Source organism: Heloderma suspectum, chromosome 1, assembly GCF_057233095.1.
Source record: "Heloderma suspectum isolate Gila_16-S chromosome 1, 16-S_ref, whole genome shotgun sequence".
In the NCBI taxonomy this organism is placed as follows: Eukaryota; Metazoa; Chordata; class Lepidosauria; order Squamata; family Helodermatidae; genus Heloderma; species Heloderma suspectum.
The window spans coordinates 5,900,485-5,968,885 of record NC_139458.1 but is presented as its reverse complement, the minus strand read 5'-3'; the positions used below and the strand labels follow the sequence as shown (position 1 = coordinate 5,968,885).

The following is a 68,401-nucleotide window of genomic DNA, read 5'->3' as shown; positions in this document are numbered from 1 at the left end:
CCAGGGAGACCAGAGCCCTGGCGGCGCGTCCCGGGCCGCGCAGCCCGGCTGAGGGCAGCAGGCGGCTCGCCACCGACACCTCGCACGGCAGCCGCATCCCGGGGGCCCGCCGGCCCCCGCAGGCGGGCGCCGCTCCCGCCTCCTGCGCGCGCACCGGCGAGGGCGGGCCGCCCGCTGCCGCGCATGTGCGAGGCCTGGCGGGCTGCCTCGCGCTGCCGGCGCCGCTCCTCCTCCGCGGCGCCGCGCGTGAGCGTGGGGTGGGCCCGGCCCGGCCCGGCCCTCCGCCCCCAGCGCCGCGCGGGCCCCAGCCCCTCCCCCAGGAGCAGGGAAAGGGCGGCGCTGGCTTCGCGGAGAGAGGAGCGGGGGGGGCAGCCCGCACGAGCTGGCGCGGCGCCGCTCCGGAGCGCCTACATTTCGTCACGGGAGTTAGGGCGCAACCCAGTTCTGTCTTGGCCCGGAAGCGCAAATGAGGATCGCGGGCTCCTCTCTGCTTGTGCGTTCCTGTCTCGGTGCTTAAATCCATTGAGGTGAGCAGCCGCAGGCCTTTCGGGCCGCCTGTAAGCTTCGCCTACCGCCCCCTGCCCGGGGAGGACAGTACAGCGCCTCCTCCGCTCATCCTCGGTTCTCTTGCAAACCTCCACTAACCCTGCAAGGCGTCTATGCGTTGTATTTCTCCGTAGTACTACATGTAAGAAGCTTAATTAATTAATTAATTCGTGCAGGGTTTTCTGCATCTCGGATATGATAGGTTGCTCTCATCTGCTCATCTCGGGCGTCAGGGAGACCGCGCCTCATGGTCTCAACCCAAAAGCTACTGGAACAAATTGTATGAGACCCTGGGAGAGAAAAGATGCCGGCGCAGGCAACGCTTTAGTCACGTGTCATCAGACGCAGCCTGTAGCTTCAGGTGTTGGACTACAACCACCAGAATCCCCCAGCCCACACATCTGGAGAGCACCAGAGTGGGGAAAGCTAGTGTCTACTCCCATGCTGTTCACTGTGATTGGCGATGGTTAGAACAGGGGTAGGCAACCCTTTGGGGTCTGTGGGCACATGTGGCAACCTGAGAAACTGTTGTCAGCACCACCACAAAATAGCTGCTGTGGGAGATGTGGATAATCACAAAGGACATGTAACCTGCCCAGGTGACTGTGTACAAGGCAGAGGCTGGGCCTCAGCAGAGCATACTAAACAACCCTTTTGAACCCACCATTTCCAGTGGCTTTTTCTCCCCCACCCCTTTCTTTTTCTTGGTGGATGGGCATGCCACAGACGGAAGTGTTGGTCTGCAGCCATCTGTAGCCTTCATTTGCTGGGAATGCCTCTGAGCCCGTGTGGCCCAGAGGCATTCATGGGAAATGATCACCGCAGCGGCTGGAGGCCCTCGCTTTGCCTAGGAGAGTTCCCAGCTGCCATTAAGGGAATCTGTTAATAAAACAATGGTGGGGCACCAAGAAAAGTAACCGGGGCACATTGGTGCCCATGGGCTCTGCACTGCCTACCTCTGGTAAAGTGGATTTGCATGCTGCCTACAATCTTTCAACAAGATGTAGAATCATAGAATAGTGGGGCTGGAAGGGGCCCACAAGGTCATCGAGTCCAACCCCCTGCTCAGTGCAGGAATCCAAGTCAGAGCATCCCTGACACAGTTGTCCAGCCTCATCTTGAATGCCTCCAGCGTGGGAGAGCCCACCACCTCCTTGGGTCATTGGTTCCATTGTCGTATTGCTCTAACAGGCAGGAAGTTTCTCCTGATGTTCAGCTGGAATCTGGCTTCCTGTAACTTGAGAGACAAGAAGGCCTTCTTAAATGAACAATGCAAAGAAATCGAGGAAAACAACAGAATGGGAAAAACTAGAGATTAAGAAGAGGTGGCAAGAATACACAGAAGAACTATACAGGAAAGATCTGAATGTCCCTGATAGCCATGATAGTGCGGTCACTGAACTTGAGCCGGACATCCTCGAGAGTGAAGTCAAGTGGGCCTTAGGAAGCATTACTAACAACAAAGCTAGCAGAGATGACAGTATTCCAGCTGAGCTATTTAAAATCCTAAAAGATGATGCTGTTAAAGTGCTGCATTCAATATGCCAACAAATTTGGAACACTCAACAATGGCCGCAAGACTGGAAAAGGTCAGTTTACATTCCAATTCCAAAGAAGGGCAACGCCAAAGAGTGTTCAAACTACCGCACAATTGCGCTCATTTCACATGCCAGCAAGGTGATGCTCAAAATCCTACAAGCTAGGCTTCAGTAGTATGCGAACCGAGAACTACCGGAAGTACAAGCTGGGTTTCAAAGAGGCGGAGGAACTAGAGATCAAATCGCCAACGTTCGCTGGATCATGGAGAAAGCAAGAGAATTCCAGAAAAACGTCTATTTCTGCTTCATTGACTATGCTAAAGCCTTTGATTGTGTGGATCACAACAAACTGTGGCAAATTCTTAAAGTGATGGGAGTATCAGACCACCTTACCTGTCTCCTGAGAAACCTGTATGAGGGTCAAGAAGCAACAGTAAGAACCAGACATGGAACAACCGAGTGGTTCAAAATTGGGAAAGGAGTACGACAAGGCTGCATATTGTCACCCTGCTTATTTAACTTATATGCAGAGTACATCATGAGAAACGCCGGGTTGGATGAATCACAGGTCGGAATTAAGATTGCCAGGAGAATTATCAACAACCTCCGATATGCAGACGATACCACCCTAATGGCAGAAAGCGAAGAGGATCTCAAGAGCCTCTTGTTGAGGGTGAAAGAGGAGAGTGCAAAAGCTGGTTTGAAACTCAACATTAAAAAAACGAAGATCATGGCATCTGGCCCCATCACTTCCTGGCATATAGAAGGGGAAGAAATGGAAGCAGTGACACATTTTACTTTCTTGGGCTCCAAGATCACTGCAGACGGTGACTGTAGCCATGAAATTAAAAGACGCTTGCTCCTTGGGAGGAAAGCTATGGCAAACCTAGACAGCATAGTAAGAAGCAGAGACATCACCTTGCCGACAAAGGTCCGTCTAATCAAAGCTATGGTTTTCCCAGTAGTAATGTATGGCTGTGAGAGCTGGACTATAAGGAAGGCTGAGCGCCGAAGAATCGATGCTTTCGAACTGTGGTGCTGGAGAAGACTCTTACGAGTCCCCTGGACTGCAAGGAGGTCAAATCAGTCCATCCTAAAGGAAATCAACCCTGAGTGCTCATTGGAAGGACAGATACTGAAGCTGAAGCTCCAATATTTTGGCCACCTAATGCGAAGAGAAAACTCTCTGGAAAAGACCCTGATGCTGGGAAAGACTGAAGGCAAAAGGACAAGGGGACGACAGAGGATGAGATGGCTAGATAGCATCACCGATGCAACGAATATGAACTTGAGCACACTCCGGGAGAAAGCGCAGGACAGGAAGGCCTGGCGTGCTATGGTCCATGGGGTCACGAAGAGTCAGACACGACTGAACAACAACAACAACTTGAGCCCATTCTTCTGTGTCCTGCACTCTGGGATGATCGAGAAGAGATCCTGGCCTTCTTCTCTGTGACCACCTTTCAAATAGGTTGAAAGGAAAGAGTACAGGAAGGTAGCACAGAATTGCAGAGATGGCGTCAGGAAGGCTAAAGCTGAGAACAAGCTGAGGTTAGCGAGGAATGCTAAAAACAACAAAAAGGCTTTCTTCAGCTACGTGCGTAGTAAAAGGCAGAGGAAAGAAATGGTGGTTCAGCTATTAAATCAGGATGGCAAAACGATAACAGACGACAAAGAAAAGGCAGAGGTGCTCAATTCCTACTTTGGCTCAGTCTTCTCCCAAAAGAGGGTCTATGACCCCACCTGGCAAAGGCGAAGTACAGGCTGAAGGAGCAGAATTCCAGCTTGAGATCGATGGGCATGAGGTCAGGGAACACCTAATTACTTTGAATGAGTTCAAATCTCCAGGGCCAGATGAACAGCATCCTAGAGTAATAAAGGAACTGGCAGAAGAACTCTCAGAGCCACTGTCTATTATCTTTGAGAAATCATGGAGGGTGGGTGAAGTGCCAGATGACTGGAGGAGGGCTAATGTTGTCCCTATCTTCAAAAAGGGTAAAGAGGAACCTGGGAACTACAGACCAGTCAGTCTGACATCAATCCCTGGGGAAATTCTGGAGCAGATGATAAAGCAATCCATCTGTAAGCACCTTGAAAACAATGCAGTGATTACTCGAAGCCAACATGGATTTGTCAAGATCAAATCCTGCCAGACAAATCTGATCTCATTTTTTGATCAGGTAACCTCCCTTGTGGACTATGGGAATGCTGTGGACATAATATACAGTCAGGGCCAGAAATACTGGAACAAGGATAACTGTTTTGGCAGTTGACCTCTGTACACCACCACATTGAAGCTGAAAGGAAACACCCAGATGGGAGCGAAGTCAGGACTTTCAGCTGTAATTCAAGAGGTTGGACAAAAGTGGGGCACTAACCATTCAGGAAGTACAACCAGTGGCACACACACACACACACACACATCGTTGGTGGCTCATAAGTAATGGAACAAACCAACATCATTTCAGACTTAAGGATCGCCTTTAATACCTGGATGAAAATCCTTTGCAGTCAATGACTGCCTGAAGTCTGGAACCCATGGGCATGACCAAATGCTGAGTTCATAGAATCATAGAATAGTAGGGTTGGAAGGGGCCTACAAGGCCATCGAGTCCAACCCCCTGCTCAATGGAGGAATCCAAGTCAGAGCATCCCTGACAAATGGCTGTCCAGCCTCGTCTTGAAGGCCTCCAGTGTGGGAGAGCCCACCACCTCCCTAGGTGGTTCCATTGTGGATAGGATTAGGGCAATTGGGCTCTAGCTTTGGGAGTGGTTAAATTCCCCTGGGTGGTGGAGGGAGATATATTTTTTAAGATTAAAGTATTAATGTGAGGAGGGATTGCGTAGATAAGGAAATAATACACACTTGAAACCTTAATGTAACATTCAGGAGCTCGAGCGGTATTCAAACCTCACAAACCTTGTAAATAAAGTCTTATTTTGTTTGGTTCTTTCAAACCACACCTTTCTCGTCTTCATTCTTTACCAGCAAAGGTTTAAATGAAATTACAGAAGAAATGAGCCTAACAGTATAAATGAACACATTTAAAGGAAGGGGCTTACAAGGCCATCGAGTCCAACCCCCTGCTCAATGCAGGAATCCAAGTCAGAGCATCCCTGACAGATGGCTGTCCAGCCTCGTCTTGAACACCTCCAGTGTGGGAGAGCCCACCACCTCCCTAGGGAATTGGGTCCATTGTCGTATTGCTCTAACAGTCAGGAAGTTTCTCCTGATGTTCAGCCGGAATCTGACTTCTTGCCACTTGAGCCCATGATTCCGTGTCCTGCACTCTGGGATGATCAAGAAGAGATCCTGGCCTTCTTCTCTGTGACAACCTTTCAAGGACTTAAAGAGCGCTATCCTATCTCCCGTCAGTCTTCTCTTCTCAAGGCTAAACATGCCCAGTTCTTGCAGTCTCTCTTCATAGGGCTTTGTTTCCAGTCCCCTGATCATCTTTGTTGCCCTCCTCTGAACCCTCTCCAGTTTGTCTGCATCCTTCTTAAAGTGTGGTGCCCAGAACTGAACACGGTACTCCAGATGAGGCCTAACCAGTGCTGAGTAGAGAGGAACTAGCACTTCCCGGGATTTGGAAGCGATGCTTCTATGAATGCAGCCCAAAAGAGCATTTGCCTTTTTTGCAGCCACATCACATTGTTGGCTCATCTTCAGCTTGTGATCGACAACAATTCCAAGATCTTTCTTGCTTGTCATGTGGTTGAGCCACGTATCCCCCATCTTGTAACTGTGCATTTGGTTTCTTTTTCCTAGGTGCAGATCTTGGCATTTATCCCTATTAAATGTCATTCTATTGTTTTCTGCCCAGCACTCCAGTCTATCCAGATCACCTTGAATTTTGTTTCTGTCTTCCAAAGTATTAGCTATCCCGCCCAATTTTGTGTCACCTGCAAATTTGATCAGCATTCCCTGCACCTCCTCCTCCAAGTCATTCATACAAATGTTGAAGAGCACTGGGCCCAGGACTGAGCCCTGCGGTACCCCACTCGGTACCTCTCCCCAGTTTGAGAAGGTCCCATGGATAAGCACTATGATGTAAGGGGTGGGGAGAAGGTGGATCCTGGTCCCCTAGTGGAGCTCTGGCCAATTTCTGGTCAACCACCAACAGCAGATGGTTATTTGGATTCTTGAAAACGATGTAGAATTTGGTGGACCTTGGTCTGATCCTACACGTCTTCATACCAGTTGCTGGGGGACATGGGCGGGAGGGTGCTGTTGCATTTGTGTCCTGCTTGTGGTTCCCTGGTCAACAGCTGGTTGGCCACTGTGTGAACAGAATGCTGGACAAGATGGACCCTTGGTTTGATCCGGCAGGGCTCTTCTTAAGTTCTTAAGCAAGAACACAGACTCAGGATCACTTAATACAATTATTCATGCTCTAAAAGAGAAGACCATCTGAGCGTACACTCTTCCTTTGTCAATTTAAAACATGTCGGTGCACCACAAAATAAGAATCTGATGCGCAAGACCGAAGTCAGGCCACCGCTGCTGTAAAGCACTCTCTCTGCAGAACAGCACTACAGAACGAAGGAGAGACTTATGTGTACCACAGATGTTACACAAATACCTTACACAGAAAGTCCATTGCGCTGCATGGACACACGAAGGTGGCCCTACCACAATGCACAGTGACACAGTAGATTTTCAGTGGCATTTGTTAGCACATGGGGAGACGGACAACTGGAACACACTGAAGCACATACCCTGGGGACATTCTCCAGTGCAAGTCTTGCTGAAACGACCAGGAGCTCTCAAGAAGTGGCCACTGTGTGAGATGACAGCGCTCTTCAAGTACTTGAAAGGTTGCCAGGATCGGTTCTCGATCATCCTAGAGTGCACGACACGGAATCATGGGCTCAAGTTCCAGGAAGCCAGATTCCGGCTGAACATCAGGAGAAGCTTCCTGACTGTTAGAGCAATACGACAACGGAACCCATTCCCTGGGGAGGCGGTGGGCTCTCCCACGCTGGAGGCCTCCAAGACGAGGCTGGACAGCCATCTGTCAGCGATGCTCCGACTTGGATTCCTGCACTGAGCAGGGGGTTGGGCTCAATTGTCTGGTAGGCCCCTTCCAACCCCACTATTCTAGGATTCTGAGTACTTGAAGAGCGCTGTCCTATCTCCCCTCAGTCTTCTCTTCTCAAGGCTAACCATGCCAGGATCTTTCAGTCTCTCCTCATCGGGCTTTGTTTCCAGTCCCCTGACCATCTTGGTTGCCCTCCTCCGAACCCTCTCCAGCTTGTCTGCATCCCTCTTAAAGTGCGGTGCCCAGAACTGGACACAGTAGTCCAGATGAGGCCTAACCAGCGCCGAGTAGAGGGGAACGAGCACTTCCCGGGATTTGACGGTGATGCTTCTATTAGTGCCGCCCAAAAGAGCATTTGCCTTTTTTGCAGCGGCATCACATTGTGGCTCATATTCAGCTTTGTGATCCACAACAATTCCAACATGACTTGGGGCCTTCTATGTGAAAGGCACAAAACTGCCCTACTGAGTTGATTTGACAAAGGCATTCTGCACACGCCCAGAGCCCTCCGCACGCGGCGGGAAGCTTGCAACAGCGGCAAGACACGGCGTCGATGCCCCAGCCATGATGTGCCAGTCACTGCTCGCAGCAAGAGTAAAACCCCACATTAAGGGACGCTGACACGAGCGCAGAAGAGCCCTGCTGGATCATGCCGAGGGCCCATCGCGCCCAGCCTCTGCTCCCACGGGGCCAACTGGGCGCCGCGGGAAGCCCCGCGGGGCCGGGTTCTGCCCGCCGCCTCCTCCCCGGGGCCCTCCGCAGCCCTTCCGCGGAGCCCGGCCCCGCGGGGACTCGGGCCGGGCAGGGCCGGGCCGGGCGCGCCGCGCTCCCGGCTCACACGCCAGGGCCCCGCCGCCGAGCCTGCCCCCGCGCCGCTCACGCCCTCGCCGCAGCGCGCGGCCCCGGAGCGCCGCCCGGCAGCCGAGCGTGGCCCGCGCTCCTTCCGCCCCGCCCGGCCCGGCCGAGCGCGCGGCCGGCGCGCGACTTCGCTCCCTCTCCGCCCCGCGGCGGGGCGCCCGGCTCGGCTCGGCTCGGCCCGGCCCGGCCCGGCCCGGGCCCCGCCTGCCCGCCCTTCCGAGCGCCCTGCGCGCGCCCGCCAGGGGACCCGCGGCGCTCCCTCCCCCCGCGCGCCGGCGCCGCACTGACCCCTGCTGGCGGCGGCGGGGAAATCCGCGTGGCCGGGCGGCACTCCCCGCGCCGGCCGGGAGGAGGCGCTGCGCCGCGGCGCGGCAGAAGCCCGCGGGGGCCCCGGCCGCCGGCCCGCGCGCGGGGCGCCGGCAGGCTCGGCGGCGCCGGCGGGAGGCGCCCCCGTCCCGCAGCGGCGGCCCCCGGGCGGGGCGGGGCGGGGCGGGGCGGCAGCCGCGGGGCGCGGGCGCAAAAGGAGAGCGCGGGTCTCGCCGTCTTGCTCGGGCGACGCTGCAGCGGCTCTTCACAGGCGCGGGCGCAAAAGGAGAGCCCGGGTCTCGCTGTCTTGCTCAGGCTACGCTGCAGCGGCTATTCACAGGCGCTGTCCCACTACTGATCGGCACGGGAGTTTTGACCTGCTCCGTCGCCGACCTGGGCCGGTTCACCCCTCCTTAGGCAACCTGGTGGCCCCCGGCTCCCCGGGGACCGCCATATTGACGCCGAACTTAGTGCGGACACCCGATCGGCATAGCCCACTGCAGCCCAGAACTCCTGAGCTCACGCGATCCGCCGGCCTCAGCCTCCCGAGTAGCTGGATTACAGGCTCGCGCCACCGCGCCCGGCTGCCAGACGCGGCGCCGCAGACCTACTCGAGGCGGGCGCCGCCGACGTCACCGCGGAGGGCCGGGCGGCGGCAGGCCGGGCGGCGGCCTCCCGCGCCGGACGGCGCCTGCGCGCCGCGCTCGGCATGCCGGGAGCAGCGCCCCGCCCGCCCGCGGCCCTCTTGTGCGCTGGCGCGGCGCGGCGCGGCCTTTTCCTCTCCCTTCCTGCGGCGCGCGGCTGAGGCGGCGGGCGAGCGACAGGCAGCATGGGCCACCAGCAGCTCTACTGGAGCCACCCCAGGAAGTTCGGGCAGGGCTCGCGGTCCTGGTGGGTGTCCCGGCGGGGGTGGGGGCGCCTGAGGGGCTGGCTGGGGCGGCGGGAGGCGAGGTGAGGTGAGGTGCGGGGGCTGCCGGGCGGGGGCGGGGGCGGGGGCGGGGGCGGGGGAGACGGGGCGGGCTGGGGCGGGGAGGTGAGGGGGCTGGCTGAGGCGGGGGGTCGGCGGGGCTGCCTGGCTGAGGCGGGCTGGGGCGGGGGGGGGGCTGCCTGGCGGGGGCGGGGGCTGCCGGGCGCGGGCTGGGGCGGGGAGGTGAGGGGGCTGGCTGAGGCGGGGGGGTCGGCGGGGCTGCCTGGCTGAGGCGGGCTGAGGCGGGGGGGGGAGGGGAGGGGAGGGGGCGGGCTGAGGCGGGGGCGGGGGAGACGGGGCTGGCTGAGGCGGGGGGTCGGCGGGGCTGCCTGGCTGAGGCGGGCTGGGGCGGGGGGGGGGCTGCCTGGCGGGGGCGGGGGCTGCCGGGCGCGGGCTGGGGCGGGGAGGTGAGGGGGCTGGCTGAGGCGGGGGGGTCGGCGGGGCTGCCTGGCTGAGGCGGGCTGAGGCGGGGGGGGGAGGGGAGGGGAGGGGAGGGGAGGGGGCGGGCTGAGGCGGGGGCGGGGGAGACGGGGCTGGCTGAGGCGGGGGGTCGGCGGGGCTGCCTGGCTGAGGCGGGCTGGGGCGGGGGGGGGCTGCCTGGCTGAGGCGGGGGGCTGGGGGCCGCCGCCGGGCGGGCGCGGCCGCGCTGCTCACGCGGCGCTCGCTCGCGCGCGGCGCCCTTCCGTCTCCCCGCAGCCGCGTGTGCTCGAACCGCCACGGCCTGATCCGCAAGTACGGGCTCAACATGTGCCGGCAGTGCTTCCGCCAGTACGCCAAGGACATCGGCTTCGTCAAGGTGAGCGGGCGCGGCTGCGGGCCGTGCGCGCCGGCCTCCTGCCGCTCCGCGGGGCCTGCTCTGGGCGGGCCCGGCGTGGCGAGCGCCCGCGGGGAGCGCCCGGCCCAGCTGCGAGGGACGGGCGCGACGGGCCGGCTCGGCAGCGCCCGCTCGCGGGCTCGTGGCCGGGGCGCCGCCGGCTGAGGCCCCCTGCTTGGAACGGCCGTCTCGAGGGCGGGGCGGCCCAGCGTCGCCTCAGCTGTGCGGGCTCGCGGGGAGCCCCGTGGCCGGCAGCAGGGGCGGGACGCTGGGAACGCACGCCTGGGGGCGGCCGCCGCCATCGCGCCAGGTTTGCAAGGCCCGAAGCCGGGGTGCCTGGCCCTCGGTGGCCCCCGCGACGGCGAGGGCTTGGGAAGGAGTCGCTTTGGCCTGACAGCCGGCGGTGCCCGCCGGAACACAGCCGCCCGCTCTCGTCGAGCCAGCACAGGCAGCAGCGAGGGGCGACGAGGCTTGCAGCTCAATAGTTCCTGCGCTTTGCCCGAAGAGCTCCGGCTGTTGGGCCGTACAGAGACGGAATGAGTAGATGCATAACCTGGGGGGCTGCAAGTGGCCCATCCCGTCTCCGTCGGCTTCCCCCCGGCCCTGAAGACCCAGCCCAGAGAGAAGGGCTCTAAAAGCGTTTACGAAATATTTTTGTGCTCTGAGACGTTGTTGTTGCATATCTTCGTGAAAGACTGCGTAGCGACTGGCTTTTGCGAGGGCAAGTGAGAGTGCAGTGGCAGCCATCCGAGCTAAAGCGGAGGATTGGGCTGTTAGGTTCTTGTGCTCACGTTACCCGAATGAACTCTGAAAAGCCCTGTTTGTGATGGATGGGGCGTAGGATTATTCCGGTTCCCAGCATGGAGGTTGTAGACATTGCCACATTGGAGCTGCCCGCCCCCTCCCCGCCAGTGCAGAGAGAACCACACTGGCTGCCTCTACCAGCTTGCCAACTCGTAGAGTTCAAAATCACATTTGAGCTCAAAGAGGAGGGAAAGGGTGCCTTCCTGTGGCGGCTGGCATTCAAAGAATCCCTGGCCGCCCCAGCCTCCTTCCCTCTCCCTCCGCACAGCCCCGGCTAGATGGGCAAAAACGCCTGGCTAGCTAAAATACAGAGCGGTAGGGGTGTGGAGGTGAAGATTGCCTCCTCACTCCTCCTGCTCTGCATAGGATTCCCGTCAGCCTCTGAGTTTGGAGGCTGCCTGGAATCAGGATAGGATTGCGCCCTAAATGGAGGATTGCATTGCGACTGGCTTGTGCAAGTGAGTGTGTAGTGGTAGCCATCCTAGCTAAAGCGGAGGATTGGGCTGTTAGGTTCTTGAGCTCACATTACCTGAATGAACTCTGAAAATCCCTGTTTATGATGCCACTTCCGGTGATCACATAGCAGGTTATGGCGGGAAAAGATGTAGGCTCTCAAGAAAAGCTTGTTAGATGTATGCTCACTGTCTTTTTCTTCTCTCCTTTCAGTTGGATTAAACATCAGTCCACAGAGATAGCTTGAAGAGGTGTGTGAAGAGACTGAAGAATGCTGGAGAATTTACCTGAACGAGCGACTCTTGCCATACGTGGTGTACATAAAAATAAAGAGGGCTTTGTTCACCCTGTTTTCTAACTGCAGTCAGTTCTACCTGTTGATATTTATATGATAAATTGTTGTATTTCTAATGACTGACCACAGGAGTCAGTTCACGTTCCTGTGGTCCTTAAGTAAAAAGGCAGTTGTGCTCAAATGTGATTGATAAAGGATGTGGATTCCATTTAACAGAGCAGTAGTAGTCTCTGACATGATATTACATTGTGATTTCATTTCTAGGAAAGCTTTTTAAAGGCTGTCAGTGCAGATACCATTGGTATAGCTGTGGGGTTAGGACTTCCTCCTTGATATGCAAGAGTTTACACTTACTTTGAACCTTATTTGCCATTTAGCTGCTGCAAAATGTTCCAGTGCTCATCAGGCTGACAGTTCAGGGAGGTTGTTCAGTTATGTCTTCACTTACACCCATCAGGCATCCACTGCGTATCCATAACTTGTTAGGCAAGCCTATGATTTATGTCATAGACAGTGGTGTCTCTGATGTGATGGTGTTGTGAATTCATGTAAAAGAAGGCCTCAATGGCTGTTAATGCAGACATCATCAGTATATCTGTGAGGTTAGTATTTTTTACTTGATAGGGATCACTTTACACTTCCCTTGAGCCTCATTTGGCATTTAGCTACTGCAGAATGTTCCAGTGCTCATCAAATGAGCCATTGGGAGAGGCTGTGTTCTTACAAACTTGAGGCATTCACTGCATCCCTATATTTTATTAAGTGAAGCCTGCCACCTATAAGGAGGAGGACGTATGTGTGTTCCAGAGGCTATGCTTGCAGTCTTATGTGTGCTTGTTTGGCAGCAGGCAAATTGGAAGCATGAGGTTACATTTCCTTGTTTTTCTGCAGTTGCATTGCATAAATGCAGTTTCACTGAGTAGTCCCCATATATTTGCCAGTTCCTGGTAAATCTTTCCTGTCACTTAAAAGAGTGCATACTATGCTCCCAAGGAGAGTTTACCGTCTCATTTTTTTAAAGAGTAGATTTTATTTCACATGAGGATTTTGTCATCCTTCCCTTGAGAGAAAACTTTTGTCTTCAGATTTTTTGTTTAGTTCTTAGGAAATTTAATGCAAAATAGGTTTGAGGGATATTTATCCTTGGAAGGGAGAGGAGGAGACTTTTGGGGTTATGCTGTGAATTTATCCATATTTTATTCAATTCACCCAAGGTTAAAGTCACCCAATCTCTCCCTCCCCCCTTTCTATGCTCTCTAATAAAGTTAGGATCTGGAGGTTGGAAATGTCCGTGGGTAAGAATTGGCCACCCAAGGAGGAGGAAGTCTGTTGAGATGCAATTTAGTAACATCACCCAGGCAGTCTGTAGCACCATGGCAATCCGATTGGTTCTGCAAAACGTTCAGGCCTCAACCTCACTTCCGTGCTTAATCTTCAAAGTTCATATGGTTTCAAAACTGGACAGTTTTATCTTGTGTTTCACCTTGAGGTTAAGTTTTGAGAGTCTCTTGGTGCTTGTTAGTTTATATATAAAATAGAGTTGCAAAGACTTGGCTTGCCTGGAAACCCAGCTGCCTAAATCGTGGGGTGGGCGATAGTTTCTTCATGGTGAGGGTAACCGAAGAGGTATCCATGCAACCTGTTTAACAAAAACAAAAGTCCTGTGACACCCTTAAGACTAACAGATTAATTGTGGCATCAGCTTGTCATAATCAGTTGGATAGTTTTCAAGTTTTACCTCCCTTGTCATCCACTTCTGGGTGTGACCGACAGTCTGGCTTCCCTGCAGGGGAGGAGCAGGTGGGTGGGTGTCTTTTATCAAAGACTTCTATGTTGCTTCTGTGTGTAATGATCCTTCTATTTGGAGCAAGAGCTCTTCATAGGTTTGCAATCCTTGTGGCAATTTCTAACCACTGCAACCAATAGACTCTTGTGTATTCATTCCGTAAATGTGGGTCTTACTAAGCAACTTGGGTACTTCTCGGCTACTGGGCATGTACAGACAAACACAACATCTGACAGTATTTTCAATGGGTAGCGTCCAAACTGCGAGAAGTAATCATACCACTCTGTTCTGCTTTGGGCAGACCTCACCTGGAGTATTGCATCCAGTTCTGGGTGCTGCAGTTTTAAGGATATTGAGAAATTGGAATTTGTCCAGCAGAGAGTGACACCTGGAGACCAAATCCTATGGGGAAAGATTGAAGGAGTTGGGTAGGTTTGGACTGTAAAAGACAATGAAGAGATGATACGAGAGCCATCTTCAAATATTTGAAGGGCTGTCACAAAGGTGATGGAGCAAACGTGTTCTCTTTTTGCTCCAGAGGGCAGGACCGGAACTAAAAGGCTTTCGACTGAACATTAGGAAAAACTTCCTGATGGTATGAGTTGTTCAAGAGTGGAACAGTCTGCCTTGGAAGGTGGTGAACGATTGTTTTTAGAGGGGTTTAAGCAGAGGCCAGATGGACACCTACCAGAGATGCTGTGGCAGCAGTTCTCCTGCATTAGTTGGGGCTTGGACTAGGTGAACTTTGAATTAACTTCCAATTCTATGTTCTGAACACTAGCTATTAGGGAAAGAGTGGTTTTAATGAGCAGGGTAAACTGTCTTCATGTGAACATATCTGGTCTCCTGTTTGAGAACATTTCCATGCATAATTGCTTTAACCCCGTAAATTGTCACCTCTCTCCGATTACCAAAGGGGGATGATAGACCCCAAAAGCAGAGCACATTCTCTACATGCAGACAGTTCCTGGGTCAATCCATAGAATCTCATGTTCATAAACGAATCTCAGGTAGGCGGGCTGAGAAAAGCTTCTTGGGGAGCCCCTGCAAGCTGGAATGGCCCAGTACCAAGCCAGATGGTCTGAGCATGCGGCAGTTTAGTATGCTCATATAGGTTCAAAAATTATAGATGTGCTGTAATTAGATACTGATGTAGTAGGTCCTACTTTTAAAAATTGTTCTGTTGCTTTGTCTTTGAGTACTGTTGTGATTTGATTCATTAGCTGTATCTATCCTTTATAGCTGAAAGTACAATGAACTATAAGAGGAAAAACATACACCACTTTCTCACTAAGCGAACAAATACAGTGTGCTAATTACATCATTATATGTGCACTTTACTTGGTAATAGATTGTTTACCTGAGAAGCAGCACTAACAACGCTGCTGGTCTACAAGTCAAAAAATGAGTAAAGTTGACAACCCTGACTACTGATGGTCAAAATGTTCCACCCCCAAATGCATCAAACATGAACCAATGAAACATGAAGCATGAAATTTCACACAATATAAAATGTTTGTATTTAAGACAACTTATTGCAGTGATACAAAATGCATGAACAAATGCAACACTCATACCTAATATTCCATATGGTGCTAATGAGATCCTACAAAGATTAAAATTCTTGCTGATGGGTGAAATACAGACTCCGCATCCACTACGCTGGACCAGACCTGGATCAAAGGCTATACCGCTGAAGCTACCACAATGAGCTCCACATTTCGTATAAATTCTTCATGGCTGGTAGAGTGTGACCAGCAATGGTGCCTTTGATCCAGCCGTGGTACAGTGGAGTCAATCTGCAGTCTGCGTTTCACCCAACAGCAGGAATTTACAGAGCAATCCTAGACTCACATGACACCTGGGATGGGGGTGCACTGCTGTATCCCCAGTCCCATGCATGCTCAGCCCAGGAGGAGAGGGGAAAACATACATGTAGAAAATACAAAAAGGTGGAACAACAGACGTGGCCACAACAGGCCTGGAAACACCGACATGGGCCACCGCTGGTGCCTCCCACACACCACACAGACATGGAGGACGTCAACCCAAGGGCACGTACACCACGACCCAGCACGCAAGGAACACAGGGAACTTGGCAGGGGCCATGAGCACGGTCCCAGGAGCCCTGCGGTCAGTGCTGGTTCCAGGTTTGGAGGGCCCTTGAGTAAGATACCATCGGCGAGCTCTCCCTCGGCGAGCCTCCCATCTCATTGCCATGGTCACCAGCTGCTCTTGCTCCTCCTCTCCCACATCATTGCTACCACTTGCTTGGCTGGCAGGCAGGCTGGCAGCAAATAGGCCGCAGCATCTCCTGCTCCTCCTCACCACAACTGTCTGGAACACAGCAAGAGGCAGGGGAACAAGCAGGTGAGGAAGAGAGGAGCAACTCCAGGGGGATCGTTTTAGTGGGCCCCTGCCAAGGTGTGGGCCCTTGGCAGGTGCCCAACCATGCCTACCCTTGATGCCGGCCCTGCCTGTGGCACTGTGCGTTAAAGAGCCATAAGCACAAACTGGAGGTTGCTGGTTTGAATTCCTCCCCGGGGGAAGCCATTTTGTGTGTGTGCCCCCCGCCCCGTGAAAGACATACAACCAGGTAGCAGCAAAGAAGGGCTGTGATGCATCTGCAAAGCAGGGACAGACATGCTCAGGTGGTCGCTGGTTCAAATCGACATGAGAGAATTGTGTTTTCTTTTCCTGTAGCCATCATTAACTGAAAAGGGGACGGCCAGTACATTCACGGATACACACAATCGAATGCATGCATGCTGCAAGGGGCACTGGCCCAAATGCACAAGGGGGGAATATCCAACACACACTCTGCACGCAGATATTGGCTGGGAGGGTCTCGGACAGGATGCGGCCAAGGGCCCACCGGATGCTGAGGAGGTGCCAGGGCCAGAATCTACGCGGCATTGCCTGGAAATGCATAAACAGGGACCTTGCCAGGGACTGAGGGCATGCGCTCAGCAGCCAAGGTGGGCAGAGGTGGTGGTCATGGGTCCAGATTGTAACAGACATGAGTGACTTTATCGACAAAGTATCTTGCAGATTTGTCACAGTGTGCTACTGAGGCTTCAATCTTTCTGGATTGAAAGGCGTGATGAGTATATAAAATAAATAGTACAGCAAAATAAATGCTTGGGAGTGTAAAAGTGTTCAAATTGCAATACAAATCTAAATTCAAATTAAAGAATCTGCATAGGAAAAATCAAATAAACGAACCTTTTCCACTGACAAAGCAATTGCAGACATAATCTTCCTAGCATTCAGGTCATCTCAGAGCAGAGGTGGTCTACAAATGCTCCCGTTCTAGCAAAAGGTTTTTGAATTAGGTCTGATTATATGTCAGGAAACCTTTAGCTGATGGTGGATGAGTTTGAATAAACACAAAGGAGAAACTCAGGAAGGAGAGAAATGTTTGAAAGGCATCTGCTTTTTCTCCATCATCCCATTGACTTGTAAACTGGAGTGGGGGGATCACTGCTCTACTCCTGTCCCTGGCAGTTATGCTTTCAGGTTGCACAGGGCTCCCTTTTATCCTTCATGTCGTTCAACATCTACATGAAACTGCTGGGTGAGGTCATCCAGAGGCAGATTGAGGGGCTGCTCGCATGGAGATGACACCCAGCCCTCTCTCCTTTTCATCAGAATCCTGGCACAGCAGAGGGCCTGTTGGTGGGTGGTTCATCTTCTCAGCTGAAAGGATCTGGCCTGCACTTTGGGAATGCTTCTGGGTCCCTCGCTGAACAAGCGGCCATGGCTAGACGTGGCTTTTATCAGCTTAGGCTGATATACCAACCACAATGCTATCCATCCAGATAGCTTTGCTACATTTATCCAAGTGTTGGAAACCTTTCAGTTGAATTACTGCAGTATGTTACACATGGGACTACCTTTGAAAATGGTCGGGAAAATTCAGCTAGTCCAAAAGAGGGCAGCAAGATTTTTAACAGGGACTGGATGGTGTGATCCTATTATGTCAGTGCTTTGCCATCTGCACGGACATGGAGTCAGTTTCTGGGCCCAGTTCAAAGTGTTGGTCTTGGGAAGGTAGGCCTGACTAGGCCTTGTAAGTAGTTTGGCTCAGGCAAAGTGCCCAATGGGATTTGGCTGAATATGAGCCAACAATATGATGTGGCTGCAAAAAAAGGCAAATGCTCTTTTGGGTTGCATTAATAGAAGCATAGCTTCCAAGTCACATGAAGTACTAGTTCCCCTCTACTCAGCACTGGTGAGGCCTCCCCTTTTAAGTACTGTGCCAGTTCTGGGCACCACACTTTAAGAAGGATGCAGACAAACTGGAGAGGGTTCTGAGGAGGGCAACAAAGATGATCAGGGGACTGGAAACAAAGCCCTGTGAGGAGAGACTGCAAGAACTGGGCATGTTTCGCCTTGAGAAGACTGAGGGGAGACAGGATAGCGCTCTTCAAGTACTTGAAAGGTTGGCACAGCGGGAAAGGCCAGGATCGCTTCTCGATCATCTCAGAGTGCAGGACATGGAAGAATGGGTTCAAGTGACACGAAGCCAGATTCCGGCTGAACAGCAGGAAAAATGTCCTGTCGGAGCAATACAACAATGGAACCAATGACCTAGGGAGGTGGTGGGCTCTCCCACATTGGAGGCATTCAAGACGAGGCTGGACAGCCAACTCAGGGATGTTCTGACTTGGATTCCTGCACTGAGCAGGGGGTTGGACTCGATGGTCTTAGAGGCCCCTTCCAAGCCTACTAGTCTACGATTTAGAGAATGTGTATGTGTTGGACTATGAGAAGGACATTGTAACTTGCTCATAAGCAAGAAATTCTTATCCACCGGAGTAACTCAACCCTAAAGATAAGAAGACGGCTATGCCGATAAGGCTATTGCCGAGTTCCAATTGGTTTCTGAGCATGCGTAGTGTTTTCTTTGTTCTCCAACTTTGTCTGTATAAATTCATCCTGTTTTCTTTTCTTTCTTTCTTGGAGAGAGATACAGTTTTATCTGTCTCTCCCACAGCTGTGATATGCTTTAATACATTTCTGACTGTTCAACCTAACCTGCCTTGGTTATTTCCTTAATAGTCTTAACCCTCAAAGTACTAAATAGCTTGGGGGCAGCTTGCCTAAAGAATTACCTGCCAGGCCATGGAGATCTTTTCTGGAAACCCTTCTCTGGGTGCCCCCGTCTAATGAACTGCGACACGTGCCTACCAGGGGAAAGGCTTTTCGGTGGCGCCACCCCAGTTATGCAATGGCTTCCCAGAACAAATGGCCTGGTGCACACACTTTGGGCTTTTCAGCACCGGGTGAGGATCTTTCCATTTCCCTAGGCTTTTTAATCTTAACATAATCGTTACAGAGCTGTTGACATTCCTGGAGTTTAAGTTCTGAATCTTATGATGTTGGTCTGAATTTGGTATATTTGTTTTAATTTGTTCTGCTGATTTTTATCCTATATTTAGATGTTATGGCTTTTGCTTTCATCTTTTTTGCTTCTCATTGACTCTAAGCCACCCAGACAACTTTTCCTTAATTGGTGTGATATAAAACTAGTACATAAATAAATAAAATTTACATAAAATATGCAATTACATTCTTCAAATAATTAAAGCCGTTCAATCGACACTGTCCAGATCAAAATTCAAAATACACCATAAAAACCACCAGTGAACTACAGAAAAGGCCCTGCTTCATGTAAATACTTTCCTAACCTTGGAAACCTGGATCACCAGAAGTGCTGCCCCATCTGTTGACCTCGGCATATGAGATGTGTTGGGTGTTCCATGCCTCACCCCCCCCCCCCCGGTCTGGATTCTTGGATGTGAGGTAAGGTTGTGCTCTGGCTGAAGCTCTTTCCATGCTCAAAGCTTTTTAAGTTTCTCCTCCGTGTGAAGTCTGATGGTTTTTTTAAAGTTCAATAGATGACAAAAGCTCTTCCTACAGTCTGAGTATTTATATGGTTTCTCCCCCACAAAAAATCTCTGGTGTCTATTAAGATCTGCTATCCAGCTGAAGTTCATTCCACACTCCAAGCATTTATATGGTTTCTCCCCATGTTAATTCTTTAATGTGAAGTAAGACTTTGCTACAATTGAAGATCTTTCCATGCTCCAGGCCTTTATATGGTTTCTCCCCTGTATGTATTCTTTGATTTCTTGTAAGGTTTGTGACCGAAGCGCTTTACACCTTCTGTGCATTTATATGGTTTCTTCCCTGTGTGGATTCTCCAATGAGCACTGAGGCACATGCTCAGTCTCTCTTTTTGTTTTTCCTGTTTTCATGCAAATCTCCACCTTGGTAAAGAATAGATTTATGCCACCTCCCCCCCCCCCACCCCATCTGATTCACCTCTTGCTTCATTGGTCTATCTTTATTCAAAAAGTTCTCTTTCAGATCCCCGTCCTCGCCTTTTTCGGATGCCATGCCATCGAGTTCCCCCTCATTCTCAGTCTGCTACCCATTACCTGCTGGAATAAAGAGAGAAACTGGATGAGAGCCAAAAGGCAAAACAAAGCCCCCGAACCACCACACCTAAATGATGGGTGTGACTGTGTCACTGTCTGGGCTTGTCTTCCCACAGAGAGGGGTCAGCCACACTTCTTCGCTGGCAAGGGCTTCCTTCCACTCACCACTGAGATTGTTATTGAAAATGTGACTAGATTTTGGGTTCTTCCAGATGGAGGGCTTCCAGTGCTACCAGTCGAAAAGCATCGTACAGCTATTCCATCTTTTCCTCCTTAATTGTCTTTTTCTGGTAAGAAAAATGATGGAAAAAGTGATGGGAAAATATGGGAGGGTTACAAATTGAATATGTCACCTGGCCCCCCCTGTAAAATTCCACAAATGAGGCAGGGCAATTGCAGGCTAAAAGCCTCATCTGGAGACAACCCTTGTTCCCTCGGAAGAGGTGTGTTTTCCCCAACTCTGGAGCCCAAGTGCTCACTGGACTCCAACCAGCCTATAGGCAGGGGTGTGTGTGTGTGTTTAGGTCTCAAGGATTAATTCCAGGTGTAAAAGAACTCGGAAGATTCACCAGCCCCCCGCCCCATAGGAGAGCTCTACAATTCTCAGACAAGGATCCAATCACACATTCAAACAGCTACCTGAAGAACTTTCACCTTCCTCCAAGCTATGGATAATTGTATCTTCCGTGTCTTTCAGGCTGGACAGGTTGTTGTGTTTGGGGACCAGAAGTCCTTCGTTGGAGGAAACAAACAAACAAACCAGTTATTTCTGCTAATTCTCATTAAAACAAAGTGTTCAGCGATTCCAGTCCTTGTTCATTTTAACTGGGTTTTGCTGGTGCTTTGCTTCAGTTATAAGATTATTCAGCTTGTGCAAGATGATTGCGAATACACCTTCTTCCAAAGGAGAACAAAAGAACTGCTTTGCAGAAGCAGACCGAAGGTCCAATGACCAGTCCATCCCCGCCTTGGGCTCTGGCCACCCGGAAGCCTCTGGGGCACTTACCCCGCTGTCCTCCTCTCTCCCCACAAAAAACAAAACAAGAAACAACTTCTCTGTCTTTAGAAGGCCCACTCTTGGTTTCCCTACATGAATCATCCACGTAAGGTTAAAAGTTCATGCCGCAGTAAGCACATTTCCATGGCTGTTGCTGCCACCATCTGCTGGTAGATGGGCAACCTATCTAGGCCTTATTGGGTTACTCGGCTAAGTAAGCTGATAACACTGCTAAAGATACACACACGACAACCCTCCTAGAGATCATCCTGGCAGTGCAATCCTACACACGTCTATGGGCTACATCCAGTGTCATGTGAGATTCCTGCTCAGGACTTTTCCTGTCCTTTCCTCCACCTTGCAGCCCCCCATCATCTCCATAGCTCCTCCTCCCAACCCACCAGAGCAGATTTGGGGAGGGTGCAGGGAGGAGGGGAATCTGCTCCACTGGCGGATGCTGTTCCATCAAACGCAACTGGATTTCACCCAAAATGTGTTCACTGGAGCTTACTCCCAGGAAAGTGCTCATAGGATTGCAGACTAAAGGCCTTCTCTGTAGCAGCACCCACCCTCTGGAAAACCTTCCCTTGTGCAGTTTGGGAGGCAGAAAATGTGGCACCTATTAAACGCCTCCTGAAAACATAACTTTCCCCCCGGCTTTCCCTGGGCTGTAACTTCTGCTGAGTTTTACTTGGTCTTATGCAATATTTTCAAACTCTTAAAAGTTTTGTATTGTGTTTTGTTGTGTTGTATTTCATAGTTTTAATTGTTGTGAAATGCCCAGAGCACCTTGGCTGTTAGGCAGTATAGAAATGCAATAAATAAGATTATAACAATAAATATCGAAGAGTGAAACTGTGGCCAAAACCTGAGGAAAAATGCTGCTGGCAAAGCTAGTGAGGGCCAATTTTAATTTAATCAATAGTTCCAGATGTGTTTTGATACCTCTGTCTGGGAAAAGTGTTCAACAGTTCAGCAGATTTAATACTGCATCTTTCTAGCATTCAGTTGATAGAAGAGTTGCATCTCCAGGCAAACTTAGAGACCTCAATCAGTAGAAAGTTAGAAACAGACTCTCGGTCTCACATCTAACTAACTGTTGAACAGTCAACACCCCACCCCCTGGCAAGGGTATCAAAATGTGCTGTGAACTACTGATTAAATTACAGTTGCACTGGCCACCAGTTTTGCCTTTCACATTGTTCATGTTACCATTGTGGTTCTCTCCCCCTCTCATTCTTGCTCAAAACATGAGAAACACATTTAGACTGTAAGCTGACCTGGACAATTGGGGCAGGGGAGGGGAGGTGGTATAAAATGCTTAAAAGTAAGCAAAGAGGATATTTTTTTCATGCAGGGCGCATTTTGAATTACTTGTCTTGAAACTTATGCCCCGCCTTTACACTCCCTCACAGCAGCTTGCACATCGCGCAGGGGGGGGACTCGATGGCCTTATAGACCCCTCCCAACCCTGCGACTTTGTGATCCTATAGCAGGACACAGCAGGACGGGCGCCTCTCTCAGTGTCCCCTGCGCCCTGCAGCGGCCTGTGTCGCTGTGCACCCTGAGCCAGGCCTTGCCCGAGAGCCAGCGCAACAAGTGGGTGACTTCGCACAAAATGTCACGACACAGATGTGGCCATGGTAAATCCCCCCATCCAGGCTGGCAGGGGGGACTCCAAGGGGGTCCCAGGCAGAAGCACCCGTGAGCAAGGAATGGAGACAAGACCGCTCTCACTGTTGCCCCCTTCTCCTCAGGCCAGTGGAGGCGGGCGGCTCTGATGTCAGGTGGGCGGCGAATCCACTCCAGGTTTCAGCCAGAACCAGTCAGAACTCTAAAGGAGCTCTCCAAGGAGCAGAGCTTCCTTGTCCTTGGTTTCTTCATCCCTCGCATACCTCCTTTAGAGTTCTGACTGAAACCCAGAGTGGATTCACCGCCCCAGCGACATCGGGGCCACCAGCCTCCGCTGCCTCTGGCTATCCTACGCTCTTCAGCAAAGCCTGCCGAGCAGGCGGACCTCTGACAGAGGCACCTGGGACTGGCTGGCCAAATGACTGCTGGAATTAGTTTGTGTGTCTGTCTGAAATGAGTCTTTGCACAATCCAGGCTTTGCGACGGGTTTCTCCCGTATGCACACGTGGGGTTTCAGCTCATGCTGAAACTTTCCTCACTTTTCCCATCCCCTGTATGGATTTTATGATGCTTGTTAAGGTTGGCTCTCTGAATGAAGCTTTTCCCACAGTCCGAGCACTCGTAGGGCTTCTCCCCAGTGTGGATTCTCTGGTGTCGATTAAGATTTGAGTTGCTACTGAATCTCCTCCCACAGACAGGACATTTGTGCGGTTTCTCTCCTGTGTGGATTCTCTGGTGACGATAAAGCACTGAGCTGGAGCGGAACGTTTTCCCACAAGCTGAGCACTCATATGGCTTCTCCCCCGTGTGGGTCCTCTGATGAATGATGAGCTTTGAGCTGGAAAGGAAGAATTTCCCACAGACCGAGCATTTGTGTGCTTTTCCTCCAGTGCGACGGCTCTTCAGCAGGCTGGAGCTCTGGCTGAAACTCTTCCCATAAGATCTGCAAGCGTTTCGCTTCTTACCAGTGTCAATTCCTGTCTGGACTGCGGTTACAATGAAGGACTTGTAATCTCCCCCGTAAGGTAAAGGTTCATCCGCTTCACCCCCTGCACAGCTCCTCTGTTGGCACTCCAGATTCTCTTGACTCGGTGAGGCATTTTCCTGCACGCAGCACTGGGAAAGGGCCTCTTCTGTTTTCCACATGGGCAGCCCACGCGGCCCCATGAACGCCGCATCTTCTGCTGCGCACCTCTCCCTCTCCCGCATGGTCATCCACCCCGTACCTGCTTGAGAAATGAGAGAATCCCAAATGACTCATTCCCTGTCCTAGGGAAAAACAGAATCTGAAAATAGGGAAATAAAATACCCACAACGAGAGACAAGAAGAAGAACTTGCCTTCCTGAAAGACCCCATTAAGAGAGGGGTCGGGGAAGCAGCAGTAGCAAGACCTCAGGGGGCACTGAGAGAGGCCCAGTATGTACATCACAGCCCTAAGAACCTTAACTCTGAGCAAGACTGAGCAGAACCCACAAGCAACCTTCTCTCATCGTCTTACCATCAATTAAGTTAAATGCTGCTCCTTGCGTCTTTGAACTACCTGCAATCTGGGTCAGTCGCTGTGATCTCTCCTGCAGAATCTGTATTCCCCCCACCCCCCAAAATGCTCAGGGCAAGAGACATGTAATGCAGGCAAACACATTTTTACCAGGGGGTCCAGCCGAGGCCCTCCTGTTCTCCCACAGTTCTCCCCCAGAAGCAACCCCCGAAGCAGCCTTCCCGGGAGCCCCTCCTCGTTCCCACGCTGATGGTGGCCTCCTGCTTGGGAGTTTGGTGCCTTGGCTGGTCTGGCCAGGAGAGGCTCCTTCCCAGCCTTTGGCTGCTTTCTGCCAGGTGCCCTGTCCTCTCCTTTGCCCTGATCCTCCTCCCGCTCCCCTCCTCCACACTCTCCCCCTCCATGCCCAGGTCCAGCTGTGGCCTCTCAGCCCCGCCAGCCCCACCTGAGTCCCGCAGGCCGTGGCTGAGCTGGGTGGCAGCCTGGGCAGTGCAGAGTGGGGGCCTGGGCAGCACAGGCTAAACTGCCGCCCTTGCTGCCTCAAGCTACTGTGATAGCACCGAATGTTCTTGAAGTACGTTTTGTCCGGCCAGTGGAGCGCCCAGGGGGGCTGCGGCTCAGAGGTAGAACCCGTGCTTGGCATCCAGGCTCCAGCTCCGGCCAGGGAAGAGCCCAGCCTGACAACCTGAAGAGCCCTTGCCGCCCGTCCGTGTCAAGAATACTGGGCTAGATGGACCCATGGTCCGTGTTGGGGCAAGGCAGCTTCCTGCGTCCGATGGACCCTGCGCCCTCCTTAGAAACCCCAAGGCGCCTGAGGGTCCCAAGGAGGGAGATGCTCTTGAAGCGTGTGAAGGACCCGCAGCTGAAGCCGCCCTGCAAGGGCGCGGGTGTCAGGCAGCCCTTCTTACCTGGCACGCCAGCATCCTCGTCCTCCTGCTTGGTCTCCGGGTAGAGCGGCTTCTGCACAGCAGGAGCTGGAGCCCGTCCTGCATCAGGGGACGCCCCAGTGGCCCCTGCTAACGCCACCTGCAACAGCAGCAAGGAACCTTTTCAGGGAGAGAGACCCGAGGGCCCAACCCTGGCCCCCATCCTGTAACCCCCATTTCCCCATGTGGAAGACAGAGACTTGTGCGTGTCTTTAGAACTGTGGAAACCTCTCAGGACTCCCTTCAAGAGCCAGGTTATATTCCCCCCCACCCCTTGACTCATCCTGGTTCACATGCAGCTCATCCGGGGTGGGGGGATCTGCTAGGGCTGTCTGAAGGCAACATCTGGACGCCTCTGTCTGCAGACATTTGGCCAGTGTCTTCAGCAGACGCATCCTTTAGATAGAGGCCGGGCACCTCAGGCCTGGGGGCCAAATCGGCCTGCCTGGGGTTCCAACCTGCCCCCAGGGGTTCCCCAGATGGCCTCACCCCCTGCCCCTGGCCCCACCCCATTTCCCCAAACCACTGATTGTGGGGTCGCTTCCGGGCTCTTGTGCACTTTCCCTCCCATTCCAGGAGGCTGAAATGCCTCTCTGAAAGCCCTGTTGCTGGCAGGAAGAGCTCTGATCCAGGCTACGCTGGTACTTTGGGCCCTGCCCACCACTGCAGCGTGCCCCCTCTGAGCTTCTCCGAAAGGGGATTCGGCCACTTGAGCTTATTGCCCAGTGCAGGATTCGCAGCCTGCTATAAAGGATGAAGCCCCTCTGACCTACAGGGAGGAAAAACAGGGAGGCTGTGTGAACGTGCCCCTTTCACGCATGCGGATGGAACCCTTTGGGGTAACCCCAATATCAACACTGGGGGGACTGCTGAGGCCAGGCCAGGCCAGGCTGTGGGCACAGCTGTACCCCAAGCCGGACCAGGGGGGTTGTTTCCCAGCTCAGGGGCCTGAAGGTCCGCAACTGGCGTCGGCGAGTCCAGATGCTGCAGCCTGATGTGCAGCAGGAGGGAGGCGGCGCTCCGCTGGCCCCACAAGAGCAGAAGGCTTCTGGCCTCTAGGCGCCTCCTGGCCAGTCCAGGGGCTTCGGTGTGCCTGCCAGTCAAGGGCTCGGCATGGCACACACTTGCACCTCATTGCACCTCAAGAGGGCTGGGAGGCCTGAGCGCACAGAGCCAGGGCACATCTCAGCAGGCCCAGCTCCAGCGTGAGGCTCCTGGATAAAGCCCTGGAGTTTCTGGAAGGGGTTACTCCAATCTCACATCACAGGCGCAGCAGTGGTACAATTCACTTAAACCCGGGGTGCAGAACTAATCTGGGGTGGGGGGCCAGATGACCCCCCCAGCACACAGTGGGCTGTATGATGTCAGTGGGCGTGGCCATGGCCCCCTGGCATCATTTGCTCCCTGGCCCAAGCGCCAGGTGGATCTTCTACCCCGCACTTGGCCCAGGGACCAGGGTTCGCTACAGGGGGCTTCTCTGGACGAACAAAAAGGGCTCGGCTGGCTTAGCTTGGCGTGGGGCTTCCCCAACCTTTTGCCTGGAACTCCCTTTCTCTTTTCAGAATGGATCAAAACCCTGACCCACCACAGGGCTCTGGGCCGTGCAGGAACATCACAGGGGCGACCTGGGCTCACCTGGCTGCCCTGTCCGCCAGGCTCTCGCTGTCTCAGCAGAAAGTCCTCAGCAAAAGCCACCGCCTGGGCACAGGTCTCCGGGCCACACTCCCGCACCCAGCTCTGGATCTCTGGTGGCAGGATCATCTGGAACTGCTCCAGGATCAACAGCTCCAGAATCTGCTCCTTCGTGTGTCTCTCCACCTTCAGCCACTGACGGCAGAGTTCCTGGAGCTGGCTGTGAACGGCTCTCGGCCCCTTGGCCTCCAGGTAGCAGAAGCGCCGGAAGTGCTGCCGACTCTCCTCCCTGCGGACGGCGTCTGCTCGCAGGAGGACCACCTTCACCTTCTCGTAGTCCTCCCTGTCCCTGGCTGCCAGCATGCCAAAGGCCAGCTCGGCCTCTCCGCTGAGGGCTGGCAGGAGGCGAGCCACCCACTCTGCCCTGGGCCACCGGCAGGCCTCAGCCACTTGCTCAAAAGAGGCTAGAAAGGCCTTCGTGTCGCCCCAGGGCGTGGCTGCCTCAGGCAACGGTGGGCCCTCCGGCGCTGAGGGAGGCGATTCCACTGTCTTCAGGAACTCCTGCCACTGGGCTTCCCAGCGACAGGCCAACCCGTCCTCTGGCTCCTCCTTCACCCGGCGTGGAGTTGCCCCTGTGGGGGATCCCTCACGACTCCCAGGATGCACTGCTCCAGGGGAGCTACTTCCGCCCTCCATCTTGGGCTTGCGATCTACAGCGTCCTGGAGGACGCGAGGGCCTTCCGCTGTGCCGACCGATACCTCCGCTTGTGTATCGCCTGAGGCGTCTTGCTCCTCTGTTTTCATCCTTGGGTGCTCTTACAAAGGGAGCACCGGACTACGGAAAAGCCCCAGGACAGCGATATGGACGGCTGTGCTGAGCTCCTACCTAGAACAGAGACAGGAAAGAAAGAAGAGAGAGAAGGCGCGCACCGTCTTGGGCTCCTTCGTCTGGCCCACTGCAAGGGAGGCGCAACCTGCCGAGGCCCATCAGGCAGGAGGGCCTCAGAGCAGCCTTCCCCAGCTGGGCGCCCTCCAGACAGCGTGGACCTCAACTCCCGTCTGTGTTGGCCGGGGGATGATGGGAGTTGTAGCCTGACACATCTGGTGTGCACCCGGCTGCAGAAGGCTGCCTCAGAGGGATCCAGCGCCCAGAAACCCTCCAGGCCCAGGGAGGGTGTGTCCCACATCTGGGCAGCATTTTCACATCTGTTCCACTGAAAGATCTCAGTCGCAATAGAAAACAAAGGGGGGGTGAAAAGAACTCCCCCCCCCCCCGCAGGGACAGCCCTTGCCTCTCCACGAAGGGCCCGGGTGTCCTTTTAGCCCCAGCAGGATTGCAAGGAGGGGGCGATGGATTCTGCCCCCCCCGGAACTGCAGTGGTGCCCATGTCAGTGCGAGCACGCTGGGGGGAGGACTGCGCTGGCGGGGGGGAGGATCCCCCTGCCCCCCCATTCAAGGGGAGCGTCTCCGTGCGCGCGGGGCGGCCCCTGCTGATGGGGGGCGCGCGGGCGCGGCCCTCTTCCCCCGTGCGGCCGGGGCGGAGTGGGGGCGACCCTGCGGGTGGACCACGCGGCGGCGGCGGCCCCCCGGATGGCTCCCCCCGCCCCCCCGGAAGGCGCCTCCTCCAGCTCACCTGCCACGCGCCCTGGCCGTGCCCGGGGCGGCGGCGGCGGGGTCCCGTCCCGTCCCGTCCCGTCGCAGAAGAGCCCCCACGGCGCGGCACAGAGGAGCGCCGCGCAGCTCCGCCCGCAGCGAGGCGTCCGGGCTCCCCTCGGGCTCCCCTCGCGGCGGGCGTCGGACGCGCGCGTGGAGGCCGCGGGCGAGGCCGGTCCGCCGCCCGCGCTGTCGCCGCTCGCGCGCGGCCGGAGCGCGGCCCTTCTGCCGCGGGCGCTTTCGTTCTCGGACGCCGGAAACAATGCCCGCCGCTGCGCTGCGCTGCGCTCTTATCCCTACGACCTTCTGTGCTCGGCGCGGAAATCGGAACCGCCACCGCAGCGCGGCCCGTCAGGGAGACGCAGCCCGAACGAGGGGGCGCTGCGGGGCCCGGCGGCCCGGGCGCGCGCGGAGCGGGCGCAGCGGCCGGCGGGGCGCTCAGAAGCGGCGACTGGCCCAGGCCGGCCCGGCACGCGGCGAAGGGAGGCGGCCGCCCCGGCCGCAGGCGCGGGGTGCGGCGGGCCGCCCGTCCCGCCGGCGCCCCTGAAGCAGCCTGCCGCCGCGGGCGCGGCGAGAGACCCGCCCCGCCCCGCGCCGCGTTGGAGGACGGCTCCGCGGCTGCCCGCCGGCGTCGTGCATGCGGGGGGGGGGGACGCCGTCCTGCTCGGCTCCCCGGGCCGCCCGGCCGTCGGCCGCAGCTCCGCCGGGGCAGGCTCCGCGGCTAACCACGGCTCGTTGCCGCCCTACTTCCACGTGGACCCGCGGGGCACTGCGTGCGGCTCGCAACAGTCTAGCAGCGTAGTCCGCCATCAACGTAGCGGGCGAGGGTGGGGTCGGAGGCAGAAATCGCCGCGCCACCCCCGCCCCTTCAGGCCCCCTCCCAGCCCAATCCAGCGCTTACGCACGCAGAGCTTTGTCCCCCGCTGCCCTGCAGCGCACACTTTGTGCTTGTAAATGCCCAAAGCTGAAAGAAATCTGTGAAAAGCCACTCTCCTCTTACGTCATCGACTAAGACCTGCGGCAGGAGGAGCGTGGGTTCCGTTTGCTACCTTTCCTCGAGGGGAGGACGCTCTGCTGCCCATGCACAGCAAGCTAAAATCCTGCATTGTTGCCTCTGTTTTCTATGAGCGGCGCTCACTTCCGCCTGGGGAAGCCAAAAGTCCAAACGAGACAGTCTTCCAACCTGAACTCTGAAGCTAGCGCCTTAGGTGAGTCTACCATTACAAGTCTGTGCCATGCCGCACAGCCCTTCGTTCATCCTTGTTTTGCCTCTCTAGCAAACGGAACTCGGTCAGTTTAACCCTTTAAACATGATAAACAAAGGCAAGACATGCAGTTCTTTTTCTTCCAAGAGGGCTTGCCCTGTTCACAAGACACACACGCTTCTGAACTGCAGCCCGGAAATGTAAACCTTATTAAGCAACTTGGGGGTGTTTAAGGCACCTCAAGCGAAGAGAAAACTCTCCGGAAAAGACCCTGATGCTGGGAAAGACTGAAGGCAAAAGGAGAAGGGGACGGCAGAGGATGAGATGGCTAGATAGCATCACCGATGCAATGAATATGAACCTGAGCACACTCCGGGAGAGTGCTCAGGACAGGAAGGCCTGGCGTGCTATGGTCCATGGGGTCACCAAGAGTCGGACACGACTGAACGACTGAACAACAAGGCACCTCAAAGTAACCTCTAAGCTTTGCCCTGAGGCTGCCGGGTCCCCTGAGCTCAGGAGTTCCAAACCGCTAGAGGCTATGCCGGGCAGGTGTCCGCTTCAAAGTGACGGTCTTTTGGAAAATGAGGTAAGGGGCAGGGTGCCTAAGGAGGGGCGACCTGCCCCAGGCTGAAGACGGGCCCACGCTCCTGCGCTGGGAGTGCCCCTGTGAGTAGCCCCTGTAGCCTGAGCAAGAGAGGACAGTCTTTGATGTACCTTTTCTCTTTAGGTAAATTGGCGTCTCTGACCATATGCGAAGTGTCTTTCCTTCATTACTGAAAAAGCCGAATCACACCACCCCTGCACGCACCTCTGCATTAGAGAAAATGTCTTCCTCCTAGTCTTGAGCGCCCGCAGGTCTCATTTTGAAAATTAAACTCCCTCCCGTTCTAAATAAGCGGTGCGGGTTGCACCACTGAGAAGCTGATGCACAACAGCAAAAGGGAGGAGACCCAGAGGGGCAAATTACGTTACTTAGGACAAACTCATGAAGATCTTTTGATCTAAGCGGAATGATTCTACACAAAACCAACACAAGAGCTGACATGCTCATACAAGACACTTAAGGACGCAATGCTATGCATGCTGGGAGTTGTAGGCCTTTTCTCTGTCTAAAGATGCATAGCATTGAATCCTTACGGAGACAGTCCTTTAGGAGAGTCCACTTGCTCCTCACTGAGATGTAAAGGGCAACCCTAATAGGAAGCCAGACTCTCTTCATGACACCTAGTCTGAATATGACAGGGAAACTTAAGAGAATGGTAGAGTGGCGGTAGTGGAAGGGGATCAGGTAGCTCCAACCTTGGGCCAAAGTATATTTAACAAAGGCTACATTGGGGGGGGGGGGTTGAAAGAAGGTGGGGGGATATCCCTGTCTCATACTTGAAGCCAGGCGCATCTAATGAACCTGAATTAGATAACAGATGACAAAGACAAGGCAGAGGTGCTCAATTCCTACTTTGGCTGAGTCTTCTCCCAAAAGAGGGTCTATGACCCCCCTGGCAAAGGCGAAGTACAGGCTGAAGGGGCAGGATTGCAGCTTGAGATCGACAGGCATATGGTCAAGGAACACCTCATTACTTTGAATGAGTTCAAATCTCCAGGGCCAGATGAACTGCATCCTAGAGTCATAAAGGAACTGGCAGAAGAACTCTCAGAACCGCTGACTATTCTCTTTGAGAAATCATGGAGGACAGGGGAAGTGCCAGATGACTGGAGGAGGGCTAACGTTGTCCCTATCTTCAAAAAGGGTAAAAAGGAGGAACCTGGGAACTACAGACCAGTCAGTCTGACATCAATCCCTGGGAAAATTCTGGAGCAGATCATAAAGCAATCCATCTGGGAGCACCTTGACAACAATGCCGTGATTACTCGAAGCCAACATGGATTTGTCAAAAACAAGTCCTGCCAGACAAATCTGATCTCATTTTTTGATCAAGTAACCTCCCTTGTAGACCGTGGGAATGCTGTAGACATCATATACCTCGACTTCAGCAAAGCTTTCGACAAAGTGCCCCATGATATCCTGATGAGCAAACTAGCTCGAAGTGGGCTAGATGAAACAACGATCATGTGGATCCACAGTTGGCTACAGAATCGGACTCAAAGAGTGCTTATCAATGGGACCTTCTCAAGCTGGGGAGAGGTAACGAGTGGGGTACCGCAGGGCTCAGTCCTGGGCCCAGTGCTCTTCAACATTTTTATTAATGACTTGGAGGAGAAGGTGCAGGGAATGCTGATCAAATTTGCAGATGACACAAAATTGGGAGGGATAGCTAATACTTTGGAAGACAGAAACAAAATTCAAAGTGATCTGGATAGACTGGAGCGCTGGGCAGAAAACAACAGAATGGCATTTAATAGGGACAAATGCCAAGTTCTGCACCTAGGAGAAAGAAACCAAATGCACAGTTACAAGATGGGGGATACGTGGCTCAACCACACTACGAGCGAGAAGGATCTTGGAATTGTTGTCGATCACAAGCTGAAGATGAGCCAACAATGTGATGTGGCTGCAAAAAAGGCAAATGCTCTTTTGGGCTGCATTCATAGAAGCATCGCTTCCAAATCCCTGGAAGTACTAGTTCCCCTCTACTCAGCACTGGTTAGGCCTCATCTGGAGTACTGTGTCCAGTTCCGGGCACCACACTTTAAGAAGGATGCAGACAAACTGGAGAGGGTTCAGAGGAGGGCAACAAAGATGATCAGGGGACTGGAAACAAAGCCCTATGAAGAGAGACTGCAAGAACTGGGCATGTTTAGCCTTGAGAAGACTGAGGGGAGACATGATAGCACTCTTCAAGTACTTGAAAGGTAGTCACAGAGGAGGCCAGGATCTCTTCTTGATCATCCCAGAGTGCAGGACACGGAATAATGGGCTCAAGTTACAGGAAGCCAGATTCCGGCTGAACATCAGGAAAAACGTCCTGACTGTAAGAGCAATACGACAATGGAACCAATTACCTGGGGAGGTGGTGGGCTGTCCCACACTGGAGGCCTTCAAGACGAGGCTGGACAGCCATCTGTCAGGGATGCTCTGACTTGGATTCCTGCATTGAGCAGGGGGTTGGACTCAATGGCCTTGTAGGCCCCTTCCAACCCTACTATTCTATGATTCTATGAATAGTGGGAGATTCAAGACAGACAAAAGTACTTATTCATACAGAGCATAGCTAAACTATGGAATTTGCTCCACAAGGTGTACGGCTTGGAAAAGCGGTTACACACATTTATGGAGGATGAGGCAATCAATGGCTACTAGCTGGGAAATGGAGTGGGAAGGTGCTGTTGCACTCATGCCCTACCTGTGGGTTTCCTATGAGCATCTGTGTGGCCACTGTGTAAATAGAACAGGGGACTAGAGAGGCCTTTGTTCTGAACCAGCATGGCTTTTATATTCTTATGGGTGTGAATGAATTAATGTGACCCATAACTCCCTCTCCCCTTGCCCATTCTGAGGTAAAACACCCCTGAAGCCTCCTTTCTGGTAGGCTTAGCTTTAAGGCTTAAACTAATAAAAACCAGAAGACAAAAAGTTCTCTCTCAAGGAAGCATTACAGAATCCTCTTTTTCTGTAAGATAAAGGTAGGTTGAGACCTTCTAAAGGAAGGTTGAGACCATAAAATCCCACTAAGACCTGAAAGTTTCCTCTTAAGGGAAGACCTTATAAGAAATAGCTATGGATAAATTGTGGGTGTATTTATTATTACTCAGTGGAAATGGATTTATGAAAATGCAGAAAAACATGGAAACATAACAACTTGCCCTCTATCCCTTGGTTAAATAAACTCATATAGTCAACTGTTATGTTGTTTCCTGCACAGAAATAATAGCTGCCAAATAGAGATTTGGCAGCCATTTTCTCAAGCGGGCAGCAGAGACAAGTGCATGGATGCTGATTGTCAATACACGCCAGCATTCTCCTGCTTCTGGCAAGCCGTCTCTTAATCACATGCCAAACCTGCCATACAGTATGCCTCTACGAACATTCCAATCTGGGCTGCCGTATGCACTCTACTGCAAACTGTGCCCCTGGTAAAGAAGTTGGGGGAGAGGGAGGAAAGCAGCCATCCACAAGCAAAGCGGTCATAAAACTGATCCAATTCTCCATTAGAAACTCTGCTTAGTCCCTCAGTTCCGCTCCATAGGAAAGTGCCCCAACTTCATGGCAATAAAACTGGGAAACAGAACTTACTTCAATTATCTGAAGAAAGCCTACATCATACAAGGGACAGCTAGCACTCCCAGAGCCAAATCTAACCCCCACTTGCCAACATAGAAGAATGTGCAGCCATAAAAAGGCAGCAGTTATAGCCAGAGTTGGCGGGTACCCTTGTGGGCGATACAATCTGAACCGGTTGTTCACCATCACCTCCCAGGATGGAATCACCACTCCCCCAATAAAGCATAATGTTGATCTGTGGCCTACACAAACACCTCATTTGATGTATGATCTAGCTGACGCCAGCAAGCGTGTAAGGACTGCCAGCAGAAGTTGGACATCTTTGGGAGAAAAGCCCCATTGCAAGGACCCCCCCCCCCCAACAATGTACTGCTGTGAGGATGGGGGCAACGAGGCCAGCGCCTTCAAGTGAAAAAGGCTGCCTACAAATTCTGTAACGAACAAACCCACTTGATTTTGGGGCTTGAACCCTTAGAAGCAGAAATGTTTTCTATCTGTACAAGACTGAGAATGTAACAGAACAGAGTACAATTTAAATAATGAACTAGATTAAATTCTTCATTGTCCTATTGTTGAATGGGACCTACTGCCAAGCAAACAAGTAAAACACTACAGCTTTTATACTCTGGATCCTAAAATGAGAGGCTGACACATAAATCATAGGCTTGCCTAACAAGTTATGGATACGCAGTGGATGCCTGATGGGTGTAAGTGAAGACATAACTGAACAACCTCCCTGAACTGTCAGCCTGATGAGCACTGGAACATTTTGCAGCAGCTAAATGGCAAATAAGGTTCAAAGTAAGTGTAAACTCTTGCATATCAAGGAGGAAGTCCTAACCTCACAGCTATACCAATGGTATCTGCACTGACAGCCTTTAAAAAGCTTTCCTAGAAATGAAATCACAACGTAATATCATGTCAGAGACTAACACTGCTCTGTTAAATGGAATAAACATCCGTTATCACACATTTGAGCACAACTGCCTTTTTACTTAAGGACCACAGGAACGTGAACTGACTCTTGTGGTCAGTCATTAGAAATACAACAATTTATCATATAAATATCAACAGGTAGAACTGACTGCAGTTAGAAAACAGGGTGAACAAAGCCCTCTTTATTTTTATGTACACCACGTATGGCAAGAGTCGCTCGTTCAGGTAAATTCTCCAGCATTCTTCAGTCTCTTCACACACCTCTTCAAGCTATCTCTGTGGACTGATGTTTAATCCAACTGAAAGGAGAGAAGAAAAAGACAGTGAGCATACATCTAACAAGCTTTTCTTGAGAGCCTACATCTTTTCCCGCCATAACCTGCTATGTGATCACCGGAAGTGGCACCATAAACAGGGATTTTCAGAGTTCATTCAGGTAATGTGAGCTCAAGAACCTAACAGCCCAATCCTCCGCTTTAGCTAGGATGGCTACCACTACACACTCACTTGCACAAGCCAGTCGCAATGCAATCCTCCATTTAGGGCGCAATCCTATCCTGATTCCAGGCAGCCTCCAAACTCAGAGGCTGACGGGAATCCTATGCAGAGCAGGAGGAGTGAGGAGGCAATCTTTACCTCCACACCCCTACCGCTCTGTATTTTAGCTAGCCAGGCGTTTTTGCCCATCTAGCCGGAGCTGTGCGGAGGGAGAGGGAAGGAGGCTGGGGCGGCCAGGGATTCTTTGAATGCCAGCCGCCACAGGAAGGCACCCTTTCCCTCCTCTTTGAGCTCAAATGTGATTTTGAACTCTACGAGTTGGCAAGCTGGTAGAGGCAGCCAGTGTGGTTCTCTCTGCACTGGCGGGGAGGGGGCGGGCAGCTCCAATGTGGCAATGTCTACAACCTCCATGCTGGGAACCGGAATAATCCTACGCCCCATCCATCACAAACAGGGCTTTTCAGAGTTCATTCGGGTAACGTGAGCACAAGAACCTAACAGCCCAATCCTCCGCTTTAGCTCGGATGGCTGCCACTGCACTCTCACTTGCCCTCGCAAAAGCCAGTCGCTACGCAGTCTTTCACGAAGATATGCAACAACAACGTCTCAGAGCACAAAAATATTTCGTAAACGCTTTTAGAGCCCTTCTCTCTGGGCTGGGTCTTCAGGGCCGGGGGGAAGCCGACGGAGACGGGATGGGCCACTTGCAGCCCCCCAGGTTATGCATCTACTCATTCCGTCTCTGTACGGCCCAACAGCCGGAGCTCTTCGGGCAAAGCGCAGGAACTATTGAGCTGCAAGCCTCGTCGCCCCTCGCTGCTGCCTGTGCTGGCTCGACGAGAGCGGGCGGCTGTGTTCCGGCGGGCACCGCCGGCTGTCAGGCCAAAGCGACTCCTTCCCAAGCCCTCGCCGTCGCGGGGGCCACCGAGGGCCAGGCACCCCGGCTTCGGGCCTTGCAAACCTGGCGCGATGGCGGCGGCCGCCCCCAGGCGTGCGTTCCCAGCGTCCCGCCCCTGCTGCCGGCCACGGGGCTCCCCGCGAGCCCGCACAGCTGAGGCGACGCTGGGCCGCCCCGCCCTCGAGACGGCCGTTCCAAGCAGGGGGCCTCAGCCGGCGGCGCCCCGGCCACGAGCCCGCGAGCGGGCGCTGCCGAGCCGGCCCGTCGCGCCCGTCCCTCGCAGCTGGGCCGGGCGCTCCCCGCGGGCGCTCGCCACGCCGGGCCCGCCCAGAGCAGGCCCCGCGGAGCGGCAGGAGGCCGGCGCGCACGGCCCGCAGCCGCGCCCGCTCACCTTGACGAAGCCGATGTCCTTGGCGTACTGGCGGAAGCACTGCCGGCACATGTTGAGCCCGTACTTGCGGATCAGGCCGTGGCGGTTCGAGCACACGCGGCTGCGGGGAGACGGAAGGGCGCCGCGCGCGAGCGAGCGCCGCGTGAGCAGCGCGGCCGCGCCCGCCCGGCGGCGGCCCCCAGCCCCCCGCCTCAGCCAGGCAGCCCCCCCCCGCCCCAGCCCGCCTCAGCCAGGCAGCCCCGCCGACCCCCCGCCTCAGCCAGCCCCGTCTCCCCCGCCCCCGCCTCAGCCCGCCCCCTCCCCTCCCCTCCCCTCCCCTCCCCCCCCCGCCTCAGCCCGCCTCAGCCAGGCAGCCCCGCCGACCCCCCCGCCTCAGCCAGCCCCCTCACCTCCCCGCCCCAGCCCGCGCCCGGCAGCCCCCGCCCCCGCCAGGCAGCCCCCCCCCCGCCCCAGCCCGCCTCAGCCAGGCAGCCCCGCCGACCCCCCGCCTCAGCCAGCCCCGTCTCCCCCGCCCCCGCCCGCCCCCTCCCCTCCCCTCCCCCCCCCGCCTCAGCCCGCCTCAGCCAGGCAGCCCCGCCGACCCCCCCGCCTCAGCCAGCCCCCTCACCTCCCCGCCCCAGCCCGCGCCCGGCAGCCCCCGCCCCCGCCAGGCAGCCCCCCCCCCGCCCCAGCCCGCCTCAGCCAGGCAGCCCCGCCGACCCCCCGCCTCAGCCAGCCCCCTCACCTCCCCGCCCCAGCCCGCCCCGTCTCCCCCGCCCCCGCCCCCGCCCCCGCCCCCGCCCCCGCCCCCGCCCGGCAGCCCCCGCACCTCACCTCACCTCGCCTCCCGCCGCCCCAGCCAGCCCCTCAGGCGCCCCCACCCCCGCCGGGACACCCACCAGGACCGCGAGCCCTGCCCGAACTTCCTGGGGTGGCTCCAGTAGAGCTGCTGGTGGCCCATGCTGCCTGTCGCTCGCCCGCCGCCTCAGCCGCGCGCCGCAGGAAGGGAGAGGAAAAGGCCGCGCCGCGCCGCGCCAGCGCACAAGAGGGCCGCGGGCGGGCGGGGCGCTGCTCCCGGCATGCCGAGCGCGGCGCGCAGGCGCCGTCCGGCGCGGGAGGCCGCCGCCCGGCCTGCCGCCGCCCGGCCCTCCGCGGTGACGTCGGCGGCGCCCGCCTCGAGTAGGTCTGCGGCGCCGCGTCTGGCAGCCGGGCGCGGTGGCGCGAGCCTGTAATCCAGCTACTCGGGAGGCTGAGGCCGGCGGATCGCGTGAGCTCAGGAGTTCTGGGCTGCAGTGGGCTATGCCGATCGGGTGTCCGCACTAAGTTCGGCGTCAATATGGCGGTCCCCGGGGAGCCGGGGGCCACCAGGTTGCCTAAGGAGGGGTGAACCGGCCCAGGTCGGCGACGGAGCAGGTCAAAACTCCCGTGCCGATCAGTAGTGGGACAGCGCCTGTGAATAGCCGCTGCAGCGTAGCCTGAGCAAGACAGCGAGACCCGGGCTCTCCTTTTGCGCCCGCGCCTGTGAAGAGCCGCTGCAGCGTCGCCCGAGCAAGACGGCGAGACCCGCGCTCTCCTTTTGCGCCCGCGCCCCGCGGCTGCCGCCCCGCCCCGCCCCGCCCCGCCCGGGGGCCGCCGCTGCGGGACGGGGGCGCCTCCCGCCGGCGCCGCCGAGCCTGCCGGCGCCCCGCGCGCGGGCCGGCGGCCGGGGCCCCCGCGGGCTTCTGCCGCGCCGCGGCGCAGCGCCTCCTCCCGGCCGGCGCGGGGAGTGCCGCCCGGCCACGCGGATTTCCCCGCCGCCGCCAGCAGGGGTCAGTGCGGCGCCGGCGCGCGGGGGGAGGGAGCGCCGCGGGTCCCCTGGCGGGCGCGCGCAGGGCGCTCGGAAGGGCGGGCAGGCGGGGCCCGGGCCGGGCCGGGCCGGGCCGAGCCGAGCCGAGCCGGGCGCCCCGCCGCGGGGCGGAGAGGGAGCGAAGTCGCGCGCCGGCCGCGCGCTCGGCCGGGCCGGGCGGGGCGGAAGGAGCGCGGGCCACGCTCGGCTGCCGGGCGGCGCTCCGGGGCCGCGCGCTGCGGCGAGGGCGTGAGCGGCGCGGGGGCAGGCTCGGCGGCGGGGCCCTGGCGTGTGAGCCGGGAGCGCGGCGCGCCCGGCCCGGCCCTGCCCGGCCCGAGTCCCCGCGGGGCCGGGCTCCGCGGAAGGGCTGCGGAGGGCCCCGGGGAGGAGGCGGCGGGCAGAACCCGGCCCCGCGGGGCTTCCCGCGGCGCCCAGTTGGCCCCGTGGGAGCAGAGGCTGGGCGCGATGGGCCCTCGGCATGATCCAGCAGGGCTCTTCTGCGCTCGTGTCAGCGTCCCTTAATGTGGGGTTTTACTCTTGCTGCGAGCAGTGACTGGCACATCATGGCTGGGGCATCGACGCCGTGTCTTGCCGCTGTTGCAAGCTTCCCGCCGCGTGCGGAGGGCTCTGGGCGTGTGCAGAATGCCTTTGTCAAATCAACTCAGTAGGGCAGTTTTGTGCCTTTCACATAGAAGGCCCCAAGTCATGTTGGAATTGTTGTGGATCACAAAGCTGAATATGAGCCACAATGTGATGCCGCTGCAAAAAAGGCAAATGCTCTTTTGGGCGGCACTAATAGAAGCATCACCGTCAAATCCCGGGAAGTGCTCGTTCCCCTCTACTCGGCGCTGGTTAGGCCTCATCTGGACTACTGTGTCCAGTTCTGGGCACCGCACTTTAAGAGGGATGCAGACAAGCTGGAGAGGGTTCGGAGGAGGGCAACCAAGATGGTCAGGGGACTGGAAACAAAGCCCGATGAGGAGAGACTGAAAGATCCTGGCATGGTTAGCCTTGAGAAGAGAAGACTGAGGGGAGATAGGACAGCGCTCTTCAAGTACTCAGAATCCTAGAATAGTGGGGTTGGAAGGGGCCTACCAGACAATTGAGCCCAACCCCCTGCTCAGTGCAGGAATCCAAGTCGGAGCATCGCTGACAGATGGCTGTCCAGCCTCGTCTTGGAGGCCTCCAGCGTGGGAGAGCCCACCGCCTCCCCAGGGAATGGGTTCCGTTGTCGTATTGCTCTAACAGTCAGGAAGCTTCTCCTGATGTTCAGCCGGAATCTGGCTTCCTGGAACTTGAGCCCATGATTCCGTGTCGTGCACTCTAGGATGATCGAGAACCGATCCTGGCAACCTTTCAAGTACTTGAAGAGCGCTGTCATCTCACACAGTGGCCACTTCTTGAGAGCTCCTGGTCGTTTCAGCAAGACTTGCACTGGAGAATGTCCCCAGGGTATGTGCTTCAGTGTGTTCCAGTTGTCCGTCTCCCCATGTGCTAACAAATGCCACTGAAAATCTACTGTGTCACTGTGCATTGTGGTAGGGCCACCTTCGTGTGTCCATGCAGCGCAATGGACTTTCTGTGTAAGGTATTTGTGTAACATCTGTGGTACACATAAGTCTCTCCTTCGTTCTGTAGTGCTGTTCTGCAGAGAGAGTGCTTTACAGCAGCGGTGGCCTGACTTCGGTCTTGCGCATCAGATTCTTATTTTGTGGTGCACCGACATGTTTTAAATTGACAAAGGAAGAGTGTACGCTCAGATGGTCTTCTCTTTTAGAGCATGAATAATTGTATTAAGTGATCCTGAGTCTGTGTTCTTGCTTAAGAACTTAAGAAGAGCCCTGCCGGATCAAACCAAGGGTCCATCTTGTCCAGCATTCTGTTCACACAGTGGCCAACCAGCTGTTGACCAGGGAACCACAAGCAGGACACAAATGCAACAGCACCCTCCCGCCCATGTCCCCCAGCAACTGGTATGAAGACGTGTAGGATCAGACCAAGGTCCACCAAATTCTACATCGTTTTCAAGAATCCAAATAACCATCTGCTGTTGGTGGTTGACCAGAAATTGGCCAGAGCTCCACTAGGGGACCAGGATCCACCTTCTCCCCACCCCTTACATCATAGTGCTTATCCATGGGACCTTCTCAAACTGGGGAGAGGTACCGAGTGGGGTACCGCAGGGCTCAGTCCTGGGCCCAGTGCTCTTCAACATTTTTATGAATGACTTGGAGGAGGAGGTGCAGGGAATGCTGATCAAATTTGCAGGTGACACAAAATTGGGAGGGATTGCTAATACTTTGGAAGACAGAAACAAAATTCAAGGTGATCTGGATAGACTGGAGTGCTGGGCAGAAAACAACAGAATGACATTTAATAGGGATAAATGCCAAGATCTGCACCTAGGAAAAAGAAACCAAATGCACAGTTACAAGATGGGGGATACGTGGCTCAACCACACGACAAGCGAGAAAGATCTTGGAATTGTTGTCGATCACAAGCTGAAGATGAGCCAACAATGTGATGTGGCTGCAAAAAAGGCAAATGCTCTTTTGGGCTGCATTCATAGAAGCATCGTTTCCAAATCCCGGGAAGTGCTAGTTCCTCTCTACTCAGCACTGGTTAGGCCGCATCTGGAGTACTGTGTTCAGTTCTGGGCACCACACTTTAAGAAGGATGCAGACAAACTGGAGAGGGTTCAGAGGAGGGCAACGAAGATGGTCAGGGGACTGGAAACAAAGCCCTATGAAGAGAGACTGCAAGAACTGGGCATGTTTAGCCTTGAGAAGAGAAGACTGACGGGAGATAGGATAGCGCTCTTTAAGTCCTTGAAAGGTTGTCACAGAGAAGAAGGCCAGGATCTCTTCTTGATCATCCCAGAGTGCAGGACACGGAATCATGGGCTCAAGTGGCAGGAAGTCAGATTCTGGCTGAACATCAGGAGAAACTTCCTGACTGTTAGAGCAATACGACAATGGACCCAATTCCCTAGGGAGGTGGTGGGCTCTCCCACACTGGAGGTGTTCAAGACGAGGCTGGACAGCCATCTGTCAGGGATGCTCTGACTTGGATTCCTGCATTGAGCAGGGGGTTGGACTCGATGGCCTTGTAGGCCCCTTCCAACCCTACTATTCTATGATTCTATGATTTAGAGTGCGATCCTACAACTCCCAGTATGGTTCAGCCAGTAATGCTGGCTGGGGGATGCTGGGAGCTGTATGCTGTGACGAAATTGTATTTTATTGTTTAGTTGCATATTGAAATGTATATTTACATACTTGATGTACTTCGACATGTCACTTCTCCTAAAGGCAATGGTAAGTTGGGGGAGCGGGGAATTAAAATGTGCAGTTTTTGAATGGGATCTCCTGACTGGCCATCCTATTTTTCATTTGGGAGAGAGGAGAGGAGGAATATCAGCTTCTTGGTTTGCTTTGGGAGGGGACTTGTGGACTGGCTTTCTGAGAGGTAGAATCATAGAAGAGTAGGGTTGGAAGGGGCCTACAAGGCCATTGAGTCCAACCCCCTGCTCAATGCAGGAATCCAAGTCAGAGCATCCCTGACAAATGGCTGTCCAGCCTCGTCTTGAAGGCCTCCAGTGTGGGAGAGCCCACCACCTCCCTAGGTGGTTCCATTGTGGATAGGATTAGGGCAATTGGGCTCTAGCTTTGGGAGTGGTTAAATTCCCCTGGGTGGTGGAGGGAGATATATTTTTTAAGATTAAAGTATTAATGTGAGGAGGGATTGCGTAGATAAGGAAATAATACACACTTGAAACCTTAATGTAACATTCAGGAGCTCGAGCGGTATTCAAACCTCACAAACCTTGTAAATAAAGTCTTATTTTGTTTGGTTCTTTCAAACCACGCCTTTCTCGGCTTCATTCTTTACCAGCAAAGGTTTAAATGAAATTACAGAAGAAATGAGCCTAACAGTATCAATGAACACACCCACACATAAAGAAATGGAAGGTTGTCTCCTCACTAAGAGGAGGGTGGAGGCAGCATTAAAATAAAAGTAGAGGTTAAAACTGATGTATGCTGTCCCCACGCACTCGCTCTAAGAAATTACCTGATTAGGGGAGGTGAATTTTGTACCTGATGGTGTATAAATGTTAAAGAGGAGTGGGGAGGATAGAATAATCGCATGAGTAGAAGGGTGTCTTCCTTTCTGCACAGGATTGTGCCCTTAGCAGTCTGCTCCTGAGCACTCTTACTTGGAAGCAAATTGAACTGAAAACAACATTCCAAGTAAATGGGATTAGGATAAATGTGTTTTAGCAGGGAGCTCGTGTAGTGTCAGCGTTGTATTCATGTCTGTACTGCAAGGAGCAGCTGCATTTCCTGAACACATAATGGAGAGGGAATTTATTTTTAAGAGGTGCTGTTTTGCGCTTATGTCCAGGTGGAGCCAGCATAGTTTTCAAGGACTTCCAGGTTACACCTAAATAGCTTTGGATGCTTTTACATTTGTCAATAGGGAAATAAAGCTGCGTTTCTGAAGGGATGAATAGAAGATAGATGCTTGATTTTCAAGTCAAAGGATCCCATTACTGCTGAAATGTGCCTTTTCCTACAAGCTTTGGAACTTTATGGTGGTAAAGAAACTGCCTCACATTATGTCCTAGATCAAGGGCACAGTCTTATACGGAAGATCCACCACCTGAGGAGCCCCAGGGTGCTGTGGAAGGCCTGCGCCGGTGGAACGCCAGATGCACTGCCGCACTGACACATACACCAGAGGAACATCACGCTGTTCGTTACACAATGGAAGATGCACTGGTGGAATGGCTAAAACGGGGTCCAGTCGTGGGCGGGATGTAGGTGCCACAGGGAACAGGACATTTATGTCTTATCCTATACTTGTTCAGCCCATGGCCATGTTCCCATCAATGGTGTAACTACACCAGCCCCAGACTTGGTGCAGGAAATCCCCCCCCCCCCGACTTCAGTGGGATGGGGGCAAGTTCAACACAGCCTCTCCCGTGTCGATGACTGCCCTGTCCTCTGAGCAGGAGCTCACAAAGGGGCTCTGGTGATGGGAACCTGGCGAAAGGGCACTTTGCACAAAGCTGCCTGTTCCCGGAACATGCATCGCAACTTGAGCATATGGCTAATGCATCCCTGCTTAGAACCTGAACAGGTACCTCACCTTGGGACCCCAGACACAAACACTCAACAACAAAGCCCGTTCCAACCATGGGAAGTCATTGGCCATCCTGGCTGGGCTATGCTGGCAGTTGTAGTCCAACACATCTGAAGGGCACCAGGTTGGAGAAAGCTGTAGGAGGGTTGAGGAGTGAGGGACTGAGCTTGGCAGAAAACGTGAGTTATTGGGCAGGATTCGTCAGTAGTAAGTGAGGTGTCCTCGTTCAGGTGTTCCAGGCCTCAGAGGCAGCAAGGGAGGGCGGGCGGAGTCTTTTGAGACCTGGCCATGGTGGGTCCTGGAGCTGGATGAATGGAGGTCACAGGCATGGCTGTGTTGGGAGTGGTGATGGGAGGGGACAAGGCCGCAGAGAGCTGTAGAGTGGATTAGCATTTTCACTCCATACTGCCCCCCACTCTTTTTCTGTTTCCTGAGCGTTCCAGCCAAGGAGGAGTTCTGCTAGACTTGGAACGTTGCACCCAGCATCTTAAAACACTGGTTGGCCCAGCGGTCTCACACCGTGCTTTGTGAATTGCTTTCCATAGCAGAATCAATATTCAGTGCGGGATAACACAAACACTGGGCCAATGGTCAAATAGCTGTTTTAAATTAAAATGGGTGGGGGTGGGGGAAGGAGACATCTGTTATCCGTGGCAATAAATATTCTGCATTCGATGCATGCTGGGTTAATAATCCCACGCATACATATGCTGAACTGAAATTAAATGAGATCAGCTGAAAATGAATATTCCTTAAATCCCCCCTATGCCTGATTTCAGCAGCCAGGGGGCAGAATGGTCACACGGCTGGATTTCAGTTGGCGGGCGCTTGGCAGCAAAAAGGCCCACTGCATGGATGCCCTCATTGGAACTGTAGATGGGTACTTACCTACCCAGAGGCTTCGGACAGATGTTTTGCTGGCCTAAGCAGCTGCACTCCATGCCTCACCTGTTGCACTCTGAGCCATTGAGGAGGATCTGGTGCGTGTGTGCTTTTGTCATCTCGATAAAATGGTGCTTGCAGAATTTTTAGTGTCTGCATTTTATTTTTTGTGGCCCACTTGAGTCTGGCTTGTGTCAGTCCTGCCGTTGTCTGTCAAGATTGCTGGATGGTTCCTTTAACTCCCCCCGTCGTGCACACACAGGAGTAGTTCTATTCTTATCTGTGAAAGAAGGACATCCAAAGAGCCCTGCTGGATCAGAGCAAAGGTGCATCTAGCCCAGAGGCAGCAGGGCGTGAGAGCAAGAGCCTTGTCCTGCAGGCATTGGCATTCATGCACATACTGCCTCTGCATGCCGAGGTCCCACTCAGCCGTCGCAGCTGCCACTGATAGACTTGTCCTCCATGAACGTCTCCCTCCCCGTAAAACAATGTTGGAGGGGAAGTGACTTGTAACCCACCAAGCCCCATAACCATACAGTGAAGCCAAGTGGGTTATTGGGTGGGTGGGTCAGAGGTCACGCAGGGCAGCCTTAGGGGGCAGCATTAATCACAGCATGGATCATCTGGGTGAAAAATGTCATCTGGATGGATCCAGACACCAACCTGCCCATTCACGAAGTTCCACAGATCAGGTCCCTCCGGGTCCTCCTGCGGTCTACATGGGTACATCTGACGGGAACCAGGGAAGCGCCCTCCCTTTGGAATTCCCTCACCCCTACGGCGTGATGGGCACCATCCTTGGTGGGGTTTAGGCATCTGTTGAAAACTTAGCTGTATCCTCAGGCATTTGCTGATTTTAATACCTAGCTCGGTTAGATTTTCTTTGATGTTGCTTTTATCTTTGTATTTCATTTTAATTGCTGTTTGAATGCATTTCAAACACTGCCCTGTCATATGACAATGAAGAGCGGTATGTCAATAATTTAAATAAATGGATCCATTTAAGCAGGGAGGTCACATGATCAAACCTCCAAGAAAGGTGAATGATCTGGGAAGCAGAGTGCTGCACAGGAGTGAGGGGATCGGAGTGAGATAAAGGCCAGAGAGGAGAAGATTGCAGCAAATACCTCACAGGTAGATAAAATGTCTTAACTCTCTCTCTCTCCCCCCCCCCCACCCCCCTGTGTACATGTTTACTTATTTATGACATTTCCAGGCCACCCTTCAACAAAATGTTCTCATTTTCTTATTGCTTGCACCAGCTGCCTGCCCAGGACTTGGTACACAACAAGCTTGCTGGTCAGAATCCTCATCCTGCCAGGAGAGGAGGAGGCTGTAGCACACTGAGCAGGGCAAATGCTTCACATGCAGAAGACCCCCTGGCTCAATCCCTGGCATCTCCAATTAAAAGCAGATGTTGCTTGGGACCTGGTTACCTGAGAGACCACCTTCCCCTCTATAGACCCGTTAGGTCCTTGAGGTCATCTGGTGGGGGCCTTGCGGTTGTTCAGAGCAGGGCATTTAGTGTAGTGGAATAATCTTTTCCCTGAGATTAGACATGTGCTGACAATCATAGAATAGTAGGGTTGGAAGGGGCCTACAAGACCATCGAGCCCAACCCCTGCTCAATGCAGGAATCCAAGTTGGAGCATCCCTATCAGATGGCTGTCCAGCCTCGTCTTGAATGCCTCCAGCGTGGGAGAGCCCACCACCTCCCCAGGTAATTGGTTCCATTGTCGTATTGCTCTGACACTCAGGAAGTTTTTCCTGATGTTCAGCCGGAATCTGGCTTCCTGTCACTTGAGCCCATGATTCCGTGTCCTGCACTCTGGGATGATCAAGAAGAGATCCTGGCCTTCCTCTCTGTGACAACCTGTCAAGTAGTTGAAGAGCGCTATCCTATCTCCCCTCAGTCTTCTCTTCTCAAGGCTAAACATGCCCAGTTCTTGCAGTCTCTCTTCATAGGGCTTTGTTTCCAGTCCCCTGATCATCTTTGTTGCCCTCCTCTGAACCCTCTCCAGCTTGTCTGCATCCTTCTTAAAGTGTGGTGCCCAGAACTGAACACAGTACTCCAGATGAGGCCTAACCAGTGCTGAGTAGAGGGGAACTAGTACTTCCAGGGTTTTGGAAGCTATATTTCTCTTAATGCAGCCCAAAAGAGCATTTGCCTTTTTTGCAGCCACATCACATTGTTGGCTCATCTTCAGCTTGTGATCGACAACAATTCTAAGATCCTTCTCACTTGTAGTGTTGTTGAGCCACGTATCCCCCATCTTGTAACTGTGCATTTGGTTTATTTTTCCTAGGTGCAGAACTTGGCATTCATCCCTATTAAATGTCATTCTGTTGTTTTCCACCCAGCATTCCAGTCTATCAAGATCCCTTTGAATTCTGTGTCTGTCTTCCAGGGTATTAGCTATCCCACCCAATTTTGTGTCATCCGCAAATCTGATCAGCATTCCCTGCACCTCCTCCTCCAAGTCATTAATAAAAATGTTGAAGAGCACTGGGCCCAGGACTGAGCCCTGTGGTACCCCACTTTTTACCTCTCCCCAGTTTGAGAAGATCCCATGGATAAGCACTCTTTGAGCCCCATTCTGTACCCAACTGTGGCTCCACCTGAGAGTTGTTTCATCTAGCCCACTTTGAGCTACTTTGCTCATCAGGATATCATGGGGCACTTTGTTGAAAGCTTTGCTGAAGTCGAGGTACAGTCAGGGCCAGAAATATTGGAACAAGGATAACTGTTTTGGCAGTTGGCCTCTGTACACCACCACATTGAAGTTGAAAGGAAACACACCCAGATGGGAGCGAAGTCAGGACTTTCAGCTGTAATTCAAGGGGTTGGACAAAAGTAGGGCGCTACCCATTCAGGAAGGACAGCCAGTGGCACACACACGCCCCCAGTGTTGGGGGCTCGTAAGTAATGGAACGAATGGCTGACAAGCAGCTGCATGGCCAGGTGTGGCCTGTTTCCTGGGTACCCCATGACCAATCAAGCATTTAAAAAGGCCCAAAGGTGGTTCTGAGTGTTACATCTGCATTTGATAGCTGTTCACTGGAACCCCCAATATGAGGTCCAAAGAGGTGTCCATGTGAGTGAAGGAGGCCATCATTAGGCTGAGGAAACAAAATAAACCCATCAGAGATATAGCAAAAACAGTGGGAGTGGCCAACACAACAGTCTGGAACATCCTGAAACAGAAGGAATTAACTGGCAAGCTCAGCAACAGCAAAAGGCCTGGCAGACCATGGAAGACAACTAAAGTGGATGACCGCAGAATGCTGCTCATGGTGAAGAGGAACCCGTTCACAACATTTAGCCAGGTCAAGAACGCTCTTGTGGAGGTAGGCATGTCACTGTCAACATCTACAGTCAAGAGACGCCTTTATGAATGTAAATACAGAGGCTTCACAACAAGGTGCAAACCGCTGGTAATGCTCAAGAACCGAAAGACCAGATTAGCCTTTGCCAGCAAACACCTAAAAGAGCCTGCCCAGTTCTGGAATAAGATTCTTTGGACTGATGAAACCAAGATGAACTTGTACCAGAATGATGGGAAGAGAAAAGTATGGAGAAGGAAAGAAACAGCTCATGATCCAAAACATACCACATCATGTGTCAAACATGATAGAGGCAGTGTTATGGCTTGGGCATGTATGGCTGCCAATGGAACTGGGTCACTGGTGTTTACTGATGACCTGACTGCTGATAAAAGCAGCAGGATGAATTCTGAAGTGTATAGGGCTATACTTTCTGCTCAGATTCAGCCGAATGCTGCCAAACTGAGAGGATGCTGCTTCATGTTGCAGATGGATAATGACCCAAAACATACAGCAAAAGCTACCCAAGAGTTTCTCCAGGCAAAGAAGTGGGATGTTCTTCAATGCCCAAGTCAGTCACTTGATCTCAACCCAATAGAGCATGCTTCTTACTTACTGAAGACAAGACTGAAGGCAGAAAGCCCCACAAACAAGCGGCAGCTGAAGGCAGCTGCAGTAAAGGCTTGGCAATGCATCTTGCGGGAGGAAACTCAGCATTTGGTCATGCCCATGGGTTCCAGACTTCAGGCAGTCATTGACTGCAAAGGATTTTCATCCAGGTATTAAAGGCGATCCTTAAGTTTGAAATGATGTTGGTTTGTTCCATTACTTATGAGCCACCAACGATGTGTGCGTGTGTGTGCCACTGGCTGTACTTCCTGAATGGTTAGTGCCCCACTTTTGTCCAACCTCTTGAATTACAGCTGAAAGTCCTGACTTCGCTCCCATCTGGGTGTGTTTCCTTTCAGCTTCAATGTGGTGGTGTACAGAGGCCAACTGCCAAAACAGTTATCCTTGTTCCAGTATTTCTGGCCCTGACTGTATATTATGTCCCCAGCGTTCCCATAGTCCACAAGGGAGGTTACCTGATCAAAAAATGAGATCAGATTCGTCTGGCAGGATTTGATCTTGACAAATCCATGTTGGCTTCGAGTAATCACTGCATTGTTTTCAAGGTGCTTCCAGGTGGATTGCTTTATCATCTGCTCCAGAATTTCCCCAGGGATTGATGTCAGACTGACTGGTCTGTAGTTCCCAGGTTCCTCTTTACCCTTTTTGAAGATAGGGACAACATTAGCCCTCCTCCAGTCATCTGGCACTTCACCCACCCTCCATGATTTCTCAAAGATAATAGACAGTGGCTCTGAGAGTTCTTCTGCCAGTTCCTTTATTACTCTAGGATGCTGTTCATCTGGCCCTGGAGATTTGAACTCATTCAAAGTAATTAGGTGTTCCTTGACCATATGCCTATCGATCTCAAGCTGCAATCCTGCCCCTTCAGCCTGTACTTCGCCTTTGCCGGGGGGGGGGGGGGTCATAGACCCTCTTTTGGGAGAAGACTGAGCCAAAGTAGGAATTGAGCACCTCTGCCTTTTCTTTGTCATCTGTTATCATTTTTCCATCCTTATTTAATAGCTGAACCACCATTTCTTTCCTCTGCCTTTTACTATGCACGTAGCTGAAGAAAGCTTTTTTGTTGCTTTTAGCATCCCTTGCTAACCTCAACTGAAAATCCTTATTTTTAGGCATATGTTGAAGACACTGACAGTCTAGCCTGCCATGTTTTTTATTCGGATGGATATGTAGTTACAGTGGATTGATTCTAGGTATTGGTTTTATCTTTTTACCTTTTTATGATTTGTGTACACTGCTTTGAAATCTGTAGATGTAAGTGGTTTATAAACACTCATAAATAAATACATAAATACATAGACAGACCCTGGAGAATTACTGCCAGAACGGACACATCATTGGATCTCCAACAATGTTAATTTTTCGCACACAACAAAATCTACTTAAATTGCAAATTCACATAGTTTTAACCACCTTTTTAATGCAACATCATAGGAGGGAGCCTGGAAAAAACAGCACCACCTTGTTTGATGTGTTTAAATGTATTTGTTGTTGTTGTTCAGTCGTTCAGTCGTGTCCGACTCTTCGTGACCCCATGGACCATAGCACGCCAGGCCTTCCTGTCCTGCGCTCTCTCCCGGAGCGTGCTCAAGTTCATATTCATTGCATCCATGATGCTATCTAGCCATCTCATCCTCTGCCATCCCCTTCTCCTTTTGCCTTCAGTCTTTCCCAGCATCAGGGTCTTTTCCAGGGAGTTTTCTCTTCGCATTAGGTGGCCAAAATATTGGAGCTTCAGCTTCATTATCTGTCCTTCAAATGATCAGTCAGGGTTGATTTCCTTTAGGATGGACTGATTTGACCTCCTTGCAGTCCAGGGGACTCGTAAGAGTCTTCTCCAGCACCACAGTTCAAAAGCATCAATTCTTCGGCGCTCAGCCTTCCTTATAGTCCAGCTCTCACAGCCATACATTACTACTGGGAAAACCATAGCTTTGATTAGACGGACCTTTGTCGGCAAGGTGATGTCTCTGCTTCTTACTATGCTGTCTAGGTTTGCCATAGCTTTCCTCCCCAGGAGCAAGCGTCTTTTAATTTCATGGCTACAGTCACCGTCTGCGGTGATCTTGGAGCCCAAGAAAGTAAAATCTGTCACTGCTTCCATTTCTTCCCCTTTTATATGCCAGGAAGTGATGGGGCCAGATGCCATGATCTTCATTTTTTTAATGTTGAGTTTCAAACCAGCTTTTGCACTCTCCTCTTTCACCCTCAACAAGAGGCTCTTGAGATCCTCTTCGCTTTCTGCCATTAGGGTGGTATCGTCTGCATATCGGAGGTTGTTGATAATTCTCCCAGCAATCTTAATTCCGACCTCTGATTCATCCAACCCGGCATTTCTCATGATGTACTCTGCATATAAGTTAAATAAGCAGGGTGACAATATGCAGCCTTGTCGTACTCCTTTCCCAATTTTGAACCAATCGGTTGTTCCATGTCTGGTTCTTACTGTTGCTTCTTGACCCTCGTACAGGTTTCTCAGGAGACAGGTAAGGTGGTCTGGTACTCCCATCACTTTCAGAATTTGCCACAGTTTGTTGTGATCCACACAATCAAAGGCTTTCGCGTAGTCAATGAAGCAGAAATAGACGTTTTTCTGGAATTCTCTTGCTTTCTCCATGATCCAGCGAATGTTGGCGATTTGATCTCTAGTTCCTCTGCCTCTTCTAAACCCAGCTTGTACTTCCGGTAGTTCTCGGTTCACATACTGCTGAAGCCTAGCTTGTAGGATTTTGAGCATCACCTTGCTGGCATGTGAAATGAGCGCAATTGTGCGGTAGTTTGAACACTCTTTGGCGTTGCCCTTCTTTGGAATTGGAATGTAAACTGACCTTTTCCAGTCTTGTGGCCACTGTTGAGTGTTCCAGATTTGTTGGCATGTTTAAATGTATAAGGCTCTTTAACCCTCTTCTTCTTCATTTACCTCCTGCTCTTTGCCTGACTCCTGTTCTTCTTCCAGCTACTTGTCTTTTGTCAGCAGGTGGGGTCTCTTACAACTCAATGAGTACTTCCGCACAATTTTTCTAATTTTTCTTTCCCTGCAGCGAGAGCTGTCCTCTGGCACAGGCAGAGAGGGTCCTGGAGGCAGGACATTTTTTAAAGCAATTGTTACTGGGTATCCATTTTTTCATTCAAATGGCTTGCACATGGAAGCCTCTTTCTACCATGTACAAGCCCTGACATTTGGATTTAGGTGAAAATGGTCCAAACTAAAAAAACTCCCCAGGAAGTGAATACAGCTGTGCAAATGCATTCACACATGTTGCACAGAACCTGGCAAGTTACGAGCCTAGCAAAATTTTTACGTGCCTGTCCACCCACCAGTAAATACATGAATTAAAAGGCATACTAATAATAATCTATAAAATTCTAATTTCAAAAAATTAGAAAAAAAATTGGTTTAAAACATAACTGTTCTGGTATTGCAAAAATATATATATTTGGGGATTAGTTTTATTTTTGTTTTGCAGTAACTTAAAAAAGGTATTTAAAAAATTGCATAGCGCAGAATAAAAACAAAAAACACTGAATCCTGTAATGCCAGAAGTTCAAGATCGCAGAAGAATTGTTCTGGGATTAGACAGGACTGAAAAGAAAATAATTGTTTTCATGTTTATATTTCATGTTTTATATTTTTTTATTTCATGTTTATATTTCATGTTTATATTTTGTAGTAAAAGAGCAATTCCTTACCTTTCTGCAAAGAAGGTTTTCTCTCTCCCTCCGCCCCCAACATCTAATCAGAAGAGCAAGGCTTTGCATTTGAAGCAGAACACACACGCATGCATATTGTGTGTCATTTTTCTCAGAACATGTATGCTGGATTTCAGTCCTGGAGCAATGTGATTACAATATCAAATTGAACCACTAATAATAAAATCCCTCTGCATCCCTCCCACCCCCACCCCCAAGTAAATAGAAGTATACATTCAATTAAATTAAGCAGCAGGCTTAATTCTTATTTTTAGGCACATGTTGAAGACACTTCTATTTATGCAAGCTTCCCTAGTGTAGTTTAAACTACCATATCCACAATTAGAGTATATTATTACACACACAGACACACACACTTCTGTGAATTGTATACTGGTTCCAGGAAAATATTTCTTGCCCCTTTGTTGGGAATAACATCTGATAGAACTTTGGCTGCGTAAATGTGTAAAGTACTTGCAGATAGTCACTTTATTCGTTGTGGCTGCTAAAATGATCAGAGCAAAGGTTCTAAAAACTATTGTTGTATACTGTGCATATGATGAATTGATTTGATTGGCTTGCACAGTGTTTCCCCTCCTCTTTGTGTGTGTGTGAGTGTGTGTGTGATTGTTGTCTCTTTCCTGGTAAAAGAGAGCCAGTGTAGTGTAGTGGTGAGAGTGACGGACTGGGAGCCGGGAGATCCGGGTTCTAGTCCCCACTTGGCCATGGAAGCTCACTGGGTGACTTTGGGCCAGTCACAGACTCTCAGCCCAACCTACCTCACAGGGTTGTTGTTGTGAGGATACAATGGTGAGGAGGAGGATAATGTAAGCCGCCTTGAGTTCCTTGCGAGAGGGAGAAAGGCGGGGTATAAATGCAATAAATAAATAATAAATAAAAGTGCAAGAACCTATGGTTATGCGCAATAAAACTGACTGACTGACTAGCCTGCCACATATTTTATTCAGATGGATATGTAGATACAGGTGATTGATTCCAGGTATTGATTTTATCTTTTTATGATTTGTGTACACTGCTTTGAAATCTGTAGATGTAAGTGGTTTACAAACTCTCATAAATAAATACATAAATACATAGACAGACCCTGGAGAATTACTGCCAGAACGGACACATCTGGGCTCAATAGTCACCAAAGGTCTGACTCTATCAGGCACCCTGCTTTGTGCTACTGCATAGAGGTTCTGGGCCTGGTTAACTCGTGGTTTGTCAAGAAGTCCTGCCTTTCCCCATCTTTTCTCTTAAACATGCTTTGCCTCGAAGCACCTGGATGAGAGCAGGAAGTTGGCTTAGGCTCTGTATGGGGTAATACAGATTGCGCCACTCAATAAAAAATGAGTTTTGTTTTTGGATTGCCGTAAGACATCATTGGGTCTTTAGATCTTGCTGGTGGTATGAAAGAATGTATTCATCTCCGACAATGTTTATTTATGGCACGCAAGAAAATGTACTTAAATCGCATCGTTTCCATAACTGAATATTTATGGAAGCTGCTACTGGATGCTGCTCCTTGATTAAACTGAAAACCCTTCACTCACTTCATATAAATGTTTACTTGTCGGGGACTAAAATTGTCTTTAAACAAACTTGAAATCAAATTGACGTAATAAATTGCGGGGCCCGAAAGGGACTGGTGGAAAAGAGCAGACTCCATCATGAGTGTGAACTGACCACGTTGCTCCATTTCATATGGTTTCTTAGTCATGATGGCCACACAGAACCTTCACATCCTGGGGCAGCCAATTTATAATAAATAACTTCTGAAGGCCGAGGCTGGGAACATACAGCAGAGGAGGGCTTTGACTTCTGGGCTTCCCCAAGCTTGGTGCCTCCAGATGTGTTCGACTGTGTGACCCATCAGCCTTCCCCCACCTGTGAGTATTACAGCATCACCACTCCTCATAAACAACACCAAGTACTGACTGATTCTAGCTCCAGAATATCAGTACCCCTACATTCTCTCACCCCTTCATGGATCACTGCCTTGTTGTGGCGAAGGGGCTTGTGTAACTCAGTGAAGCCATAAGCTATGCCGTGCAGGGCCACCCAAGACGGACAGGTCATGGCAGAGAGTTCTGACAAAATGTGGTCCACTGGAGAAGGAAATGGCAACCCACTCCAGGATTCTTGCCAAGAAAACCCCATGGAACGTATCACAAGGCTAAAAGATATGACGCTGGAAGATGAGCCCCTCAGGTCGGAAGGTGTCCAACATGCTACTGGGGAAGAGCAGAGGGTATTTCCAAGTAGCGCCAGAAAGAGTGAAGCGGCTGGGCCAAAGCCGAAAGGACACTCAGCTGTGGATGTGTCTGGTGGTGAAAAGAAAATCCGATGCTGTAAAGAACAATATTGTTTAGGAACCTGGAATGTCAGATCAATGAATCAAGGTAAGCTGGAGGTGGTCAAACATGAGATGGCAAGATTGAACATCGACATCTTGGGAATCAGCGAACTAAAATGGACAGGCATGGGCGAATTTAATTCAGGTGACCATCATATCTACTATTGTGGGCAAGAATCCCTTAGAAGAAATGGAGTAGCACTCATAGTCAACAAAAGGGTGGGAAAAGCAGTACTGGGGTACAATCTTAAAAATGATAGAATGATCTCAGTACGAATCCAAGGCAAACCATTCAACATCACAGTAATTCAAGTCTATGCCCCAACCACTGAGGCCGAAGAAGCTGAGGTTGATGGGTTCTATGAAGACCTACAACACCTTCTAGAACTAACACCAAAAAAAGATGTCCTCTTCATCATAGGGGATTGGAATGCTAAAGTAGGAAGTCAAGAAATCACCGGGATAACAGGCAGGCATGGCCTTGGTGTACAAAATGAAGCAGGACAAAAGCTCAGATCATGAGCTGCTTCTTGCAAAATTTCGGCTTAAATTGAAGAACGTCGGGAAAACCACTAAACCGTTCAGGTATGACCTAAATCATATCCCTGATGAATATACAGTGGAGGTGAGGAATAGATTTCAGGGATTAGACCTGATAGACAGAGTGCCTGAGGAACTATGGACGGAGGTCCGTAACATTGTTCAGGAGGCAGCAACGAAATCCATCCCAAAGAAAAAGAAATGCAAGAAAGCCAAGTGGCTGTCTGATGAGGCTTTACAAGTAGCTCACGAAAGAAGGGATGCGAAAAGCAAGGGAGAAAGGGGAAGATATACCCAACTGAATGCAGAGTTCCAGAGAATAGCAAGGAGAGACAAGAAGGCCTTCTTAAGTGAACAATGCAAAGAAATCGAGGAAAACAACAGAATGGGAAAGACTAGAGATCTCTTCAAGAAAATTGGAGATCTCAAGGGAACGTTTTGTACAAAGACGGGCATGATAAAGGACAAAGAAGGCAGGGACCTAACAGAAGCAGATGAGATTAAGAAGAGGTGGCAAGAATACACAGAAGAACTATACAGGAAAGATCTGAATGTCCCTGATAGCCCTGATAGCCATGATAGTACGGTCACTGAACTTGAGCCGGACATCCTAGAGAGTGAAGTCAAGTGGGCCTTAGGAAGCATTAGTAACAACAAAGCTAGCGGAGATGACAGTATTCCAGCCGAGCTATTTCAAATCCTAAAAGATGATGCTGTTAAAGTGCTGCATTCAATATGCCAACAAATCTGGAACACTCAACAGTGGCCACAAGACTGGAAAAGGTCAGTTTACATTCCAATTCCAAAGAAGGGCAACGCCAAAGAGTGTTCAAACTACCGCACCATTGCACTCATTTCACATGCCAGCAAGGTGATGCTCAAAATCCTACAAGCTAGGCTTCAGCAGTATGCGAACCGAGAACTACCGGAAGTACAAGCTGGGTTTCGAAGAGGCAGAGGAACTAGAGATCAAATCGCCAACATTCGCTGCATCATGGAGAAAGCAAGAGAATTCCAGAAAAACGTCTATTTATGCTTCATTGACTACGCTAAAGCCTTTGATTGTGTGGATCACAACAAACTGTGGCAAATTCTGAAAGTGATGGGAGTACCAGACCACCTTACCTGTCTCCTGAGAAACCTGTACGAAGGTCAAGAAGCAACAGTAAGAACCAGACATGGAACAACCGATTGGTTCAAAATTGGGAAAGGAGTACGACAAGGCTGCATATTGTCGCCCTGCTTATTTAACTTATATGCAGAGTACATCATGAGAAATGCCGGGTTGGATGAATCAGAGGTCGGAATTAAGATTGCTGGGAGAATTATCAACAACCTCCGATATGCAGATGATACCACCCTAATGGCAGAAAGCGAAGAAGATCTAAAAGCTATGGCAAAGCTAGACTGAACGACTGAACAACAACAAGAACAACATTCTCTCAACCTATTCCTTGAGGTAGTACCTCAGAACGAGTGTGTGTGGAAGGAATACATCAACTATAACCTAAGCAGCCACTTTATTAGGATGCTGCCACCACCCTCCTCCTCATGAGGAGAGCACCGTCAATTTTTGTGTGTGTGAGTCAGTGTAAATTCTGTCTACATAGGCTATGGCTTATTTCTTTCATAGTGTTGTCTAACCCTCTTACTCGTAACAAATGAGACTGAGAATGGCGTGGTTTGAAAGAATAATTTAAAAATGAAACTTTTTTATTTATTTTATTTTAACTGTTATCTTATAACAGTATAAGATGTTTCAGTGCAGTTTGAGTTTTCTGTGGTAAAATCCTTGTTTCAAGTTTTTATTAATTCCTTACCTACTCTACTCTGTCTCATAATAAGACTTCAAAATAATACATATACCTCCCCGCACCGCCCAGGGGAATCTAGCCACCCCCAGAGCTAGAGCACCGTGCCCCAGCCCTGCCCCTCCGACAGCCAAACCCTCTCTAAACCTCTGAAGAAAACCAGGTGCCTGTTACTCCCTCTCTCTCCCAACTGAAAAGGAACAGCCAATCAGGAGACACCATTTAAATCTGAACATTCTAACTCCCCCTCCCCCCTACATCCCATAACCCCTGGGAGAAATGATATGTTAGAATACATCAATCAAGCACATAAGCGTTAAAATATACAATTAACAAAATAAAATACAGTTTTGTCACAGACGGCCCTCCCCATCATCCCCAGCTAGCCTTGTGAACATTTTTGTTGAAAAGTGGCCTAGAAATATTGGAACTAAGTTACGTACACCAGGATTGGTGGGTGGATTATGCCATTTTTTTCCCTACCTATGAGGAAAACCTGCCCCTCTTTAGGTTTCCTTCGTCTCACCTCAGTCCCACTTTGCTGCCAAAGTAATTCACGGGGTTGGACTCGATGGCCTTGTAGGCCCCTTCCAACCCTACTATTCTATGATACTGTTCTATGATTCCTTTCTCATTGCTCTCATCCGTGTGCCGCCACTCCTGAAATCTCTACTCTGGCTTCCTGTGCACTCCTGGATCCAGCACAAACTCCATGTTCTTACCTTCAGAGCCTTCCAGGACCTTCCCCTGCCTCCCTTTATCTCTCTGCTCTTACATTCCTATTCACAGTGGTGTAGTGGTAAAGTTAGATGTACAGGTGCCCATTATGGCAGTCCCCCATAGCCAGGTCCCCAAAGAGAGTCCAAAACTGCAGGCAGCCATGTTGGTCCATATGAAGGAACCAGTTCTAGCAGTTTTCATCTCAGCCAGGAGCAAGTCTTTTGTAAAGCTAATGGGTCAGGGCCTTAATTACCTATTCAACACCAGGCCACCCCAAAATACTTTGCACTGCAACAGGTATAGCTCCTCACAACTATATATTGTTGCTGGCAAAATCCCCCCCCCCCAGCTACTTGGAGGGTTGCAGCTAAGCTCAGAAAGAACAGGGAAGCCAGAAAGGGGTGGCAGATGATGTCACTGTCCCTGCTAAGGAGAAGGTCCCAGAGCGTTGACCCTGTGAGCCCTGGATCCACTACACCACTGCCTATACATCCAAGCCTGAGATCTTCGCTTCTTCAGCTCCACCACCCTCCATCACTCAATGGTCTCCTGCTCCCTTAAACGCCTCCACCCTGTCTTTCTTCCCTGTGTACTTGGAACTGCCTCCCAGAACCCCTGTGTGATACCACCTCCCTTGCTCCCTCCAAATCCCTCCCCCAAACCCATATTTTCTGTGAAGCCTTTGGCTCAACCCACCTGGTTCCCATGTCCTGCTGTGGCTGAGCTGACCAGGAGCAAGTGGAGCAACCACATTCTGCTTCCCTGTTTTGTTACCCTCCACTTCTCCCCCCCGCCGCTGTTCTTTCCCCAGTTTTGAATTTTACATTGGAAGGTCCTTGGGGCAAGGACCTGTCCTCTTGTACTCTGCAATGCTCCATGTGCATTGATTGTGCATTACTGTTGTTGTTGTTGTTGTTGTTGTTATTATCCATCTGTTTTGTCAGTATAAAAAATTGTTCTCTGAGTGATGTACTGTAACACAGAAATAAAACCCAAAAATCCACATACATCACATCAAAATAAAAGAGCAGAATAAAAACAACAACAAATTTAAAACTACAAGAGACTAAAATATAAGAGGCAGCAATCAACCCAAGTTCACCCAGCAAGCATCACGTCTGAGTTGTTTTATGCGCCTTTTTTTGTTTTAATATGTGTGTGTTTTATATTTAGTGAGCCAACTTACCTGGCCCTGAAACGTGGCATAAAAATGTCCAAATAAATAAATAAACAAATAACCTCAGAAGGAGAACTCGAACCCAGGTCTTCCAGGCCAAACCAAGTGCTTTATCCACAACACCAATTTCTCCCCCTTGGTTTCTTCTTTACTGCCTTATGACCTCATCTTATGAGCTCAGGATGTGGTCCATAGCACTCAGAATAAAAGCATGCAGAATAAAAGCAAGTAATGTATGGGGCACATGGACACTTTTAAAGACAACTCTGCAGCCTTAAGAGCTAGAACAGAGGTGCAGCTACACCAATTACCAGGGCTCAACCACCTTTACCCCAAATGCTGATCATTTGGTGGTTTCCTGTCATAAGAACATAAGAAGAGCCCTGCTGGATCAGACCAAGGGTCCATCTAGTTCAGCATTCTGTTCACACAGTGGCCAACCAGCTGTTGACAGGGAACCCACAAGCAGGGCATGAGCATAACGGCACCCTCCCGCCCATGTTCCCCAGCAGCTGGTGTACATAGGCTCACTGCCTCTGATACTGGAGGTAGCACATAGCCATCAGGACTAGCAGCCATTGATAGCCTTTTCCTCCAGGAATTTGTTCAACCCCCTTTTAAAGCCATCCAAACTGGTGACCATCACTACTTCCTGTGATAGCGAATTCCATAGTTTAACTCTGTGCTGTGTGAAGAAGTCCTCCCTTTGATCTGTCCTGAATCTCCCGCCAATCAGCTTCATAGGATGACCCTGGGCTCTAGTCTTTTGAGAGAGGGAGAAAAATGTCTCCCTATCCACATTCACCACACCATGCATAACTTTGTACACCTCTATCATGTCTCCCCTTACCCTCCTTTTTTCCAAGCTAAACAATCCCAGCTGTTATAACCTTTCCTCATAGGGGAGACGCTCCAGCCCCTTGATCATTTTAGTTGCCCTTTTCTGCACTTTGTCAAACTCTACAATATCTATTTTTAGGTGTGGTGACCAGAACCGTACACAGTATTCCAAGTGTGGCCACACCATAGATTTGTATAAAGACAGTATGATATTGGCCGTTTTATTCTCAGTTACGTTTCTGATTATGCCTAACATGGAGTTTGCCTTTTTCACAGCAGCCACACACTGGGTTGACATCTTCATCGAGCTGTCCACCACAGCCTCAAGATCTCTTTCCTGGTTGGTCAGATCCCATCAGGCTATACTTGAAGTTGGGATTTTTTGCCCCAGCGTGCATCACTTTATGCTTGCTTATATTGAACTACATTTGCCATTTAGATGCCCATTCTCCCTGTTTGGAGAGATCCTTTTGGAGCTTTTCACAATCCCTTTTTGTTTTAACCACCCTAAATCATTTCGTGTCATTAGGAAACTTGGCCACCTCAGTGTTCACTCCTAATTCCAGATCATTTATGAACAGATTGAAAAGCATTGGTCCTAAATCAGATCCCTGTGGGACCCCACTATTTTCTTCCCTCCACTGGGAGAATGTACCATCTATTCCTACTCTCTGCTTTCTGTTCTTTAACCAGTTACTGACCCATAAGAGGACCTGTCCTCTGATTCCATGACTGCTAAGTTTGCTTAGGTGTCTTTGGTGAGGAGCTTCCAAAGGCTTTTGGAAGTCCAAGTAAACAGTGTTTACTGGATCACCCTTGTCTACATGTGTATTGACACTCTCAAAGAACTCTAAAAGGTTAGTGAGACAGGACTTACCTTTGCAGAAGTCGTGTTCTTTTTCAGCAGGGCTTGTCCTTCTATATGCTTACTAATTTTATCTTTAATAATGCCTTCAACCAATTTCCCCAGAACAGACATTAAGCTAGTAGTAAGCTTTAATGAGAGCATCGTGTGGCGCAGAGTGGTAGGCGGCAGTATTGCAGTTGAAACTCTCGCCACGACCTGAGTTCGATCCCAGCGGAAGCTGGGTCCCAGGTAGCTGGCTCAGGTCGACTCAGCCCTCCATCCTTCCGAGGTCGGTAAAATGAGTACCCAGCTTGCTAGGGGAAAGGTAGTCACGACTGGGGAAGGCAATGGCAAACCACCCCGCTATAGCCCGCCATGAAAACGCCAGCATAAGCAGACATCCCTCTAGGGGTCAGTAATGACCAAGTGCTTGCACAGGAGGAACCTTTCCTTTTTTTCCAAGAGCTTTAAGCTCAAACATGCTGGCCTTTGGGATATTTTGGCACCAGCCCTTCTGGCTTTGGCCCATGCCCACCCCTGGGATGCGGACCCCGAATGGAATTGGGCTCTCAGGGTGAAAGAAGTTCAACACCAGAGGTTGTCTTTTTAAAACATGACAGCACTTTCTGCATCCACCACCAAACTGTGTGCTTGCCCAGGGCAATACCACAGTGCCCAGCCCTGGTCAAAGAGTTCTGGTTCCCAAGATTCCTCCCTGGGGGCTTAAAGTAATTTAAAAAGGCTTCAGACCTGGTTTAAATCCACTAAGTAGATGTGCCCAAGGCTTGTAATGCCAGAAGAATTTGTGCACATGAATTGACTTAAATAATTCCCATGACTGTAGAAGGTCATTGGGAACCCCAGTGTAGTTGAAGGTCACTTTGTGAGAATCCAAACAGGGCTCAGGGCTCTTTGCCTTTTGCCTTGAAGAACTCAAATTTTGTTTCTGTGGGATCAGTACTAAACTGTTGTTGTCTCTAACGTTGGCTTTCAAAAATTCTCACCCCTAGACTAGATGGATTCTGAGTTTCCTTTCTCACAAAGTGATTTTTTTTTTTAAGGAATTAAGACAGGTGTGTTAACCTCTTTCAGTCTGAGGACCAAATTCCATTTTGGAGAAGCTCTCGGGGCCTGCATTCCAGGGGTGGGCGGGGCCAAAGGCAAAAGGGGCAGGGCCAAAAATCCCAATATATTTCAGCTTAAAGCTCTTAATGGGCGAAAACACATACACCATTGGGGAGAAAACGTATACATGGTTGGGGGGAAAGAGTGGGGCCAAGGGAAGGGGGCATGGTCCTATAAGGGTGGGTGACCAGCCAGATGGGCGATTAATAAATTTAATAAATAAAAATAAATAAGGAACCCTAGAGACGTAGATTTGGACTCCAGGCAGGCAGGCTGTGTTTGGTTCAGGGGCCTGAGGTTCAACACCCCTGATTTAAGCCAAAATGCTCCTGAGCATGTGTAGAATGCTTTTCTTTTCTGAAGGAAATGCTTCCTTGTCTCTGTCCAGAAACTTTCTGAACATGCTGGTGTTTGCATCTCACACATGCCCTGTCTGAGATGTGATCTGGGACAAGATGGCAGGTAGTTGGCTTTGGCTAGCTGATCTATGCACTGACTGCTGGGAAACCAACATTAGCTGTACATAGGCTACGAGCTACCTCCAGTACCAGAGGCAGTGTGCCTACATACACCAGTTGCTGGGGAACATGGGCGGGAGGGTGCTGTGGCACTCCTGTCCTGCGTGTGGGTTTCCTGTGGGCATCTGGTTGGCCATGGTGTGAACAGAATGCTGGACTAGATGGACCCTGGGTCTGATCCAGCAGGGCTCTTCTGATGTTCCCTGCCTGTGGAGAACTGTTCATGTGATGGCACAACTATCTACAGGATTGAGCGTTTCCTTGCATACCACACAAAATATCTGAGGAATGGATCAGCGAAAAGTTGGTTGTGCCTGCACACGACCAGCTTGCCTCAGGCAGGGAACTAGTGCACCACAGCAGGTTGGGTCAGACGTAGCCACACTTAGAGTAGACCCATTGAAATCAATGGGAGTCAAGTTAGTCATGCGTAACTTACATTCCATTACTTACATTCAGTGGGTCTACTGTATCTCTGACTAAGACTGGATCCAACACAGCGATTTGAAAGAACCATGTGCCGAGATAGCAAGTTCCATATTGCTTCTCACAGGAGATGGAGTCTGTCTGAGTGAGGATTTCTTTTCAGTGCATTTAACTGTAAATAAATGGGAGGTGTGCGGTCTTTTGACACTAATGTTGGTGTCATAAGGTTGGCGGTATCAATATTGTCATATTTTCAGGACCAAGTTAAGACTTTCATCTATTCTGAGGCATATCAATCAATCAATCAATCAATCAGTTACATTTCTACGCCACCCAACAGCTGAAGCTCTCTGGGCAGTTCACAACAATTAAAACAATAAAATACAACCATGATAAAATGCAATATAAAAGTTTTAAAGTGTAAAACTACAGTATAAGATAAAAATAATAACCAAATAGAACCTAGCAGCAGTGCAAAGATTTAAAATAAAGCAAGAGCTTTAAAACAACAGAGCTATAGGTCTAAAATGCCTGGGAAAATAAAAGGGTCTTCACCTGGTGCTGGAAACGTAGGAGCCAGCACAACGTAGGAGCCAGGCAAGCATCTCTGGGAAGCTCATTCCACAAGTGGGGTGCCACAGCAGAAAAGGCCCTCTGAAGGCATATGAGGGTTTCTTTAATGCATCAGTTGAATTGTCCTTGGCAGTTAAAAATTTTGTATGGTTCAATTTTGTTGTAAGATGCCTTGAGACTTTTTCTTTAAAAAGGCATCTGTGACGAAATGGTATATTGTTTTATGATTTAATTGCTGTTATAATGTCTGTTTGTGTGGTTGATGTATTATAACATGTCTTGTATCTTTAAGGCTTTGTTAAGTACGTGGGAGGGGGGAATTGGGATGTTCAGAATTTAGGTAGTGAGCATCTCTGCACCAGCCTAAAATCCCGCATTTAACATGGGGCTTTCTGCTTCCGTTTTAAATGCAGGATCACGACAGACTCTCTTTCCATGCGCTTCCACATTGTATCCATCTCTCCCAGGGCACGGACAGTGCTTTTCTGATCGCTGCCAATGCTCACTGTGGGACAAAAACCTTGGCAGACTGAAATGTGGGGCCACTGCCAGCCACTTTCTCTCATGTAAGGAGTTCTCTCTCTCTCTCTCTCTCTTTTTAAAATAGCTTTTAAAACAGCGGCATGATATCTTCTATTTACAAAATTAGAGATTGTTTTTAAAAATTGATTTAAAAATACACTGATGTCCTTCAAAATATTCCTTCCTTCCTTCCTTCCTTCCTTCCTTCCTTCCTTCCTTCCTTTTTATTCTGCTTTTTAGCCAGCTGGTTGTTCCCAAAGCAGTTTATTGTAATAAAACAATCAAATTAAAATGCAATGAAGCCACAATTAAAATAACATTTAAAATCCATCAGTCAAAAGAATAAAGAACAACAGGAAAACAGATCCATAGGTAAGAGAACTGAGGAGGATCAGTCCCAGCTGAATGATAATTCATTAGTCCGCAGAAACTGGGCTCAGCTGTAAAAGCTCTTGTGAAAAGGAGACCTCCTCCTCTCCAGACCTGCAGTGAGCGGGCCAGAGGCACCTCCTTCAGGAGGGAGTCCACTGGGGAGACAATGACGAATCTCATGGTCACCTAGCCAGTGTTGGGTGGCAGAGCCTCTCCCAGTGACCTAAAGGGGGGGTGGGGGAGGATGACCCCACATGGCCCTCCACCGAAGAATGGGAGGGGGCATGAAAATGCTTCACCCACCCTGCATCCTCCTCAATAGGGCAAGGTGTGGGGCAGACAAAGCTGCCCCAATGGAGGAGCCAGCTGGAGGAGGAGGACTCTAGCTAGTGCTTCGGTCACGGACCCAGCCTGGCTGCAGTGGCGCATCGCCCCAGCTGGGGAAGTCCCCCGTGCAGCAAAGCCACCCTGGCTGTCAGACAACGGACCCTGTTGATGTATGGCAGTTGGGGCACAGGCACAACGCCCTCCCCACCATGTGTGCAGTTGCCTATGTGGCTGGTGGCTGGGTGAAGAGGGCTGGAGCTCTAGACGTCCCTGTTGGCTAATGGGAAACCATAAGAACGTGAGCTGGATTAGACCAAAGACCCATCTCAGGGATGTGGATCATCCAGCCCATGGCCCTGATCAGGAGGTTCTGCATTCAGCCTATGAAGCTTCCTGTGATTCCTCTGGGGCAGGGGGGTGTCGGCCTCCAAGCCCTGCCTCCGGGAGAAATCCCCCCTGGAGGAATCACTCTTGTTATCTCCAATCTGAGATCAGAGATAACTATGGGATGCCCCTGGGGGCCTTCCCCCTGTCTGTTGGGTAGGCCATTCCCAGTGGAGGCTGGTGGCTCTGATGCCGGTGTCAGTTTTTCTGCATTAAGCCACCGTTTCCAGGAGGCAGAGCTCTTGTCGTTGCTGGCAATGAAGCTGGGTTCAAATCAAACATCACTCCAAGGCTGGCTGTGAAGTCACTCGCTAAGGATGCTAAATTGCACCATGGAGGCTGGTGGCTCCGATGTCAGTGGGGTGGCAAATCCGCTCCGGAGTTCAGTCAGAACCAGTCAGAGCTCTGAAGGAGCTCTCCAAGGTGCTGCACAGTATAAGGCACTTCATATTGGGTGCTATGATGCTCCGCACCTTGGAGATCTCCTTTAGAGTTCTGACTGATTCTGACTGAAACCTGGAGTGACTACCCCATTGACGCCGGAGCCACCAGCTTCCACTGGCTGTCCCCCCTGCCCAGTCTGAGACTGGAGGTGACATCGGGGCACACGGGCAGTGCAGTGGCTAGCACAAGGCAGTGCCTAGAGCAGTCTTCGAGATCCCCACATTTGCAAGTTGATTGCAGACACTATATATATCAATTAGAATTCACAAGAAAATATATGACATTTATTAGGACCAGCCAATGTTCACATCAGAATATGCAAGCCAGCAGTAAGCAATTACCTATTGCAGCTTGTGGAGAGTTTGATGATACTCTATACAGATAAATATGTATGATATAGAGGGTTAGAAGACTTCTCACCAATATAGAAATCATTTAGACTGGACATTTGCATTTTGAAGAAACCTTCGAACAGTCTTCTGAGCATGGGATATCATTCCTGCTATCACTCATCAGCCTTGAATAACCCTCAGTGAGGTGGCTATTACTCCTGCTACTATTAATTAGCATGATTAATAGATTCAAAGGAACTGTTTGAAAAAGATAATTTGAAATGGAAGTATACTAGAGACCTATCTAAAATATCTTCTTGAACAACTGATTTTTTATTGTAATTTGCAACTTTGTATGCGTATATTATGGGATTATTATACAATCATGTATTTCGTATTCAGAGTTGCATGTAAACACTGAAATTATATTTCTAGTGACACTTTTAGGTTCTTGTGGTTTTCCACTCATTTGTATTTTCCCATTTATCACCACCATTATTTTACATAGAGCCATCAGTGAATAGCCTGGGTGCTATGAGATGTGAGGCAAGGAAGTTAGAACAGATTACAAATGGAGACTTAAAATCTGTCTCTAGCTCTCAAACTAAGGTACTTGGTATTTTCTCCATGGACTTTAGACAAACAATGTGAAACTCACTTGAACTAGAATGACCTTATACAGTTTAATGAACTCTAATTAACATATAATAGAACAATAGAATAATGCTATAAAGTTTAATTAACTCTAACATAGGACTGTCAGGAGCGCCCTGGCGGCCTCTTTCAGTAGACTCCAATAGCCAACTCAAGACACAGACGAAAGGATTCTTTTCAAGGCTTTAATCCTTTTACAACTTAATGACTCTTTCAGATGCTAATCACCAGCGACTAAGCAAGGAACAGCAGAGTGGCCTATGCGCCGAGTAGGCAGTTGATCCCCGTTTGAAAGAGAGTCACTTGAAGACCCTGAACTTATAAGCTAGGGAGAGATCCTCCATCTTTCCCTTGGGTCCATAGGAGGCGGCCGTTGCTTGCGCGCCAAACGGGCGCTATGCCTCCTTTCTGCGCCCTCCATCGCTCGTCGCTCCCTGCATCTGCGTTGAGCGTCCAGCAAGCCCCGTTCCTGCACTTTCTCACTGCCAGGGTCACTATCTATCCCAGGAATGCCAGCAGGAGGAATCTCTGCCAGCTGCTGGGCCTGTGAGGGATGAGCTGGCTCCTCTCCCACGGATTGCTGATCCTCCTCAGAATCAGAACTGCTCTGGGGTTCTATCAGCTCAGTTTCCACCCTGACAAGGACAGACTAAAGGATTTTTTTGATTAATCAGATTAAATCAAATAATTATCTCCCTGGCTATCTATCTCTCTGTCTCTCTTTTCAACACATAACTATGCCCTTGAGTCTTACCATTACAGGAAGAAAAAGATAAACCAAACACAGTGTCCAATTCATCCACAATGAGTATTTAAATAATAAATACGAATGAATTACAAAAGATGATTTGAACAATCACCACCACCACAGTGCTAATCTACAGGGGTCAAAGGAAACAATACATATTTATATTCAAAGTCTTGGCCTGAGTTGGTAGCAATATTTATAGACAAATGATATGTTGGGATTCAGGCAACTTCCAGTTACATCCCAGCTATGAAACGCCTTCTGCTTGGTGTTACAAAGTACCCCCAAATTCTGCTGATCTGGGAAAATGTAGCCTGTATCTGGATAGGGACTAGGGTTTTTTGGTCTTGGAGAAGGGCAGAAAAGCAGGTCCCATAAGATGCTAAAGCCTCGCACAACCCAAGAGGAGATGCAGACTTCTTGCACAAAGTTTCTGGCCAGCCACTGTGCTCTGATACACTCAGCAATGGCCGCAAAACTGGAAAAGGTCAGTTTACATTCCAATTCCAAAGAAGGGCAACGCCAAAGAGTGTTCAAACTACCGCACAATTGCGCTCATTTCACATGCCAGCACAGTGATGCTCAAAATTCTACAAGCTAGGCTTCAGCAGTATGCGAACCGAGAACTACCGGAAGTACAAGCTGGGTTTTGAAGAGGCAGAGGAACTAGAGATCAAATCGCCAACATTCGCTGCATCATGGAGAAAGCAAGAGAATTCCAGAAAAACGTCTATTTCTGCTTCATTGACTACGCTAAAGCCTTTGATTGTGTGGATCACAACAAACTGTGGCAAATTCTTAAAGTGATGGGAGTACCAGACCACCTTACCTGTCTCCTGAGAAACCTGTACGAGGGTCAAGAAGCAACAGTAAGAACCAGACATGGAACAACCGATTGGTTCAAAATTGGGAAAGGAGTACGACAAGGCTGCATATTGTCACCCTGCTTATTTAACTTATATGCAGAGTACATCATGAGAAATGCCGGGTTGGATGAATCAGAGGTCGGAATAAGATTGCTGGGAGAATTATCAACAACCTCCGATATGCAGATGATACCACCCTAATGGCAGAAAGTGAAGAGGATCTCAAGAGCCTCTTGTTGAGGGTGAAAGAGGAGAGTGCAAAAACTGGTTTGAAACTCAACATTAAAAAAACGAAGATCATGGCATCTGGCCCCATCACTTCCTGGCATATGGAAGGGGAAGAAATGGAAGCAGTGACAGATTTTACTTTCTTGGGCTCCAAGATCACCGCAGATGGTGACTGTAGCCATGAAATTAAAAGACGCTTGCTCCTTGGGAGGAAAGCTATGGCAAACCTAGACAGCATAGTAAGAAGCAGAGACATCACCTTGCCAACAAAGGTCCGTCTAATCAAAGCTATGGTTTTCCCAGTAGTAATGTATGGCTGTGAGAGCTGGACTATAAGGAAGGCTGAGCGCCGAAGAATTGATGCTTTCGAACTGTGGTGCTGGAGAAGACTCTTACGAGTCCCCTGGACTGCAAGGAGGTCAAATCAGTCAATCCTAAAGGAAATCAATCCTGAGTGCTCATTGGAAGGACAGATACTGAAGCTGAAGCTCCAATATTTTGGCCACCTAACGCGAAGAGAAAACTCTCTGGAAAAGACCCTGATGCTGGGAAAGACTGAAGGCAAAAGGAGAAGGGGACGGCAGAGGATGAGATGGCTAGATAGCATCACCGATGCAATGAATATGAACCTTAGCACACTCCGGGAGAGTGCGCAGGAGAGGAAGGCCTGGCGTGCTATGGTCCATGGGGTCACGAAGAGTCGGACACGACTGAACGACTGAACAACAGCAACAACTGTGCTCTGATTGCCTTAATTCCTCAGGTAACACTTGCAAATTTCAGATTTTGCCTCAGGACAAATGCAGA

At 51.1% G+C, this 68,401-nt stretch overlaps 6 protein-coding genes and 2 non-coding genes across 11 annotated transcripts in view; 2 read left to right on the top strand and 6 right to left on the bottom strand.

The window, feature by feature from the left end:
• LRR1 (leucine rich repeat protein 1) overlaps positions 1-164 on the bottom strand; it is a 12,524-nt gene extending 12,360 nt beyond the window's left edge. For both annotated transcript variants that reach the window (XM_084833705.1, XM_084833714.1), the window contains exon 1: positions 1-164. This exon is cut by the window's left edge and continues 71 nt beyond it. In XM_084833705.1, the coding sequence (XP_084689831.1) occupies positions 1-97 (97 nt within the window). In that variant the 5' untranslated portion in view covers positions 98-164.
• An 8,412-nt stretch (positions 165-8,576) lies between these two features.
• LOC146356828 (signal recognition particle RNA) lies at positions 8,577-8,875 on the bottom strand. The gene has a single exon (XR_014787045.1).
• A 151-nt stretch (positions 8,876-9,026) lies between these two features.
• LOC146356827 (small ribosomal subunit protein uS14) lies at positions 9,027-11,691 on the top strand. Its single transcript, XM_084833778.1, has 3 exons — positions 9,027-9,181; positions 9,954-10,053; positions 11,542-11,691. Exons 1-3 carry the CDS (start codon positions 9,120-9,122, stop codon positions 11,548-11,550), a joined length of 171 nt encoding a protein of 56 aa, XP_084689904.1. The 5' UTR covers positions 9,027-9,119; the 3' UTR covers positions 11,551-11,691.
• Positions 11,692-14,908: 3,217 nt separating this feature from the next.
• Positions 14,909-20,130, bottom strand: LOC146356826 (uncharacterized). 2 transcript variants are annotated; one of them, XM_084833753.1, is made up of 3 exons: positions 20,021-20,130; positions 19,740-19,858; positions 14,909-15,746 (listed from the first exon to the last, which is right to left on the bottom strand). In XM_084833753.1, the coding sequence occupies exons 2-3, from the start codon at positions 19,812-19,814 to the stop codon at positions 15,453-15,455; spliced, it is 369 nt and encodes a 122-aa protein (XP_084689879.1). In that variant the 5' UTR covers positions 19,815-19,858; positions 20,021-20,130; the 3' UTR covers positions 14,909-15,452. The 2 variants fall into 2 exon arrangements, with proteins under 2 accessions (XP_084689879.1, XP_084689890.1); XM_084833764.1 differs by having other exon boundaries at positions 19,740-19,855; positions 20,021-20,107.
• A 1,433-nt stretch (positions 20,131-21,563) lies between these two features.
• Positions 21,564-27,705, bottom strand: LOC146356825 (uncharacterized). 2 transcript variants are annotated; one of them, XM_084833740.1, is made up of 3 exons: positions 26,542-27,441; positions 24,889-25,006; positions 21,564-23,710 (listed from the first exon to the last, which is right to left on the bottom strand). In XM_084833740.1, the coding sequence occupies exons 1-3, from the start codon at positions 27,340-27,342 to the stop codon at positions 22,998-23,000; spliced, it is 1,632 nt and encodes a 543-aa protein (XP_084689866.1). In that variant the 5' UTR covers positions 27,343-27,441; the 3' UTR covers positions 21,564-22,997. The 2 variants fall into 2 exon arrangements, with proteins under 2 accessions (XP_084689866.1, XP_084689855.1); XM_084833729.1 differs by having other exon boundaries at positions 22,915-23,713; positions 26,542-27,705.
• On the bottom strand, positions 27,335-30,149 carry LOC146356824 (uncharacterized). Its single transcript, XM_084841950.1, has 3 exons — positions 30,018-30,149; positions 28,173-28,913; positions 27,335-27,424 (listed from the first exon to the last, which is right to left on the bottom strand). Exons 1-3 carry the CDS (start codon positions 30,147-30,149, stop codon positions 27,374-27,376), a joined length of 924 nt encoding a protein of 307 aa, XP_084698076.1. The 3' UTR covers positions 27,335-27,373.
• Positions 30,150-34,665: 4,516 nt separating this feature from the next.
• Positions 34,666-37,336, bottom strand: LOC146356823 (small ribosomal subunit protein uS14). The gene is made up of 3 exons (XM_084833691.1): positions 37,182-37,336; positions 36,304-36,403; positions 34,666-34,815 (listed from the first exon to the last, which is right to left on the bottom strand). The coding sequence occupies exons 1-3, from the start codon at positions 37,241-37,243 to the stop codon at positions 34,807-34,809; spliced, it is 171 nt and encodes a 56-aa protein (XP_084689817.1). The 5' UTR covers positions 37,244-37,336; the 3' UTR covers positions 34,666-34,806.
• Positions 37,337-37,487: 151 nt separating this feature from the next.
• Positions 37,488-37,786, top strand: LOC146356822 (signal recognition particle RNA). Its single transcript, XR_014787044.1, has one exon.
• The last annotated feature ends 30,615 nt before the right edge of the window (positions 37,787-68,401 follow it).

Excerpts from the sequence above, each read along its gene's own strand:
- LOC146356825 (XM_084833729.1), bottom strand. The coding sequence starts at position 27,342 with ATGAAAACAGAGGAGCAAGACGCCTCAGGCGATACACAAGCGGAGGTA. Across the intron at positions 25,007-26,541 it reads CTGGCGGACAGGGCAGCCAG|GTGGCGTTAGCAGGGGCCAC; the intron begins GTGAGCCCAGGT and ends CTGCTGTTGCAG. Across the intron at positions 23,714-24,888 it reads CGAGGATGCTGGCGTGCCAG|CAGGTACGGGGTGGATGACC; the intron begins GTAAGAAGGGCT and ends TCATTTCTCAAG.
- LOC146356826 (XM_084833753.1), bottom strand. The coding sequence starts at position 19,814 with ATGGCATCCGAAAAAGGCGAGGACGGGGATCTGAAAGAGAACTTTTTG. Across the intron at positions 15,747-19,739 it reads ATAGACCAATGAAGCAAGAG|ACAGTTGTGGTGAGGAGGAG; the intron begins GTGAATCAGATG and ends GCTGTGTTCCAG.
- LOC146356824 (XM_084841950.1), bottom strand. The coding sequence starts at position 30,149 with ATGGTCAGAGACGCCAATTTACCTAAAGAGAAAAGGTACATCAAAGAC. Across the intron at positions 28,914-30,017 it reads CCGTCTTCAGCCTGGGGCAG|CCGCGGAGCCTGCCCCGGCG; the intron begins GTCGCCCCTCCT and ends AGCCGTGGTTAG. Across the intron at positions 27,425-28,172 it reads ACGGCCAGGGCGCGTGGCAG|GTAGGAGCTCAGCACAGCCG; the intron begins GTGAGCTGGAGG and ends TCTCTGTTCTAG.
- LOC146356827 (XM_084833778.1), top strand. The coding sequence starts at position 9,120 with ATGGGCCACCAGCAGCTCTACTGGAGCCACCCCAGGAAGTTCGGGCAG. Across the intron at positions 9,182-9,953 it reads GGGCAGGGCTCGCGGTCCTG|CCGCGTGTGCTCGAACCGCC; the intron begins GTGGGTGTCCCG and ends GTCTCCCCGCAG.
- LOC146356823 (XM_084833691.1), bottom strand. The coding sequence starts at position 37,243 with ATGGGCCACCAGCAGCTCTACTGGAGCCACCCCAGGAAGTTCGGGCAG. Across the intron at positions 36,404-37,181 it reads GGGCAGGGCTCGCGGTCCTG|CCGCGTGTGCTCGAACCGCC; the intron begins GTGGGTGTCCCG and ends GTCTCCCCGCAG.